Source organism: Humulus lupulus, chromosome X (genome assembly GCF_963169125.1).
Source record: "Humulus lupulus chromosome X, drHumLupu1.1, whole genome shotgun sequence".
In the NCBI taxonomy this organism is placed as follows: Eukaryota; Viridiplantae; Streptophyta; class Magnoliopsida; order Rosales; family Cannabaceae; genus Humulus; species Humulus lupulus.
This window is the reverse complement of record NC_084802.1, coordinates 12071402-12143490: the sequence shown is the minus strand read 5'-3', so window position 1 is coordinate 12143490 and position 72089 is coordinate 12071402. Positions and strand designations below refer to the sequence as shown.

The 72089-nt window shown below is 37.0% G+C and overlaps 4 protein-coding genes across 5 annotated transcripts; 2 read left to right on the top strand and 2 right to left on the bottom strand.

Moving 5' to 3' along the window:
• The first annotated feature begins 27617 nt into the window (after window positions 1–27617).
• On the top strand, window positions 27618–30514 carry LOC133807455 (mitochondrial import inner membrane translocase subunit TIM14-2-like). 2 transcript variants are annotated; one of them, XM_062245797.1, is made up of 4 exons: window positions 27618–27779; window positions 28605–28686; window positions 28894–29072; window positions 30144–30514. In XM_062245797.1, the coding sequence occupies exons 2-4, from the start codon at window positions 28684–28686 to the stop codon at window positions 30298–30300; spliced, it is 339 nt and encodes a 112-aa protein (XP_062101781.1). In that variant the 5' UTR covers window positions 27618–27779; window positions 28605–28683; the 3' UTR covers window positions 30301–30514. The 2 variants fall into 2 exon arrangements, with proteins under 2 accessions (XP_062101781.1, XP_062101782.1); XM_062245798.1 differs by having other exon boundaries at window positions 27653–27853.
• Window positions 30515–32913: 2399 nt separating this feature from the next.
• LOC133805229 (uncharacterized) lies at window positions 32914–34171 on the top strand. The gene is made up of 2 exons (XM_062243353.1): window positions 32914–33473; window positions 33561–34171. Exons 1-2 carry the CDS (start codon window positions 33000–33002, stop codon window positions 34065–34067), a joined length of 981 nt encoding a protein of 326 aa, XP_062099337.1. The 5' UTR covers window positions 32914–32999; the 3' UTR covers window positions 34068–34171.
• A 10309-nt stretch (window positions 34172–44480) lies between these two features.
• LOC133804550 (2-alkenal reductase (NADP(+)-dependent)-like) lies at window positions 44481–47343 on the bottom strand. Its single transcript, XM_062242704.1, has 5 exons — window positions 47046–47343; window positions 46249–46435; window positions 45482–45648; window positions 45293–45375; window positions 44481–44989 (listed from the first exon to the last, which is right to left on the bottom strand). Exons 1-5 carry the CDS (start codon window positions 47277–47279, stop codon window positions 44611–44613), a joined length of 1050 nt encoding a protein of 349 aa, XP_062098688.1. The 5' UTR covers window positions 47280–47343; the 3' UTR covers window positions 44481–44610.
• Window positions 47344–70701: 23358 nt separating this feature from the next.
• Window positions 70702–71620, bottom strand: LOC133805186 (uncharacterized). The gene is made up of 2 exons (XM_062243297.1): window positions 71477–71620; window positions 70702–71398 (listed from the first exon to the last, which is right to left on the bottom strand). The coding sequence occupies exons 1-2, from the start codon at window positions 71588–71590 to the stop codon at window positions 70949–70951; spliced, it is 564 nt and encodes a 187-aa protein (XP_062099281.1). The 5' UTR covers window positions 71591–71620; the 3' UTR covers window positions 70702–70948.
• Window positions 71621–72089: the final 469 nt, after the last annotated feature.

Genomic DNA, 72089 nt, shown 5'->3' with positions numbered 1-72089 from the left:
TTTTTAAAAAAAATATCACTTTATCATTAAAATGTTCAAAGACTTTTATTGACTTAACTGTACATTTTGATTTTTACTTTAGTAAAGCATCTAATTTGGGATCTTAGCATAGTTTTAGCCCGAAACTTAGCAAACTAACTAACCAGGCTCTTGTATAAGGATATAATCTATTTTTTTAAAAAAGTAAGATAATTGATGGAAATTTCTTAAACAACAGACTTTTTTTGTAATTCAAAAAATGAAAAAGACTTTTTTGACCCAACAAATTTGCACACAATTTGGAAAAAAAATATTTATGACCTAATTGGATCATGATAAATTAATAATTAGGTTTGAACAGACAAACCATAATTTGTTATACTTAAGCATTATCTAAATTAATAGTTTATTTAAATTTAATTTTGATTTACTCAAAAATTGATTTATAGCCCTTTTAATCATTTTAAAATAATTTTTTATAATATTAAAATAATTAAACGCACTTGTGTTAGACGTTAAGTCTGGATAACAATGACTGCACCGATTTCTTGACTGAATGTATATTGCCGCAAAAGAAAAATTAGTATTAAAGTGTAACTTTTGAAAAATTTAGGTATTATCGCAGTCAATGTCCCCTTAACTATATACATAATTAATATTACATAGAGATATATTTTCATAATATAAGACTTAAAAAAATTATAACCTATCATATTTTAGAGATTATTCTCATCTATAATTTGCCTAAATTAAGTAAAAAAAATCTTTAAAATAAAATAGAAGCTATTCTAATATAAGTTATATATAAATTAAAAAAATAGTAACGTTACAATATATTCCAATACTATTAAAACATGTACCACATGAATTGATTCAATTCATTTTTATTATATTAAATTAATAATTATATTAATATTTGAAAAATAAACTAGATTTAATTATAGTAATAAAATTAATAATAAAAAAATGTTAGTATTTATTAAAAAATTATAAACATAAATTTTAATTTACTTTAAAATTATTAAATTATAACTATTACTTTGGTAATTATAAATAGAAAAATAATTTAATTTTAGAATAATTAATTAAGTAATAAGAGATCATAAAACTCAAGTTTGTCCAGGAATAACACTTCTCATAAGACATCATAAAACATTTAAAATAATAAAACTTTTTAAAATGATAAGATTAGGACATTTTCCTTTTTCTTCCCTTTCTTATACTCTCTTATAACACTTTAGATGGCGATTGACAAAACTTGGACAACATTGAGATGGGCGAAAGATATCGTGAGAGTATGAACAATAGACATAAACACTTCAAAAGTCATTATGTTGGACCAGAAGATTTGGAGAATGTCCTCTCTAAGTCACCTGACCATTGCACTAAGGAGGCTTGGCAGAATATTTGTGAATTGTTTTTGAGCAAAAGATTTTTGGCTCGTTCCGCTAAAAATCAAGCAAACAGAAAACAAATGAAGTATGTAACAACACAAGGCACAAAGTCGTTGGCAGCTAAGCGTCACCAATATGTAAGTGAAGATGTTAATTTAATTTTATAAAATAACACATTCTGAAACATTTTGTTTACATTTGTATAGGAGAACCCAGATACGCATGTTTTTGATACTTAGAGGGATGCTCATATGAAAAAATCGACAAAATCTTTTGTCAATGAGGCAACTCAACAAGATTATGTAAGTGAATAGTATTGTTTTCTTGTTTCTAATGTTTCTAATTTTTGTTTATAATGTTATCTTTATACAGGAAAAAATGGTGGTAGAGGTTCAGAGGTCACAGCTTGAGAGGCAGAGTCAACAGCAGAGTGAGGCAACTCTTAATGTATCTGGCATTGATACGTCCCCTGTCGATCAATATGAGATACTAAGTAAAGTACTCGGGGAGAGATCTGACTACCAAAGAGGAATGGGTTATAGGGCGAAAGGGAAGGCAAGAAAGACAACCTCTAACTCTACAGATCAAAGTTAGTCCCAAGCAAATACTGCTGCTATGCCTAATTAAGATATGACTACTATGGCTCTGATGATGAAGGTAATTCGTGAGACGCTTCAGAAGGTGGTACTTGAACAACCCAGTAATCTGTATGACCCACGGTTCGACAGTTTTCTGCATAGGTATTTGCCACCACAATCCGAAGGTGGTTCGTCTTCTCAGAGTAACACTGCCAATCCTGATCTTCATACATCGCCACAGCAGCAGTACCAGCCTCCTTCACAGTATCCGCCACAGCAGCAGTACCAGCCTCATCCACCGTATCCGCTACATGTGTCGTCGAGCCAACCTCCTCAGTATCAAAACCAATACATTTTTGGACGCTCTTCCCAGTCTCCTCCACTATATTTTAGCTTTACCAATTTTCAAGGAGGATCGATGCAGCCTCCGCTACCTAATGTTAGGTATGGGGAGGTTGGAGGTTCGTTGCAGCAACCATATGTGAGATATGGTGAGTTTGGGGGCGAGTCGCAGCCATAGCCTCAAGATCAATTTGGGAACCTCACTCTCGGACGATCATCACAGCCACCTTATATTCCTTCACCGCTACAGCCACAGCCGTCGCCCTCACCGCCACAGCCACAGCTGTCGCCCTCACAGCCACATCAAAATGTTGAAGATGAGGACAATTTCAATATTAATCTTAATGATTTTATTTAGTTATTAGTTTATGTATTTGGAATGAATTAATACTATATTTACTTTTAATGACAATAGCGATATTAGCTAGGTTGATAAATATTAAAACTATTCACATTAATTTTAATGTTAGTTATGTTTAAATTAATTAAATACTTATTTTGTTGAATTTTATAATGAATTATTTTTAAAAATAATTAAATTTAATAAATATTAATTTATTTCAAATAAAATTTAAAATATATTATAAAAACAATATTAGCGGCGGACCCCGCGGCTAATAATAATGTATTTGACATATGTATTAGCGACGGGCTCCGCCGCTAATATCCGACGCTAATAATATTATATCAGCGACGGGTGTGTCAGTCCACCGCTAATAATCATTATTAGCGACAAATAATTTGAGGCGGGCCATTAGCGGCGGATCCCCGCCGCTAATAAGCATTAGCAGCAGATGTCACCCTTATTAGCGACGGAGGCCTCCGCCGCTAATGTGGTCAATTCTTGTGGTGTGGGCATTAGGCTCATTCCTTTATGTTTTATATGTGCAGGAAAATAAGTTATGGCGGCGGGAAGATTCTTGGTGGCTTGGGAATGTGTATTGAGGGAGAATGGATTCAGTGGACTACGTGAACGATTCAGGGATGAAGTTGTATAAGTCTTATAGTTATGATTTCTATGTATTTTCCGCACTTAATTTTGTAACCAATTTATTTAAGTTATGTTTTATTTTATTTTCAAAACAATGGGATCCCATATCCTAACTGAATTTTTATGTATTTAACATTTGCTTTACAATTTTTAATAAAGTTATGACTATTTCATATGTATATTTTCTTAAGATAGGTACTTATGTATAATAGTTATTAATGGTCCAAAGTCTAGAATTAGTTGGGTCATTACAGTTGGTATCAGAGCAACGGTTCATTCGCATGAAGTTCTACTCGATACACACACTCAAAGCTCTGAATCTGACCGCCAAGTAGGTGTTTAAGTTATAGTTATTATGTTTATAAGTATAGCTAACGATTTTAGTCTTTATGTTTTCAGTTAAGAATGAACTAAGCATTAACTTATGAGGATATCCGAGCCATTAAAGCTTTAGAAAGAATTAGAGAACCCCGAAATACCGTAGGAGAGCTAGAGAGAATTACTCGGAGGCTACTTTTATTCCACAGGGAGATAGGTCACCTCCAAGAATCTAAGCAGATCATGATGAGGTCAACAGAGCAATATGTTTTAGTAATTAGACTCTTTAGAGATTATCCTACCGTAATTGCAGCCTTAGAAGATATTTGGGAGACGATAGATGACGAAGATGAATTGTCACTAGCTATGAGATATTACTTTCTCATACTTAGGTTCACTTCAAAAATGGAATTTCAATTTACAAATGAACAAAAACATAGAATTTTTACGAATCTTCCTCGAGGGCATTTTGAGATACAAGACAATGATGACTACGAAGAGATAGAAAACGATATGCTAGATGAAGGATCAGATGTAGAAGATTCGAATTTTTAGAATAGACTAGTTTCATTGTTTATTTTCATTTATTATTTGTTTTCTTTCATGATTGTAAACAGTGAAATTTTTTTTTTCCAAATTAATATCATGGTTATTTTGTTATCATGTATGAGTTTGATTTTTTTCTGCAATCATAATAAATAATGACTAAGTTCGGTGAGGGTGGATACAAGTCAATGAATTAAGTTTCTATATTGAGAGTTAGGGGGTCATAGTAGTGGGAACGATTTTACTGATCCCAACCCTCCCTTAATATGGTTAACTTTGGAACAAAGATGAATTTCGAGCCTGAGAATTAAGTCATATAGGATAATTAGAAACAGACTTAGAAAATAAAGATGGCTTATTTTTCTAAGTATAGAAACCCACTATAATAATAAAGAAGACTTATATAATTTTCATAAGAAGTCATAATTAATAGGTCCGAGTTATGTTTGTTTAGATGAAGTTTTTCCTTAGAGCCTATTAATAGGTCAACTGTTAGAACTCTACTGTGATGTCGCTCCGAAGATCTGCTCGCACCAATGGAAATGCATCCAATGCTGCACCGGTGAACAATAAAGCTCCTCCGATTCAAAGAAGGGGAGTGCGTGCTACTGCCACCTGCAATGCACCATCGACACCGCCAGTTGACAACACTGCGGAGATCGCCAGAATGCGACAACAAGTTGAGGAACTATTGCAGCAACAGTGACAACAGGTTCACCCTCCACCTCCGCCGCAACCACAGCTGTAGCAAATGGCCTTAGGACCCCAACAAGTTGGTCCATATGGGGGATGGCAGTAGCGAATTATGCGCCATATCCAGTTCAACACTTGGAGCTAGTTTATGAGCGGTTCCGTAAGCAACACGCTCCGAAATTTGAAGGGACTACAGACCCCTTCGAGGCAGAAGAGTGGCTAAGAAATGTGGAGCTAATCCTGACACACATGAATCTAGGCAACGCGGATCGCATATCCTGCGTTTCATCTCTGCTCAAGAAAGACGCTAGAATATGGTGGGACTTAGTCCAACAGATGCATGATGTTGCCACCAAGACTTGGACTCGATTTGTTGAGCTGTTCCACAAGAAGTGTTACAATTCGGTTGTATTCGCTTCAAGAGTTGAGTTCGCCGGCCTGAAGCAAGGGAGTTTATCAGTGGCCGAATATACTCGGCAGTTCGACTGCCTAGCTAAGTTTGCATCGGAAATGGTTCCAATTGACTATCTGAGGTTGTCTAAGCTCGTTAGAGGACTTCGACCAAAGATCGAGATAGGGGTTAAGCTAGCAAACCTAGAAATTACTACTTATGCCGGCGTTCTAGAGATGGCAATAAAAGTAAAAAGGCTGCAGGCTAATGTTAGTAAAGAAAATGCCAGTAAGCCTGAGCCTAGACAACAAAATCAACCTCAGACTTTTCGAAACAACAACCACCACAACAACAATAGCAATAAGTCCAGCAACAACAACAATAACGGTCAGAGAAGAAGGCATCCTGACAATAAGTAGTCTGGTAGCGATAAAAGGGCACAGACAAATAATGGATGTAGTAGGTCAGGTTATGTAGAATACCCGCCACATGCTAAGTGCCAAAGGAAACATCTTGGGGAATGTCAGGCAAACACCAAGGGATGTTACAACTGTGGTCTAGAGGGACACCGAAAGAAAGAATGTCATTAGCTCAAGTCAGAGGGGAAAAAGGAAGATAAGATGGTTCCTGCCAGGGTTTTTGCCTTAACCCAAGGAGATTTCGATGCTAGTAATAAAGTGGTCACAGGTCAAGTTTCTATCCTTAATAATATATGTTCTGTATTATTTGATTCGGGAGCCACTCATTCGTATATCTCATTAGGAATGATAGAAAAACTAGACAAACCTTGTGAAAGATTTGGAACTAGGTTTGTAACCGAGTTGCCTTCGGGCAAAGTAGTTCTATCATCACAGATAGTACGAGGCGTACCGATCAAGATTGAGGACGTAGAATTAGAAGGATACCTGATAGAACTGAAGATCAAGGACTTTGACGTGATTCTAGGCATGGACTGGCTAGCATGGCATGGTGCAACCATCGACTGCAAACGCAAGAAGGTGACATTCGAGACTTCTGACGGCCAGAGACTATGCTTCATGGGACAAGCTTCAGGACTACGCACCCCGCTAGTATCATCTCTCAAAGCTCAAAGGATGATGGAAAAAGGATGTCAAGCGTTCTTAGCCAGCATCACAGATGTGGTAAAGGAAACACCACTGAAGGTTGGAGACGTCCGAATTGTACAAGAATTCCCAGAAGTATTTCCCGATGACTTACCAAGATTGCCGCCGACTCGGGAAATTGACTTCACAATAGAATTAGTACCGGGAATCGAGCCTATCTCCAAGGCACCATACCGGATGGCACCTACAGAACTCAAGGAGTTAAAGATGGATCTACAAGAAATCCTAGACCTGGGTTTCATCAGACCAAGCCATTCGCCATGGGGAGAAGCGGTTCTATTTGTGAAGAAGAAGGACGGAAGTATGCGGATGTGCATAGACTACCGTGAGCTGAATAAGGTAACGATTAAGAATAAATACCTGCTACCACGGATTGACGACTTGTTTGATCAACTTCGAGGTGCGACTATATTTTCAAAGATTGATTTTCGGTCCGGGTATCATCAGCTCAAGGTGCGGGAATATGATATTCCTAAGATTGCTTTTAGAATTCGTTATGGGCATTACAAGATCTTAGTTATGTCTTTTGGTCTTACCAACGCTCCAGCTGCGTTTATGGACTTAATGAATAGGGTCTTTAAGGATTACTTAGATAAATTCATCATAGTGTTCATCGACGACATCATAGTATACTCCAAGGATGAAGTAGAGCACGAGGAACATTTGAAGTTTATCCTATCACGACTAAAGGAGCATCAACTCTACGCCAAGTTCAAGAAGTGCGAGTTTTGGCTTTCACAAGTGGTGTTCCTCGGGCACATTATATCCAAGGATGGAGTTGTAGTAGACCCATCCAAGGTAGAGGTTGTGAAGGATTGGCCAAGACCAAAGAACGCATCCGAAGTAAGGAGCTTTCTGGGATTAACAGGTTATTATAGGAGGTTCGTAGAGGGCTTTTCTAAGATAGCCACTCCGCTCACCAACCTGACTCGGAAACAGCAAAGATTCAACTGGAATGATAGATGTGAAGAAAGCTTCCAGTTTCTTAAGGATAAGCTTTTCTTAGCACCAGTACTCTGTGTACCGACATCCAACGACAAGTTTGTAGTCTACTGCAATGCGTCGAAGCAAGGGTTGGGTTGCGTGCTTATGCAAAATGACAAGGTGATAGCCTACGCCTCTCGGCAGTTGAAGGAGTACGAGCAACGCTACCCAACTTAGGATATGGAGTTGGCAGCGGTGGTCTTTGCATTGAAAATCTGGCGCCATTATCTTTACGGAGAACGTTGCGAAATTTATACGGACCACAAAAGTTTAAAATACTTTTCTACTCAAAAGGAGCTCAACATGAAGTAGCGCAGGTGGTTAGAGTTAGTGAAGGATTACGACTGCGAAATCTTATATAACCCGAGAAAGGCAAACGTAGTTGCCGATGCGCTAAGTAGGAAGAATTATGGGAGTATAGCAGCACTAGCTGAAATAGTAAAGCCGCTGTAGCAAGAGCTGATCAATGTCGGAATAGAAGTAGTTGTCGGCAAGCTGGCTAACTTGTCTATCCAGTCAAATCTGTAAGAAGATATATGGATTGGGCAAAGGTATGACGACACACTAGTGGCACATATGGAAGCAGTCAGCGAAGGCAAGGCCATAGATTTCTCGATATCTGGTCAAGGGTTATTGAGATATAAGGATCGGGTATGCGTGCCAAGTGATCAAGGGATTAAGATGACGATTCTAGAAGAAGCACACAGCACCCCGTACTCAGTTTACCCAGGGTCGACCAAGATGACTCATGACATCAAGGCAATTTATTGGTGGTCAGGAATGAAGAAGGACATAGCTGAGTTTGTGTTTAAATGTCTAGTATGCCAGCAAGTGAAAGCAGAACATCAGCGGCCCACATGCTTATTGAAACCGCTTAGCATACCAGAATGGAAATGGGACGATATAGCTATGGATTTCGTGAGAGGATTGCCACGAACAAGTAGGCAGCATGATTTGGCTTGGGTAGTAATAGATAGACTAACCAAGTCCGCTCATTTCCTTCCTGTTAAGACTTCATACACAGCGGATCAATACGCATATATATATATATATATGTCCAAGAGATAGTAAGGTTGCATGGAATCCCCAAGACAATAGTGTCGGATAGAGGATCGGTGTTTACATCGATGTTTTGGGGAAGTTTACAGCAAACCATGGGTACTAAGTTAAGTCTTAGTACAGCTTTTTATCCTCAGAGAAAGGGTCAATCCGAGTGTGCGATACATATTTTAGAGGATATGCTACGTGCTTGTGTACTTGATTTCGGAGGATCATGGAATAAGTACTTGCCGCTGATAAAGTTCTCCTACAATAATAGCTACCAGTCAATGATCGGGATGGCACCTTATGAGTTACTTTATGGAAGAAGGTGCCGATCGCCGTTACATTGGGACGAGGTAGGAGAAAGGCAACTCCTTGGTCCCGAAGCTGTTAGAAAGACTCAAGAAGCAGTAGCGTTGATTAGAAAGCGCATGTGTTAGGATATATGTATGTTTTTGGGGCTTATAGTTGTTATATAGCAAACCTCATTGTAGTTTGAGGCTTATAGTTGCTATATAGCAAACCCCAACACTTTTATGTTTTTGGGGCTTATAGTTGCTTAACTAGAAAACCTCATAGTAGTTTGAGGCTTATAGTTGCATAGTTAGAAAATCCCAATAGTCACCATGTACATGGGTTAGAATTATGATATGTCTTTTAGTATATGATATATGTTCATAGTTTATGTGTATGATTATGTTTCATGCTTGTAGTAGATTTTCCTTGCTGGGCATTAGACTCATTCCTTTATGTTTTATATGTGCAGGAAAATAAGTTATGGTGGCGGAAAGATTCTTAGCAGCTTGGGAATGTGTATTGAGGGAGAATGGATTCGGTGGACTGCGTGAACGATTCGAGGATGAAGTTGTTTTTAGTCATTTCAGTTATGTTTTATATGTATTTTCCGCACTTGATTTTGTAACCAAGTTTATTTAAGATTTAAGTTATGTTATGCTTTATTTTCAAAACAATGGGATCCCATATCCTAACCGGTTTTTTATGTATTTTAAACCTTTGCTTTACAGTTTTTAATAAAGTTGTGGTTATTTCATATGTATGTTTTCTTAAAATTAGTACTTATGTATAGTAGTTATTAATGGTCCAAAGTCTAGAATTAGTTGGGTCATTACAGTATGACTCTGTAACTATATAAAAAATTATAATAACATTTATCTTCTATCAAGAATAAACAAGTTTCTTCTTCAATCGTAAATGTGTGATTTGAATAATATCATGAATATTTTATACATTAAATAATGTAGTTTATGATCAAAATGTTATCATATATATATATATTTAAAAAAAACCATAAATAATGTTTATGTTTAATTTTTATTTATATATGTTTATATCATTCTTTTATATATATATATATTATACTGTTTATTTATTTAAAATTTATATGACAATCATAAAAATTTAATAAATATATTTAATATATTTTTTTTAAATAAAACTAAACAAATGTGTATTGCACACACCTAGTATATATATATTGGGGCACTCTTAATGGCTACCCATTGATGGTTACTTTAATATTAACCTTTGGATTAACATCAATGATCCATATTTATAATTGTTAATTAATATTTCTAAAAATAAATTTTGAGTTTTTCAAACTTTTAGAAGTGTTACCTGATGACATGACGGTGACATATTTATTAATTAAAGAATAAAAAAAATTCTTATTTAATATTCATTCTCCATTCTTTTTTCATTCTTGATCTATTCTTTTTATCCATTCCATGAATTTTTTTTTTTTTGGAATTAATGGGAATAATTAATGCGACCATTATCTTTCCAACTAATGTTTATTGCCTAATTTATCTAAAAAAAATCAAAATTATTGATTTTATATATTTTCTTTATTTATTTATTTATTTCCATTATCATTATAATCATTCCTCATCAAAAAATTGTTTAACGATTTATGGTAATCATCCATGCATGGATAATAACAATTGCGAAGTTTTCCACACACATATATTTATACTAAATACAAGCAATGTGCATTGCACGTTTGCTTAGTTTTATTTATAGATATTATTAATTATATTTATTTAATTTGTATAATTGTCATATAAATTTCAAATAAATAAATAATATTATATATAAAAGAATGACATAAACATATTAAATGAAAAATTAAACCAAAACATTGTTTATGATTTATATATATATAATATGGTAACCTTTTTAAACATAAATGATAATTTTTTAATAAAAAATAAGATTATGTAGTATGTATTATTATTATAATGATATTTTATAATATTTAAATTTATATTAATATAAGTATCAAATATCTAGTATTGTATTAAATATTATTATAATAATATTTTATAATATTTTAATTCATATTAATAGAATTAGTAAAAAATTAGGATTATATATTATTATCATAATAATATTTTATAACATTTATATTAATATAATTATTAAATATTTAGTCTTGTATTATATTAGTATAATAATGATATTTTATAATATTTGATTTTGAATTTATATTAATATAATTATTATATATAGTCTTATATTAAATATTAATATAATAATGATATTTTATCATGTTTAAATTAATATTAATATATAATTAATAAATATATATTTTTAGTTAGTTTTAGAAGTATATTCTATTAAGTATTTAGAATATTTCGTTAAGTTGACAAAACAAACCATTAAAAAAAAAAATTTATTTTCTATATAGAATAGTTATGGTCTCAATCAAAATAGGCCACACGTACGTTCAATTACAATATAATATAATGATATCAGAATATGATTGCATAAACCTTGTAATATTTACTATTTTATCTGAATATTTAGTTTATAAAATAAGTTGATTATATCATCGGTGTCACAACTTGATAGCAAAGCCCAAATCGAAAGCACAATAGTAATAGACCCAAAAGAGGTGGACTTGAGTGTGAAAGAGTGGCTCGGCCAGGAAGGGTATACAACACAAGCTGCAGTCTCAACCCGAGCCAACACAGCCAAGGGGGAGATGAAGAAGAGTGCCGAGACAGGAGGGAAGCTGGACTCTACAGCGGGTGAACAGAGGTGCGCGTGAAACCCAAATGGCTCCAGGACTTTGTGATGGTTGTTAGAAGCTGAGGGGAGTATCGAGACCAACCGAATCTATTAGGGAGCTGAATTGTATTTTTTTTTGTTGCTTTTTCTTCATATAAATACTATCTGAACTGTTGTATGGTTTTTTTAAGCATTTGAATGAAATAGCAATTTGTTGCTCTTGGAGATTAATCCTGTCTCGAAGAGGACCTTATTCTATCAATTGGTGCTTTCATTGATTTGTTCTCAGGATGAAGAATGAAGAACTTGTTGCACTTCTTCAGGCTATGGACCTCAAGTGGGATCAAAGGGCAGAGTCACAGATGACAGAACTCAGAGTCGTAATTGAGGAGAGATTGGCTCAGGTGCCTTCACCAAACTCACTGACACACGGAGGTGAAAGTAGTATGGCGCGGGAACAGACACGAGAGACGGGTCGGCGTTCGGAGACCTCGAATGACGGTCGTGAGGTGAATTCCGTCCTAAAAAATCTTCGGGTGAAGGTGGCTCGCTTTGACGAAACCAATGTTGATGATTGGATTTATAAGATAAATAAATTTTTTGATCTGTATCATGTTGACCCACCAATTCGGCTGTTGGTGATTCCGTTTCATTTGGAGCGGGTACCTTCAAAATGGTTCCAGTGGATGGAAAAGAGTGGAGCATTCGTTGATTGGGAGACCTTCATTAACGCCCTGCAGCTGCGATTCAGAGCGTCTGTCTACAATGATCCTCTCAGCCGCATATCCAAACTCACCCAAACAGGTCGTGTGGCTCAATTTCGGACAGAGTTTGAGGATTTAATGATACGGGTAACGGGTGTTTCTGAGCATTTGTTCTTGATTTTTTTTCATTTGGGGTCTGAAAATGGAAATTGGACGTGAGCTCCTACTCACTAAACCAGTGGATTTAGCCGATAATATGGCGAAAGCACAGTTGTTTGAAGATCGAAATGAGGATTTCTTGGGTCGTTCAAAGGGAGAGCACTATCATTCAGGTTGGCCTAATCGGACCATATCTCATTTTTCATCCCACGCTCCAAATTATGGAAATACTTCTTCATTCGGGGCAGCTCCAGCAAAATCAAATGAACCCAAAATACTGCAATCCAATGTGACACCATTGCCTGTAAAAAAATTGACCCCAATAGAAATTAGAGAGAAGAGGGAGAAGGGCCTCTGTTTTTCTTGTGATGATAAGTACAATTTCAGTCATAAATGTAAAAACAGGATACTAATCCTGTCGAGTTTGGATGAGGAAGACGACAGGGAGTTACCAGCCGTGGGCGAGCAGGAGCCGATTGAGGTAGAGGACAGTCTGGGGGAGGAGGTCAGTTTAAATGCGTTATGGAATTCGGCAAATCCACGCATCTTTCGACTACGGGCCAGCCATGGTAAGGAATCACTGGAGGTTCTTATAGATACTGGCAGTAATAACAATTTTATACAGGAATCACTGGCAAACAGATTGGGTCTTAGATGTGAGGATACTAAATGCTTCAAAGTTTATATGGGTAATGGCAATTCCTTGTTATGTTCAAAAATCTATCATGGGGTAGAACTGGTACTTCAAGGACATCAGTTTTCTGTGGATTTGTACATATTGCCGATATGGGGATTAGATGTTGTGTTGGGGATGCAGTGGCTACAAACTCTCAGACCGTGTATACATGATCATAAGGCACTCGCTATGGAATTCAGTTGGCAGGGGAAAACGGTTAAGTTAGCAGTTTCAGCGGATATAGCAAATAATTCTTTGACGTTTACTCAATTTCATGCCTTATTAAGGGACAGAGAGATACGTGAAGCTTATCGTATAACAACCATTATTGAAGAGCAGACTGAGACTAATCCACCATTCAGTACATGGTTAGAGAAGCTGCCAGCCGAGAGTATCGAGATCATTCAAGAATTTCAGGATGTATTTTCGGAACCAACAACCTTGCCTCCATTTCGGAACGTGGATCACAGAATTTTTTTGGAGCAGGGGTCATCGCCAGTCAATGTCCGGCCATATCGATACCCCTACTATCAGAAAGACATCATCGAAAAGTTGGTAAGGGAAATGTCCAATTGGGGGTTTATTCAGCATAGCACTAGCCCATATTCTTCGCCGGTATTGCTGGTTAAGAAAAAGGATGGGACGTGGCGCTTCTGTGTCGACTATAGAGCTCTTAACAACATCACGGTCAAGGATCGATTTCCCATACCCACCATTGACGAGTTACTGGATGAATTGGGTACAGCCACGATTTTTTATAAATTGGATCTTCGGGCTGAATATCATCAAATTAGAATGGATCGAAGGGATGTTCACAAAACAGCGTTTCGAACGAATGAAGGACACTACGAATTTCTGGTTATGCCATTTGGCCTCACCAATGCACCATCGACTTTTCAGGCAGCCATGAACCAACTATTCAAACCAATTATTAGATCTTGTGTCATTGTTTTTTTTTTATGATATCTTAGTTTATAGCAAAACTATACAGGAGCACAAGCTTCATTTACAGCTGGTGCTGCAACTACTCAGAGACAATAAGTTCTATGCCAAAGGAGTTCAGCCAAGGGAGTTCAAGCGGACCCTAACAAGCTGGCTGCCATGATGGACTGGCCATAACCCAAGACCCTCAAATAACTATGCGGATTTCTGGGATTAACGGGATATTACAGGCTCTTTGTCGCACACTATGCAGCCATTGCCGCACCATTAACGAAATTGTTGAAGAAAGATAACTTCCACTGGACCACACAGGCAGCGGAAACCTTTAAACAGTTGAAGGTAGCCATGACAACGACCCCAGTTCTGGCTTTACCTGATTTTTCTAAGGATTTCATCATCAAAATAGAAGCTTCTCCCACGGGTGTTGGAGGCGTTCTTATGCAGGAAGGACATCCAATTGCTTTTTTTAGCTGAAAGTTGGGACTGCGATTCATAGGGACATCGGCATATATGAGGGAATTGCAAGCAATTATGGCTGCAGTCATGAAGTGGAGACAATATCTCCTTGGACGTCATTTTGTGATCCACACGGAACATAAAAGCCTTAAGGAACTCCTTACCCAAGTCATACAAACTCCAGACCAACAATTCTTCCTTCGGAAGTTGATGGGGTTTCAATTCTCCATCCAGTACAAATCAGGCAAGGAAAATCTAGCAGCTGACGCGCTGTCCAGGCAGTATGAGCAGCCTCAATCGTCCCTACAAGTGGCAATTACAAGAGGTTGTTTTGAATTCTTGGCAGAATTGAAGCAAGAAAACACAACCAGTCCCGATTTGTGACAGATTCATGAACAGTTAAGTAAAGAGGTAGCAGGGTTCTCAGGGTACGAGGTGCGCGATGGGTTGCTATACTTCAAACAGAAACTAGTGCTTAGCAAACATTCGAATCTCAAAGGGCAAATACTGAGAGAATTCCATGATTCCCCAGTGGGCGGTCAAGCGGGCAGCAAGCGAACTCTCCTTCGCTTAAGTGCTAATTTTTTTTGGGATGGCATGAAAAAAGATGTGCATAACTATGTGAAACAATGTCTTGTTTGTCAAACGGTTAAGCACTCACGCACTCTGCCATATGGTTTATTGCAGCCACTAGAGATTCCAGAAAGAGTTTGGGAGGATTTAGCAATGGATTTAACGTGGGATTTCCAAACTCTAATGGGGTGGCCAATATTTTAGTGGTCATTGATAGGCTTACTAAGTATGTGCATTTCAGAGCACTTTCTGATCACTATACAACCACTAAAGTAGCAGAGTTGTTTACCAATATGGTGATTCGTTTGCATGGTATGCCTCGCACTATTATCTCGGATCGTGACCCAATCTTCACCAGCGCGTTTTGGAAGAAACTGTTTGAATTAATGGGGACTACGTTGAAAATGAGTTCAGCCTATCATCCGCAAACCGACGGTCAAACAAAAGTTACAAATAGATATGTTGAGCAATATCTCAGAGCATTCACAGCCGAAAATCCAAAAAAATGGAGTAAGTTTCTTTCGTGGGCAGAATTCCATTACAATACTAGTTATCGTTCCGCAATTGGTATGACCCCATTTTAAGCGGTCTATGGCCGACTAACCCCCATCAATTCCAACCTATACCCGAGGCTCAACAACCATCCAAGCTGTGGAGGAGGATCTATTGTCAAGGGACGTGTAATGACCCAACTACTCTAGACTTTTTGGACCATTAACGAAAACTATACATACTAATTTTTAGTAAAACTTACAAGTGAAAAAGACCATACTTTATTAAAAACTTAAAAAAAACCAATGTTAAAACTTACATAACTCAAAGCAGGATATGAGATCCCATTGTTTTAAAAAGAAAACATATCTTAATTGAAATGAAAAGACATTACATAAATAGGTGCAGAAAAATTACACATAAACCATAAATAAAAGACTACATCCTCGAAATCGAACTCTCAACTCCTTGAATCCATTCATCACCGATACACATTCTCCCAAGCATCCACGAATCTTTCCCGCCACTATAGCTATTTTCCTGCACATATAAACAAAAAGGAATGAGCCTAATGCCCAGCAAGGAAAATCAACACATAGTTCATATACATAAATTTCATAAGAAACATAAAACATAACATAACACTTATATCATACACATACTATAATGGCCATTATTACTTGGGGTCCCATAAACTAAACAAGTCATATGCCCATTAGATTAGTGGGGTCCTACTAGTTAAGTAGGTCATATGCTCATAATCTGTTTGGGGCTTGTTGGTCATATGGGTCATATGCCCAAGCCTACATACATACATATCATAACACATTTCATAACATAAAAACATAAGATAACACATATAAAACATATAACATATGAATTCTATCCTATTTTCCTTACCAAAATACCAGGATAAGAGGACAGAGGTGGGACTTTGGAACACTCCTAAGAACCATTTGAAAAAGAGTGAGTATAGAGAAGAAGAGAATTGAAAGGAATGGAAGGACTAAACCATTGAGAAAATACTTACCAAAAACTTATGTGTGAGTTCTTAGATTTCCTAACCAAAATAAGAATAAGGTTAGAATAAGTAGAAGACTATGAGAACTTTTAAAGAAAGAGTACATAAACGAACTAGAGTTTGGGTTACCTTGAAGACTTGTAAGACCAATCCAAACCTCGAACCGAAATACTACAAATCCTTACTTTCCCAAGTGTTTGATAAGCTTATGATGATCAAGCTTATGATTTCCCCACCCAAGTGTTTACACTCTCACACTCACCTAGCAACTTGCAGCCTCTGAACTTAGAGCAAAAGATGAATAATGGATGGGTACTAGGTCCTATTTATAGAGTTTAGGAATGAAAGGATCTTAATTTAACTTGAATAAAAATAATGGCTTTTTAGGTGAAAATAATTTGAATAATCGTTCAGCAGAGGCTGAAGACTCGTTCAAAAAGGTGCTGGACTTATCAAGAGGTTGAAGGGCTGAATGGAAAATGATTTCAAAACTTTTCAAAATAAGCTGAAGGAGGCGATATATCTCCCCTTATAGGCGATATATCGCCTGGACCATTATGCCCGAGGCAAACGTGCATCGTTTCGTGTTTTCTGTATCTACGTGCTGCGATATATCGCCCCCTATAGCTGCGATATATCGGCATTCACTGATTATTTAAACACGAAATTACACATTTTTAGCTTAATTCAAATTGAGTAAACAACCTTGACTAAGCCCTCAAACATATTCAAAGCTGCTGACTGACCTTAGAGCATTCAAACTTTACCCTTATTAAATTTAATCCTCAAAATACTTAATCCTTAATCACCCATACATAACATGTGCTTAAAATCCTATTGGTTCTTAACTAAACCTTATAGTATAATAATTATTATCTTTAATATCAGTCATATTAATCAAACCTTAGGTTAATAGTAATATTCTTAAACTATAGGTTAAACTTAGAAAATCTACAAGTACTACTATGAGTGTCCAAATAAGTCCCGGTCTGAACCAAAAATCCACAGTCATAAGATAATACTATAAATACTATAATACTACTATCTAACTAGCTAAGTAAAGTTCTTGGACTCTACAGGACGACATTCTGCAGAAATTAAAACAAAATCTACAACAAGCTCAGAATATGATGAGGCAGCAAGCTAATAAGAAACGCAGGGATGTGGAATTTAAAGTGGGTGATTTAGTATTGGTCAAACTACAACCATATCGACAGTCTACGGTAGCTAAAAGACTAAATACTAAACTTTGTCGTCGTTATTTCGGACCATTCCCAGTGGCAGCTAGACGAGGACCGGTGGCGTATACATTGACACTACCGAATGAGAGTAAGATTCACCCACCTTCCATGTTTCATCACTCAAACCTTTTCACGGTAGTTTGGCCGCGAATTGCTATCCTTTGCCGGAATCCAGCATAGCCAATAAACCATTAATGGTTCCAATAGCTGTTTTGGCCGCACGCACCACACTTCACAATAACAGACCCAGGCGACAAATACTTGTTCAATGGTCTTTAAGCTCACCTGAAGATTCAACGTGGGAAGACTTTGAGGAGTTCATGCAAATGTATGGGTTACACAACCTTGAGGACAAGGTTGATTTTGAGAGAGGGAGTAATGATAGCAAATCCCAAATCAAAAGCCCAATAGTAATAGACCCTAAAGAGGTGGACTTGAGTGTGAAAGAATGGCTCGGCTATGAAGGGTATACAACACAAGCTACAGTCTCAATCCGAGCCAACACAGCCAAGGGGGAGATGAAGAAGAGTGCCGAGACAGGAGGGAAGCTGGACTCTACAGCACGTGAACGGAGGGTGCGTGTGAAACCCAAATGGCTCCAGGACTTTGTGATGGCCGTTAGAAGCTGAGGGGAGTATCGAGACCAACCGAATCTGTTAGGGAGCTGAATTGTTTTTTTTTTTTTTTGCTTTTTCTTCATATAAATACTATCTGAATTGCTGTAAGGTTTTTTTTTAAGCATTTGAATGAAATAGCAATTTGTTTCTCTTGGAGATTAGTCCTGTCTCGAAGAGGACCTTATTCTATCACAACTAAATTTTTTTAAATATATAATCACATAATTGGTTTGTATAAATACTTGGTAAAGTACTTTGCATTGTGAGTAAGATTATTGATGCGTGAAAGAGTTCAGGATAGCTTGAACTTTTGGTGAGAAAGAAACAGAGAAAATGCAGAGTGAAGAAGAAAAGATGATGATGATGAAAAATGTGATGGCTCAACTAACTGTTGATAGCCAAGAGAACTTGTATATATAGTCATGGATTACAAAAAAGATTGTAACAGAAAATGACAGCTATGCAAAACCAAACTGAAATCTGTTATAGAAACAGTTACAAAATAGAGAGCATATTCTAACTATCTAACTGTTTGTTTATATGCCTAACATCCCCCCTCAAGTGACACGGGGGAAACTGTAGTGTCAACTTGTCTGCCAGAAATTGAAACTGAGGAATAGGCAAAGGTTTGGTTAAAATGTCTGCTACTTGATTGCTGGAGTCCACATATCTGATATCAAGCTGCTGATCAATGACTCTATCTCTGAGAAAATGGAGATCAATCTCAATGTGTTTGGTGCGGGCATGATAAATCGGATTGGAGGCCAAGGAACTTGCACCAAGATTGTCACACCAGATGATAGGGCAGCAGGCAAGAGAGACTTGTAATTCACTGAGTAAGGACTGCAGCCATATGAGTTCAGTTGTTGCCAAAGCTAAGGATCGATACTCGGATTCCGTGCTTGATCGAGCTACAATACATTTTTTCTTGGAACACCAGCTGAGAAGATTGCCTCCAAGATAAATACAATACCCTGATGTGGACTTGCGATCATCTAAACAGCCGGCCCAATCATCATCATTGAATCCATGAAGCTCAAACCGAGTAACAGGAGTGAAATGAAGACCAAGACTAGTGGTACCAGCTAAATAACAAAGTACCCTTTTGCAGGCAGCCCAATGATATGTTGTGGGAGCTTTGATAAACTGACTGAGTCGATTTACAGAGAAGGCAATGTCAGGCCTTGTAAGTGTAAGATATTGCAAAGCTCCAAGTACACTCCTGTATAATTTTGGATCTTCAAGAGGTGTTCCCACTAGAACACATAGGTGTAGGCTGCGGCTTAGCATCAAGAAGATTTGTTTTGACCAATAAATCTTTAGTATATTTTCTTTGTGTTAAGTAGATGCCAGTAGAATCTCGAAACACCTCAAACCCCAGAAAATAATGCACCGAGCCTAACTGTTTCAAAGCAAACTGATGATGAAGATCAGAGATGACTTTGGAAATCTGAGCTTGGTCTTCACCAGTAATTAATATATCATCGACATATACTAGTAGTAAAATGAGTTTGCCACTTTTCTTGGTGAGAAATAAACTAGTATCAGCCTTTGAGTTATGAAATCCCCACTGAACAAGAGCATATTTTAACTTGTCAAACGAGGCGTGGGGAGCCTGTTTAAGACCATAAATTGCCTTGTTTAACTTGCATACATGGTTGGGAAAATCAGGATGAATGTAACCTTGTGGTTGAGTCATATAGACAGTTTCATGGAGATCCCCATTTAAAAAAGCATTATTAATATCAACTTGTTGCATATCCCAATCATGTGTTGCAGCAAGAGTAAAAATAAGTCATATAGTACAAGATTTAACAACTGGACTATAGGTTTCAAAGTAGTCCAAACCTGGAGTTTGCTGGAAGCCTTTTGCTACCAGTCGGGCCTTGTATTTGTCCACAGTCCCATCTGAGTTGTACTTGACTCTATAAACCCATTTGTTGTTGATCAAACACATGCCATCAAAATAAGGAACCAATGACCAGGTCTTGTTCTTTGTAAGAGCATCAAACTCAATGTCCATAGCACCTTTCCATTTAGGAGAGGCAAGAGGTTGTTTGATTGTAGATGGTTCTAACTCAGTGACAGATTGGGCAATATAGGCTTTGGGTTTATGAATACCTGCTTTTGATCTTGTGACCATAGGATGAATATTTTGAACACTAGAAGACTGTGGTGAGACATGAGGTAACTCAGGTACAGGCAACACATTTGGTGAATCAGGGTCGTGAGAGGAAGAAGCGAGGGGAATGACTGAAGACAGAGAAGTGTCAGGACTATGTGAGGAAGAACCATTGTTGGGGCTGACATTCGGTGGACTAGGTTGATGATTTTGAGACAGTGGAGAAGGGGAAAAACCAGTAGAAACAGGCTGTGGGAGACTATAGTCATTGATATTAATGACAGAGATAGGGTGGGAATTAGATGAAGAAGCAGAAGGAAAAAGACTATTGTAGGGAAATTCTTCCTCATTGAAGGTGACACTTTTAGCAACATAAATCCTACCGCTGGGGTGTAAGCATCTGTAACCTTTTTGAGATTTACTATTGTTAGGAGTGTGTCCTAAAAGCATGTAAAGACATTTATTTTTTTCTGTGAATAAATAAATACAATGGTTTATTATTATTGTCATAGTTAGATTGTTAAATTATTGTTTGAATAATTTTGTAAATATCAGAAAAATTCCATATTCATTATTGAGGATGCGATCTTGTATAAGTACGAGAGAATTAAGATCACATGAATGAATAAAAAATGGTCAACAACGACAAATTAAAGTTATAGAATTCTTTAATTGGAGTTGTAAGTACGGTTTACTGAGTATCATAATGATACAAATAATCTAGATTCAGATTATTGATGTGGTAAGACATCTCGGTAAAGGTGCTTTATATAATATGATTATATATGACATGGATCGATGTGAATTAAAGTCTTTATCCAAAAACCATTTAACAATAAAGACTTGTAATTCATATCATAACTAATGATCATTTATAGATCAACCTAAATCCTGAGTGTTCATGAACTCCTGTTCATGTTTATTAAATCTTTTGATTCACTCGTTAAGGTCTCTTCAAAGAATGAGGCTAATGACTTTTGTTTTGGAGATTTAATATCATGGATGGCTGGGAACATGTATCAAAAACACGGAATCTAATCTTTCCTAACGGATTGTATATTAGTTCCCTTAAGGGTTAATTCTGGAACTGAATGATTTTGAGCTCAAATCTATAATTAGATTATAGATTAATTATTCACTAGTGAATTAATGGTACTTAAGGAATTATAAATAAATTAGAAAGGTTAAATGGTAATTCTCCCATTCTAATTTATGAACTAATTAATTAGAGGATTGAACTATTGTAAGATGGTTATATCAATGGACGACTTAAGAAAAAGATTTCTGTAAAAGTATATCTATAACATAAAGAGTGCAATTCTAAATTTATAGTGGAGTAATATCAGAATTAATAAATTAACTATTATAATTAAAGAGTTTAATTATTTAGTTTCAATTTATTGGAGCTTAATGTTATAGGTCCATGGTCCCCAGAATGGCTCAAACAATCACTGTCAAAGGCAAATACAAAAATGGGCAAAAAGGACTTATGTGATAAGTAAAATATTTTTCTATGTATCAAACATAATTATTGTTTAATTATGTGTAATTAATTAATTATTTGATTTAACAAAAATATAATTAATTTTGAATTAATTTATTTTTGGGATTTTTGGTATTTAAATAATAATAAAAATTGGGAAAAATCACATGCATGCATATGCATGTGGTACACGTGTGGCACAATGCACATGCACTGTGCTACATGCATAAGAGATAGACTTGGTCTCTTGATTCCACAATTTTAGTTATTTAAATATTAAATAAATAATGAGATATTTTGATTTGATTTAAATATTATTATTTAAACAAAAATCTAATAACTGATCAGTTATTTTGAATTTGTTTAAAATAACAAATATTTTAATATATTTGATATTATTAAATATTGAATATCAGTTTTCACAGAACGTAAGTTTTCAGGGATAGAAAAATATCTAGGATTCTCTCTGAGAAAAAGATCAGTGACAAAACAAAGGTCATTGTTCTTCACAAAACCTAGGTCCAAACTTTATCAGGTCTCATGTGTTGAGAATATCTGATAAATAGTTATTGCCTATTATTTGTATAGCGAGCCCACACTCGTTCTTTGGGTGACTGAGAACATTTTGGAAGATCTTGGTGTGAGATCTCAAGGATTCAGCCATACGAAAAGATAGCAGCAAGGAAGGACCTGAGGTAATGTTTATATTCTTGTCCTTGATTCAATATATATATGAGTGTGAGGAAGTAGATCTAGAAATCTTATGGGATTAATCTGACAATTTGATTGTTGTTCCGCTGCGCATAATCTCTGATTTGATCAATAAAAACCAACAACTATAACCTATGAAGACACATTTAGCTGATCTAAAGGACACCTTATGATTGTTGTAAGGTCGGAGTAAAGGAAAACAAGAACAGCCAAACACTTTCATCATATTGTAATCTGGTTTGAGGTGAAACAATTTCTCAAAAGGGGACAGAAACTTAAGAGTGGGTGTAGGAAGCCGATTGATAAGATAGGCAGCTGAGGCAAATGCTTCCCACTAGAATTTTAAAGGTATATTGGCCTGAGCAAGTAAAGTAAGACCAATATCTACCACATGTCTGTGTTTCCTCTCCACTCTCCCTTGTTGTTGATGAGTATGGGGACAGGAATTTCTTCTATAAATACCTAACTATGTGAACAGATTATAGAGAGGGAGGTATTCTTTGCCAAGATCTAATTGAATACTTTTAATTTTCACCTCAAACATTCTTTCAACATAGGCATTATATTGTTTAAAAATGGTGGTTACCTGAGACTTTGTTTGCATTGGATAGATCCACACAAATTTGGTAAAATCATCAACAAAACTAATATAATATTTATAGCCATCTAGAGAAACATGAAATGAGGGACCCCAAACATCAGAATATATCAATTGAAAGGGGGCAGTGGTTTTATTTTCAGCTGATTTAAAGGCAAATTGATGAAGTTTACCATATTGACAAGAATCACAAAAGGCTACATTATTACATTTGACATCAGGACAAACAGTGGCAAGTACTTTCCCTAAAACGTATTTAGATGGATGACCAAGCCTGCAATGCCAAACAGAGGCTGCTTTGGTCTTATTAAAAACTGGATTGCTAGTGGTAGTACAGTTGAAACTACTAGGATTACAGAGACTGGTAAGAACAGGGAATTGAGAAGAATTGACACTTGAGCTGGAGTTGTGTGGATTAAGAAGCTGCAACTTGTATAGTCCATCACAGAGGGTACCTCGAAGAAGTACTTGGCTGGTCTTCTTGTCCTTAATAAGACAACAAGTATCATCAAATTCAAGGACAACATGATTGTCTTTGGTGAATTGTGAAATACTAACTAGATTTTTGGTCATATTAGGAACATGCAGGATGTCTTTTAAAACTAGAGGATGATTAGAAAGGTTTGTATGCACTGAGTTAGAACCAATATGCAAAATGGGAATAGAGTGACCATTACCAACTGTTACTTTGGCCTTCCCTTTGTAGTCTTGCTTGTGATCAAGATTTTGGTCATTCGAAGTCATGTGGTGAGTTGCTCCTGTGTCAAGATACCAGGTAGTGGAGAGATCTTTAGTGGGATGAGTGGTGGATAGAAGAGCTTGAGGATTCTCAGTGTTATTGGAGGTTGAAGCTCCATTGAAGGAAGAGGTCCTTGAAAAGAAATATCAAACCGGTGATAACATTTCTGTGCAGTGTGTCCACTTCGTCCACATAGCTGGCAAATAGATCGATTACCACGGCCTGAACGACCACCTCCTCTGTAAGATTGTCCACCTCAATAAGATCCTCGATATCCACGGCCAGTGAAGGATGAACCACTAAAGACTGACCGCCACATCCAGAACCACCACGAAGAGATAAGCCAGCAAAGTTTGCCTGGATATTGTCGAGAGTAGCACTAGTCAGTTGACTTATTCTTATTTCTTGGCTGTGTAACATGAACTGAACTTCTTGAAGAGAGAGAGGTTCAGTTCTTGAGGTTAAATTGACCACAACAACTTCATATTCTGGTCCGAGACCACCAAGAATGTATAAAGAAAAATCATCATCGGAGATAGGTTGACCAGCAGCAGCTAGAGAGTCAGCAAGCTGCTTCATCTTCAAGAAATATTCGTCAATGCTCATAGAGCCTTTCTTGGTCGATTGGAGAAGGCCACGAACTTGAAGAAGTCTCGCTCTAGATCTAGTGGCAAAGAGTTGAGCAAAGACATTCCAGATCTCCGACGATGTTCGACAGTTGATCACATAGCCAAGCACTGGTTCATAAATGGAGTTCATTAGCCAGTGCATTATGAATTGATCAAATCGAATCCAATTTTGATAAGTTGGTTTGAGAATGTTACCTGCAAGGAACTGAGCTGGAATTGGAAATGTTCCAAGAATATATCCATCGAGATTATATGCACGAACTGCTGCAAGAACTAAGGATCGCCAAAATGAGTAGTTTGATCGATCCAAACGAAGATTTAGAGGCAGCAGATTGTTGTTAGGTAGTCCTATTTGAACTGGTTCTGGAACAGGGAGTTGAGCTTGCACTGGAGAAATTGGTGGATCGGCATTGTCTTCATTGTGAACTTGAGGATCGGGACGAGCTCCAATGACATTTCCCGTTGGTGTAGAGTTGGCTGTGGACTCCATGGGGTTCTTGATACCATGAAAGAGTTCAGGATAGCTTGAACTTTTGGTGAGAAAGAAACAGAGAAAATGCAGAGTGAAGAAGAAAAGATGAAGATGATGAAAAATGTGATGGCTCAACTAACTGTTGATAGCCAAGAGAACTTGTATATATAGTCATGGATTACAAAAAAGATTGTAACAGAAAATGACTGCTATACAAAACCAAACCGAAATCTGTTATAGAAACAGTTACAAAACAGAAAGCATATTCTAACTATCTAACTGTTTGTCTATATGCCTAACAATGCGAATTAGGTTTACGCCTACCTTTTCAGGTGTTCTCTTATAACAATTAACAAAGTCCACATTATTATTATTATTATTATTATTATTCTTTTTTCTCCCTTTGAAATGACATGATCAACTGTTCCCTATTATTGAACATGTTATGTTTTTTTAATAGCAATAATTAGAGTTGCTATAAAGAGATGTCATTTGTCTAAGTAGGAATATTGTCGTACGTTAATATATAGGAGTAACCGAGTATTCAATAAGTTTGGTTTCATGTTCTGAGTTTTCAAGACAGAAAAGAGGCCAGTAATTAAGTAGACAACAGCCTAATTATCTTACTTAATCTAGTAAAGTACGTACGTAATCTATAGAGTTTATGGTCAATACGCCAAGTACTATTAATTTATATATAGAAATATTTATATGTGTAGGTACCCTCTTGATATAACTCATACCGAACTTAATTAAGATGGATTAAGTAATGGCCTAAACAAATGGTCCAGTTTGGGTTATCATAACTTATTTATTTAGTTTAAATTATGGTTGTTCCCTTTTAAGTTATAATTATTTTCTAATATTGCTATCCTAAGGTACTTAATATTATATGTGACATATCGTGATTGGTGCAACTTAACATTTGTTACGTGCTTATCTAATATATATTATTTTAAATTTTAATATGTTTCAATTGTCATTTGTCATCTCGGTGTACCTTAAGGTGCCATATAGTGTTAAACCAAATGTATTTCATTAGTGCTTAATATGTTTATTATGTATTTCCTTATATGGCCATAGTAGTCCTAGCTAGGTAATGACATGTGTCTCTATTCCATTTACTTTGTACTACTCTTCCTATATAATGAGCAGTACCAACTTCATATTCATTGAGCTGGTTTTGACATTTCTATTGTTTATTTTATTTCCTTTCATAGAGCAACACTCTACCTTATATAGAGTTTGGTGTGCAATACCATTTTTTTTTAATATTCAGGAGGGGGGGATTTGAACTTAGGGCTTCTTTTTTGTGAGTTGAATTGACCATGCAGAATACCAAGTTGGTCCATCTTTATTCTTACCTTTTTGTTTCTTTGAAAATTTGATGTTATATATAATTAGTGATAACTACTTTTTTTACACAAAGTTATATTGAACCTGAATTTCAATAAAATTATATTCTTTATTCATTACTTCTTTAGTCCTTACCAATTGATTCTCTACATTGATTCAAAATTAGTAGCACTTTCGATTGACTACATTTAATTGAACCATATAATGTATAATGTATGATCTAGACAACAAAATCTATAATTACCGAGAATATTTGTTAACGGGCACCGACAACTCGTAAAACAAAAGAACAAAAAAACTGTAAAAGTCTTGAGATACTGGGATGGTGTTGGCTGAAGGGACTTCGACAGCCAAGTTAGTAAGCAGATTAAATATAAACAATATAGAGATAAAGCTTAAAGACATGTTCATCGTCGTAGCATGGTGCGAGAAGCTGATATAGGTGTTCAATTTCTTAGTAGTAGAGTTAAGAACTTCGAAAGGATGCAGTTAAGAGTGATTTCATGATGCCTCGGAAGGAGGCCTAGTCATGGGTATTTATAGACTTCTAAACTCACCGTTTGTTTGGTTACTATCGTGAGAGCTTGGAAGTGGTCTCCTTTTTATTCATAAGGAATACCGATTCTTTTGGGTAAGCTTGAAGACTATTCTAGATCATGATACTTAGTTCATCTATTCATTGTTTTAGCTCAATTGTGCATCAGAGACTAGAGACCGCTATCTTAATCCGAAGACTAAGTCAAGGCCCAATTTTTGTCTTAGTGAGTCATGTACCCCATTAAGTAACATTGTATTGAACCTTAAGGTGTGCTATGATTTGGTCTTTATGGTTGGGCGGTAATATTTTTGGCCTCTACAGTTTACCCTTTACTCTTCGAGTCAATAATGTGTTAGCTCATAAAGTAGTCTTGTCGAGTGTGGCGCCAAGAATTGAATCCTAGGACTAGCAATTTTGAGCATTCAACTCTCCTTTAAAGGAATGGTGCCTTTGGATTGATCACGCTAGGTGCAATGAAGCTAGCACTCGACACTGTGTATTAGCGAAGACACTAGTGGATTATAGTCGAGTGCTTAGACAAAGACACTAGTGGGCTTATGTCCCCAGTGTTGGCTAGAGCCGAAATGTGTGACAAAATTTACACCTAGGCCATGGTGTAACTATTCATATTTCTCCATCATAACATCAAGGTTCTAACTATAAATCCTAGCCCAGCCCAATCCAAAGCCCAAGCCCAAGTATCTATCCTAAGCCTCTTTCTTCGTTCTTCCTCTCCACTGCGCGCGGCCAGGTCTCTCACGGGTCCTTCGCGCTGACGACCGCCTTCGCTCCTCCGTCTCCATCTCAGGCGCCGCCGGAAAGTGGAACCCTTTTCTTAGGTGATCCTTCCTAGCTCCCCAATTTCTTCTCTCTTCGTTTGTTACTGTGTGTTTGCAATATGAGAAAATATTAGGTATGTCTTGATATGAACTATGTTGATATGAGTTTCTTCTTAATTACTGTCAAAATTTGTGTTGATATGAACTGTGTTGATGTGATTTTCTCTTGATTACTATAACTGAGAGCTTCTTGCTTCTTCTTGAACATTGATTACTGTCAAAATCCCTGTGTTGATATGAAATGGTTGATTGGAAATGCTGTGTTGTGTGTTAATATGAAATGGTGAGCCACGGTTTGTAAGAATTTTTTGCAATATGTGGGTATTACGTTATATGTTGCAGCAATTATATATATATATATATATATATATATATATATTATAAAATCTGTGTTGATTGGAAATGTTGTGTACTTGTAAGTTGTAATATGAGGAAATATTAGATCTGTGTTGTTGTAATCATATGAATATTTTGGCATTGAGCCACGGTATTCAAGAGATTTTTGCAACATATGAGTGTTAATTTATATGTTGCCTTATATGTTGCAACAGCAATATAAATTGTATAATGTGAAGAGTGAATGAACCCATAAATGGTTCTGTTATATGTTCTTATTCAATAATGCTTTGACAGTGTGTTTTTATATATGTTGATTGATTCGAATATAATTCAGTAATGCTTTGCTGCTACTGATTCAAATATAAGCTGACTCAATATTGTATGAATTGGCTTCACACACAACAATCCTTTTTTCTTTTTCAATTTTGTTTTGGTAAATTTATACTAATATTTTTTTATATATATAATACATACATGTTCAAACAGTTGGCTTGGATGCGAAGTAAAGGGCCAACCTCAAATCTCCTAATCGGATTCACCAGCTTCAATCTCAAATCATCACAAAATGGTGAGGAAAAATTTAGAAGTCATTGCTTTACGTTTTGGTTGATTCTAATTTGGGTCTTGCAATGTTGATTCAGCTATTTGGGTCCTCCATTTTGTTTCTGGGTCTCGTTGTTTAGCTGAACTTCTTGATGAAATCATTGTTTTTTGTGTGTAAAGTTTGCACCTTTTTCCCCGAAAGAGGTGACTGATATGTAAATTTTGGTTTCAGACTTCAGCAATAATGGCAGGATTTGCAGTTGCGGCTGCAGCATATGCTGGTAGATACAGCATTCTGGCTTGGCAGGCCTTCAAAGCAAGACCACCCTCTGCTAAACTACGCAAATTTTATGAAGGTGGTTTTCAACCCGTTATGAACCGAAGAGAGGCGGCTCTAATACTTGGAGTCAGGTACCATTTTCATCTCTATGATGTTTTTCTTTATATATGATACATGTCCATGGTGATGAATGGGCTTGCCATTGGATTGTGAAGCTCAGCCTTGTTGTGTAGGATGGAGTAACTAGCGAGATAAGAATATAGTTTCAGAGAAAGTATGTGCGCCCTGATATTCAAATTACAGAGGTTGATAGTGTTGCTGATATTGTTGTGTTCAAACTTCTTTGAAATGGTGTTTTTGAACTTTAATCTTAGCAACATTACTACTTTTATTTGCTCTGGTACTTAGAGTTGGGGAGCATTTGCATCTCCTCCCTGTACGAGTTAATATGAAACACTATTATTATGTTGTCATGATTTCTGATTTGAGAATAGCATGTTTTCGCATGGTTTTCTCATTGTGTTTGTGTGTAGTAATATTCCAGCCATTAGGATGATATGTTGGCCATCCATGTCTAGGCTGTTAACATTTCTACATTGGAGCATTTTGCAATGGTATTTTGATTTAGTGAATTTCTAGGTCAGGATCTAGTCTGGTTGGGGTACAAGTATAAGAGTTCATTTAGTCACGGGTCTTTGGAAATGGCTAATTCAGTGGATAAATTTGGGCTTGAGCTGAATGAATTACTTTATTTGGTGGCTGTGGCACAAAGTTCAGTTCGTAGCCCTTTTGGTTTAGCTCAAATGGTCAGACATGTGGTTTGTTCCCGAAGTTCAAGTCCCTTGTACCTACATAGCAATTACTATAGTAAGGTTAGGTAAAGAGCCTAGTTTCAAAACAAAAAGAGATTTGTTCATACTTTCTTAAACTTGACTCTTGAGCAGCTTTATAGCCAAGAATGGTAGCTCAAACGCAGTGGATTGCTCATACAAGATTTGAGGATCGAGTTCCTCTTAGGTATCTACATAGTATTTGTTATTGTTTTCTGTTTTTCAAATATAAAAGGGTTAGGCGAGGAGGCCAGTGTAGGGGAAAAAAAAACTTAGCATTGACTTCATCTTTCTTACATTTTTTTATTAGTATTTTTATTTTTGGTGTATGGTCTCTCACTTTGTAGTTAAGATAACTTGTTTTTTGGACAGGGAAAGAACCCCAGCAGAAAAGGTTAGGGAAGCACATAGAAGGGTGATGGTTGCAAACCATCCAGATGCAGGCGGTAGCCATTACCTTGCGTCGAAAATCAATGAAGCCAAAGATATCTTACTCGGAAAAACCAAGGGTGGTGGTTCTGCTTTTTGATGTAATTTTCTTCATCTTACTTGGACCTATGAATTATGAGAGAATAATTTTTAGCTGGGTGATATATATAAAAATCGATGCTTAATAGACACACAGAACGGATAGTGCTTATTGCCAATTTACATCTACAACTACAAGCACTGTATGATAATGTATCTAAGAATAAATAAGCTTGAAAAGGGAACACAAAATTGGTAGCATTTCTTTTGGTTGCTGTATATGTATCAATTTGGTAAACAATGATATTATTAAGCAAAGAATGAAGAAAGCATAAAATATAAGTGTCCGTCTCTTTCCAAAATCTAAAAAGAAAAGGTCCAAATCATGTGTAAATTATTGTAAAGGCGTTTTTTTTTTCTTAATATATATAAATATATAAAAAGAGTACCAATACCTTAAATCTTCAAAAAGTGGCAGAATGGGGTAGCTCAAACTTAGAACTTATAACTTATGTTAAAAATGAGAGAGTATGTTTGGTCGCAGGTTGATGCTTATAGGCACATAGTATGGTGTCACCGATTTACTGTCGTTTTTTAGCTGATGCCAAAACACAAAATTATAAGATTTTAGGTGTAAATTTTGAATCATCACCTAAATATAATAATTTTACATAACACGGATTGCAAATGAAAAATTACAAATTTATGGTCGAGCGGAGATTTTTTAATATTATGATGCTGATTTTTTTTTTCCAATTATATGATTGTTGTTGTTTGACTTCCATGACCAAGCGCTAAAGAAGACGGAGGCCCATGAGGAAAGGGAAGAAGCGATGTCGACGCTGGTGGTGGGCTGTGGTAGAGGTTTGCAATTCAACCTCATCCTTCCCTCTCTTTCTCTCATCTCACAATCAGAACTTCTGTGAGTTTTTCTTTTTATGGCTTTGGTGAAGATGGTGAGTTGAGTGATAAACTGTCGTAGATGGCGATAATGAAAACTGGTAATGGCGAAATAGCTTGAGTTGTCAGATAAGATAGTGGCCGAGTGATATTGCCTTCGTAGTGGACGATCCTTACTTGCCAAGAAGCTTAATATATATATACATATATTTATATATATATAAGATAAAATCAACATGGACCACACATTTATTTAATTTTAAAGTTATAAATATGCTTATTCAAATATGTATTTATTTTTATCATATTTGTTTTAATTATCATATAAATTTTAAATAAATAAACAATATCATTTTTTGTTTGTTCTAGTTTTTGAATTTGACAATAACAACAAGAGATTATATATTATATATTTAATATAATATTAATATTATACGTGGATTTTAAATTTAAGTTTGTTGTTAGTTGATAGTAGTTTAAGTTTAATTAAATTTTATTTAAGATATAAAATGTGTGATTTTATTATTTTTAAATAATTATCATTGTAAATATATCTAAAAAAATATCCCATTATAATTTGTTTAATTATTTATTTTATTTTATTTAAGTTTGTTGACGCCGTTTTTCGTCAACAGATAAAAGAATAGAGCACGTAAACAATTTAAGACAATGGCCAAAAATAAACAAACGAATCAAACACGGTTTTTTACGTGGTTCAGCAGTTAAATCTGCCTAGTCCACGAGTCTCTGTTATTAATCTTAAGATTATCTCTGAAAATTCCTTAGCATGAATTCTTCAGAGTTTTCTCTCAAGGATCAGAATTTCGGTCCTTTACAATGGTGCATGCCTTCTCTATTTATAGAGAAGGATGTAGAATACTATCCCACATATTTTGGGTAGTTACTCTTTTGTGAATACAAATAAATGGCTTTAAATGCCAATAATCAGATATTAAAGGAAACGTCCCCCAAAGATCAGGGGGCGTATAACTGTATTAAATAATATCCCACAATTCTTGGGGATTTACATCAACTAATGAGGACTACATCTCATAGTTATTACACTTGTGGATACTCAAGGTGGTTATGGTGTATCTTCAAGTCTCCAGCATTTCTGGTCTCATGTCATTGTGCGAGCCACTGACATCTCCCGAACTAACGTTTCTTTCGAGATGGGATATCGAGCTCAAGAACCATGCTCCGAAGTTCCTGAAGATGAAGGTGTTTTCGGAGCTACCTTTCGAGATCAAGGTCATTTCGAGATCACCGCATTTGAAATCATACATCATACTTTGCAGGCTCGACTTACAACCCTAGATCACTAATCCTCACGAGACCATTTGTTGCGAACTCAGCTTTCGAGGTCATATTTACTATGGCACGAAATCTGGGTATAACATTTTGCCCCCTCAAAAGTATTTGTTCGAATCCTAAGAGAAAGAAACTTTTGAACTACTCTTTTTGGGAACCATACCGTCATACTCTTGAAAATGGACACGTGCCAGATGGGTATTGCTCACTTCAGGTACTTGAGTACCTTGGGAACACGCCCACGATCGTTCGTCTGACAACTTTTCGGCGCCATCATGTCACCGATTCCCATCCATTCGATCTGTTGAGGAATTTAATCAACGCTCCTGATTAGTTTAGTTTTCCCACCTATATATATAAGACTCCCTCTTCGTCTTCTTCACGTTTGCTCATCACAAGCCAGAAAAAAGAAAAACACCCCCCCTAAACTTCTTTCCACAGTTTATCCTCATTGCATGTTTTCTAGGCCGAAAAAACAAAAGAATCCTGGTTTACATCTTTTCCCAAAGTTATTATCATTGTTTAACTCATTGTCATTATGCAGGTGCCATGAATCCCGACCTCGACGCCGTGCTCTTTAGTGATGGGGGAGCTGGCGCCCAGAAAAGCAAACGCCCGAGGATAGCAAAGAGGCCCGACCGACAGTCCAAGGTGTCTAAACGTCACGAGACGACTCCCACGGCCCAGATCACTGCGGACACCTCCAAGGAGCCGACTGCCCAGGTCGATGGGTCAGGCTCTACTGCATCCATCTCGCAGCTTCCCACCGAGACCCGGTTAATAGTTGCTCGGCCTCCGAAGAAACCTTCTACCTCAACGGTTCAGCTGCCAACGGCCCGAACTCATACTGAGGAATATGTACTTGATGGTGCCGCTGGGGCAGAAGGGGCGCTTCTCAGCTCGGACGTCCTTTCTCGGGTGGGTCAGAGCTTTTCTGGCTTTGGTGCCGACCACTGGGACCTCGTGCGCAAGGCCTCGGACTGCAATACTCTTTATGAGAAGAGTATCGAACTCTCCGCCGCGGTAGCCTTCCGGATTCTGTTTAGAGTATTTATGTCTTAGAGTATTTATGTCTCTGATTATAATTCTGATTCATTCTTTGTGTTTCAGGCCCTTGTTGTTTCAGCGCAACTTAACTACAAGCTGACCAACGAGGTGCAAACGAGCTTATCTCTGGCTCAAAAGTCGAAGGATCTCGAGCTGAAGATGATTGACGAGCTCAAAGACTCGAAGTCTGAAATTGAAAGATTGAAGACCCGTCTTGAGGAGCTTGAAAAGTCAAACGCTGAGCTCGAGAAGGCCAAAGCCAAGCTCGAAGAGGAGAAGTCTGCCACCTTCGATTTCATGGAGAGCGAGAAGACCCGCCTCCTGAATGAGTCTAAGGAGCAGAGGGAGAAAGCGGTCGACCAGGCCATGTACAAACTTTGGGCCAACAATGACGATCTTGACACCAGCTTCCTGGGTCCTCTCGAAGCCACATACGTTGAGCGGTGTAATGCCCGTCTTTTGGCAAGTACAGCTGCTCGAGAGGTGGCCCAGCAGGATAGTCATGCTATTCGTCCTGGAGGGTCTGGTGATATTGATGCTGAGAAGGCCAAGGATACTCCTCTTCCTTAAATCCGATCTCGGAGAGATCAGTTATCGGGGCTACGTCCCCTCATTCTTGTAACTATTTAAATTTGTGCCCACGGGGCTGACTCAATTTCTTTAACTTTTTCTATTATATGCTTTACATTTCTTGGCTCGAAATATTTTGCATTTTTCTTGCATTGATGAGTTATGTTTATTTAATTCATACAAACATAGTTTAGATTTAGGCTCGAAATTCGATGCATTCATGCATAGTTTATTCGAATTATCCGCTTCCAACCTCGTTATTTATCAAGGTCGGACATTACTTTAACCATGAACTGAAAAGTACTTATATGGCATGTAATATGAATGATTTGGTTATATCTCTTCGTCACTTTTCCTCATCCTCAGTATCTTGGCTCCGAGGTTATGAGTTCGAAACTATTTTTCTAAGATATTCCAGCCTCGATTTCGACATATTTCGCAATAGGTTTAGGCTCCCATTTATCATTGATCGATAATTTGGCTGGTTTGTTCCAAATCTGTTGTTTGCACATCTGGTTAACTCCAAATATTTAGGTTTTTTGATGGTTCGGTTATGTCCGAACTATCTAAGCTCACGTATTTGGTCATGTCCAAATACTTTATGTTTTTGATGGTTCGGTTATGTCCGAACTATCTAAGCTCGCGTATTTGGTTATGTCCAAATACTTTATATCTTTGATAATTCGGTTACGTCCGAACTATCTAAGATCGCGTACTTGGTTATGTCCAAATACTTTATACGTTTATGATAACTCGGTTATGTCCGAACTATCTAAGATCGCGTACCTGGTTATATCCAAATACTTCATACGTTTCTGATAACTCGGTTATGTCCGAACTATCTAAGATCGCGTACTTGGTTATATCCAAATACTTCGTGTTTTATTTATTACTTTTTATTTTTTAAGCTGGTGGTATGTATGCCAATGATGCCCCCTTAATATCCTATGAGTGTGACCATAGGTTATTAACTTAAGAGAGATTGCAAAAATAAAATAAAAAAATAAATTACATGCGGAACAAAGTAGACATGTCATTCAAAAATAAAGAAACATAGATAGAAAATCATGGTTACAGGCAACACTTTTCCTATACTATTGATAATAAGGTCTAAGGTGTTCGCCATTCCATGCTCGTGGTATCAGGCTCCCATCTAATCTTGCCAGTTTGTATACGCCAGGTCGGATGACTGATTCTATCTGGTACGGTCCTTCCCAGTTCGGCCCGAGTACTCCAGCCGATTGATCTCGGGTTGCTAAGAATACGCGTCTCAATATCAGATCTCCCACTCCGAACTTTCGATCTCGAACCCTTTTATTGAAATATCTTGTGGTTCGTTGCTGGTAAGCAGCATTTCTTAGCTGAGCCTCTTCCCTTTTTTCTTCGATCAAGTCTAGGGTTTCTTCGAGCTGAGCGTGGTTTGAATCTTGATTGTAAATCTGAGTTCGAATCGTTGGAATTTCGACCTCAATGGGCAACATTGCCTCGCAGCCGTATGCTAGAGAAAATGGGGTATGTCCAGTTGATGTCCGAGCTGTAGTTCTATATCCCCAAAGGACTTGAGGTAACTCCTCAGGCCATCGTCCCTTTGCTTCTTCCAACTTTTTCTTCAAAGAACTTTTGAGAGTTTTATTAACGGCTTCGACCTGACCATTCGCCTGAGGGTGAGCCACTGACGAAAAGCTCTTTATTATACCGTTCTTGTTACAAAAGTTGGTAAATAAGTCGCAATCAAACTGGGTTTCGTTGTCAGACACAATCTTTCTTGGCACTCCATATCGGCACACGATGTTCTTTATCACGAAATCTAGGATCTTCTTCGAAGTTATGGTCGCCAATGGTTCAGCCTCCGTCCATTTTGTGAAGTAATCAACTGCGACCACAGCATACTTTACTCCTACTTTGCCAGTTGGGAGCGAGCCTATGAGGTCGATCCCCCACACTGCAAAAGGCCATGGGGATGTCAACATGGTCAGTTCGGAAGGTGGAGCTCGGGGTATCGTGGCGAATCTCTGGCATTTGTCGCATTTTTTCACGTACTCGAAAGAATCTGTTTTAATGGTTGGCCAGAAATATCCTTGGCGTATTATCTTCTTGGATAGGCTATGCCCCCAGGTATGATCTCCGCAGAACCCTTCATGAATTTCTTCAATAATCTTCTTTGCTTCGGGGGGAGTCACACATCTGAGCAATGGCATGGAATACCCTCTTCTGTATAGCCTTCCATCCAGGATGGTGTAACGAGGAAGTTGATACATTAGTTTCCGAGCTTGATTTCGATCTTTTGGAAGAATTCCATTTTCGAGGTATTCAACGATCGGGCTCATCCAGGTCGGTTCTGTCTCGATCATACACACATCTTCCTTGTCTGGCTCAGTAATGCTGGGTGCTGACAGGTGTTCTACGGGTACAACATTCAGCTCCTCATTTTCGGCGGAAGTGGCGAGCCGAGCTAAGGTATCTGCATTTGAGTTTTGTTCTCGGGGAACCTGTTCGATCGCATAAAACTCGAAAAATTCCAATGCGGATTTTGCCTTCTCCAGATAAGCTGCCATTTTTGTGCCACGAGCCTGGTATTCTCCCAAGATTTGATTTACCACGAGCTGGGAGTCGCTGTAACAATGTATAGCTTTGGCCTTGAGCTCCTTTGCTATTCGTAGTCCCGCAAGTAGAGCCTCAGACTCAGCTTCATTATTAGATGCTTTAAAGCCGAACTTTAAAGCAGAGTGAAATTTTCTCCCGGCAGGAGTGATCAGAATAACTCCTGCCCCTGCTCCATTTTCATTTGACGACCCGTCGACGTAAAGTTTCCACAGCTCGTGGGCTGTGGTTGTTACCTCGTCGTCGGCTGTACTGGTGCACTCCACTATAAAATCCGCCAACGCTTGTGCCTTAATGGTTGTTCTCGGATGGTAGGTGATCTCGAACTGTCCGAGCTCAACAGCCCATTTAAGGAGTCGACCAGACGCCTCTGGTTTGGACAAGACTTGCCTTAGTGGTTGATCTGTTAGTACATGGATAGGATGCGCTTGAAAGTAAGGGCGGAGCTTGCGAGATGAGTGGATTAGGCTGAGGGCGAGCTTCTCCATCAGTGGATATCTTGACTCTGCCCCCAGTAATCTTTTACTGATGCAGTAGACGGGTTTCTGTATTCTCTCTTCTTCTCGAACTAGCACCGCGCTTATCGCGTGTTCAGTTGTTGAGAGGTATAGGAACAGTACTTCTCCCGTCTCAGGCTTCGATAGGATGGGTGGTTTGGCTAAGTACCTTTTGAGCTCCTGAAAGGCTAGTTCGCACTCATCTGTCCATTCGAACTTTTTACTTCCTTTCAATAAGTTGAAGAATGGGAGACCGCGGTCCGTTGACTTCGAAATGAACCTGCCCAGAGCTGCCATCCTGCTTCCGAGGTGAAGGCATATCGATCAGGGCCTTTATTTTATCGGGATTAGCCTCGATTCCACGAGATTTGACAATGAAACCCAGAAATTTCCCTGAAGACACCCCAAAAGTGCACTTCTGAGGATTCACCTTCATGTTGTACTTTCTGAGCACACCAAAGCACTCTTCGAGGTCATCAACATGGTTTTTGTTAAGTTGAGACTTTACAAGCATGTCATCAACATAAACTTCCATGTTGTTCCCTATTTGCTCCGAGAACATCATGTTTACGAGCCGCTGGTACGTGGCTCCGGCATTCTTGAGTCCGAATGGCATGACATTGTAGCAGTAGAGCCCTTTATCTGTGATGAAGCTCGTATGCTCTTGGTCGGGGGCATGCATGGGAATCTGGTTATATCCAGAATAAGCATCCATGAACGACATCAGACCATGCCCCGCCGTGGTGTCTACGAGCTGGTCAATTCTCGGCAGGGGAAAACAGTCTTTCGGGCAGGCCTTGTTGAGGTCTGAGTAGTCAATGCACGTTCTCCACGTCCCATTGGGTTTCGGGACTAACACTGGATTGGCCACCCAGTCCGGGTAAAAAGCGTCCCTTATGAAATTATTTGCTTTTAGCCTGTCCACCTCATCCTTTAGTGCTTTCTTTCTGTCTTCATCCAGCTGCCTTCGCTTTTGCTGCTTCGGGGGAAAGCTCTTGTCTATATTCAATGCGTGGCTCGATACATTAGGGCTTATTCCCACCATGTCAGAGTGTGACCACGCGAAGACATCCTGGTTTTTCTTCAGAAAGCAAATTAATTGCTATTTTGATTCGTCTTGGAGGTGTTTCTCGTCCTTCACCTTCTTTGAGTAATCAGCTTCCTCGAGCTGAACCTCTTCAAGCTCTTCCAAAGGTTGGAGGTCAACCTTCTCCTCAATCCTCGGATCGATCTCCTCATCAATTTCTAAAACTGTCCCATCTTTATTCTGTATGACAACGAGTGCTTGCGCGCTCGTTTGTTTCTTTCCCCTTAAGGAAATGCTGTAGCACTCCCTTCCTGCCAATTGATCTCCCTTCAATGTTCCGACTCCGCTTGGAGTTGGGAACTTAAGGGCTAGATGCCTTACAGATGAAACTGCCCCCAGCTCGACCAGGGTGGGTCTCCCGAGCAATACATTGTAGGCAGATGGTAACTCTACTACCACGAACTCCATCATCTTGGTCACCGAGACTGGATAGTCTCCCAAGGTCACAGGGAGTTCGATGGCCCCCATACAGGCGGTTCCTTCTCCAGAAAAGCCGTACAATGTGGTTGCACAAGCCTTCAGGTCGCGAAGGGAGAGTCCCATTTTTTCTAGTGTTGCTTTATAAAGAATGTTAACTGAGCTCCCATTGTCTATGAGAACTCGGCGCACTCTTTTGTTGGCAAGCTGTAGGGTGATGACGAGTGGATCATGATGAGGGAACTGGACATGGGAAGCATCCTCCTCGGTGAAGGTTATAGGCTGAGTCTCAACCCTTTGGCTTTTTGGTGCCCTTGGTTCGGGTTCATAAGGAGACCCGTCCCCTGTCTTCAGCTCATTCACATATCATTTTTGAGCATTTCTGCCCCCCCCTGCGAGATGAGGACCTCCTGAGATGGTTATTACGTCCTCTCCATCTAGCGGCGGAGGCCTGTCTTCATCCCGAGATCGGGAGTTATTATCCTGTACTGCCGGAAGCGCGGCTACTCTCTGGCTGGCAGTAGCCTGTCCAGTATTCTGGTTTTTGACATACTGCCGGAAATAACCTCTCGAGATCAACCCTTCGATCTCGTCCTTCAGCTGTCGGCACTCATCAGTTGTGTGGCCGGTGTCCCTATGAAATCGACAATACTTGCTGGAATCCCTCTTGGACTTTTGATTCCTCATAGGGTCCGGACGCCTGAAGGGGACCTGGTTTTCATTAGCCAGGTATATGTTTTCCCGAGACTCGTTGAGCTCGGTGTGCACTTTATATACGGAGAAATACCTTTCTCCTTTTTTCTTCTTTCCTCCATCAGCCTCGGGATTATTTCCCTCGCTCTTTTTCCTCTTGGAGGGATTCTCCGAGGTAGGCTGTGGAGCTGCTGGGTCAGCCGAGGTTGAGGCGGAGTTAATGTTTATCGTTGTAGTTTCGATCTGCGAGGTCGCCTTGAGTGTTGACCTCGCCTCCTCTACATTGACAAATCTCTGCGCCCGTCTGTTAAACTCGGTTATCGACCTCACCGGTTTCCCTTGCATGTCATCCCAAAAGGCACTCCCGGGTAAAACACCAGCTCGGATGGCCATCAAGTGCCCACTGTCATCCACGTCACGAGCTCGGGCGACCTCTAGATTAAATCTTGTCAGGTAGCTCTTCAGTGTTTCGCCCGGTTGTTGTCGGACGTTAGTCAAAGTGGATGCTTCGGGTCTGACTCCCATCATAGCTCGGAACTGCTTCTTGAAGTCTCTAGACAATTGATCCCACGAAGTTATAGAATGTCTCTTGTACTTCTCGAACCAACTCTTGGCAGGTCCGGCCAATGATGTCGGAAACAACATGCATCTGAGCTCGTAACCCACGTTACTAGCTCTCATGATAGTGTTGAATGTACTCAGGTGGCTGCATGGGTCGGTTTTTCCTTCAAACGCTGGGACGTGAGGAATCTGGAACCCTTGAGGGAACTGAGTGTTAGAAATATTGGGAGCAAACGGCTCGAGCTCCTCATCAGAGTCCTCATATCGACCGTTCCCTCGTTCATTCTTCAAAAGCCTAAAGGCTTTTTTGAGCTGATCAATCCTTTCTTGTATTGGGTCCTTAGGTGGTGTCTGGAATTACCGATCATTAATCGCGATCCCAGGCTCGCGTCTCCGTGAGGGATCTCTACGCCCATTTAGGTGATTCCTTAGGTCCGGATTCGTCTGATCTCCCTTCCCCCTGCTCTGATTCAGATGATTCCGCAAGTCGGGATGGGTCTTGCGGCTTCCAGTATTTTTACGACCTCGGTCGCGTTTACTGACGGACCTGATTTCTCCGGACTCGTCACTGGTGAAACTTATTGATCGGTCATTTCGTGGTGAATCCTTTCTATGTCGCCTTGTCTCCGCAGTGCGAGACCGGGACGTCTGACTTCTCTCAGATTGTGCGCCTCTCCGCTCCTGGAAAGTCTCCCTGTGTCCTTGCCTATCCCCCGTACGCCCTTGACCCTGATTTTGAACAGGTTGAGCGTTTCTTCGGGGAGGTGAAGGATATCTTATGGGAGACGGTGGGAACCGTATAGGTGACGGTGGTTGTCTTCCTTGCTTCGGCGTAGAGGGCCCAGAATTTGCCCGAGATGGGCCAGTTGCGTTCGGTGCACTACCAGGAACCTGAGTCCGAGCCTCGGTAGGAGCTCGGTTATTCTCAGTTCCTGCAGGTGCTTCCGCAGGTGTATTAGGCGGGACCCGAGCCCGGGTATTCCTTTGAGGCCTAGAAGGGGCGGATGGCTCTGCTGGTGTTGGAGGTTGTGCCGGCCTCCTTGTGGCAGAATTTTTTCGTGGACGTCCACGGGGCCTCCGGGGTGGAACGTGCACGTCCCTTGGAGGAGGGACTTGGTCTTCGCGCGGAGGCGGGGGCTGAGCCACCTGCGCCTCTGCGGCTATCCTAGTCAACTCCTCGTTACGTTTGTTGGCTTCTGCCAATAACTGTTTCAGCTGCCGATTCTCCAATTCTACAATAGGGACATAACGTTCAGGGTTATAGTACATGTCCTCATCCCTTGGTTGTGGAGGTGGCCCCCGGGAATCGGAGGACCCACTCCTCTCATCAGCGTCCGGGTTCTCCATTGGCTGTTTTCCAGGACGCCTTGGGTAATTTTCTTCAGGAGTGTTCTGATTGTTTGCAGCCATGAATCTCTCAGGGATGAATGCTTAAGGCTCTCAATGAAAGCACCAAACTGTTGACACCGTTTTTCGTCAACAGATAAAAGAATAGAGCACGTAAACAATTTAAGACAATGGCCAAAAATAAACAAACGAATCAAACACGGTTTTTTACGTGGTTCAGCAGTTAAATCTGCCTAGTCCACGAGTCTCTGTTATTAATCTTAAGATTATCTCTGAAAATTCCTTAGCATGAATTCTTCAGAGTTTTCTCTCAAGGATCAGAATTTCGGTCCTTTACAATGGTGCATGCCTTCTCTATTTATAGAGAAGGATGTAGAATACTATCCCACATATTTTGGGTAGTTACTCTTTTGTGAATACAAATAAATGGCTTTAATTGCCAATAATCAGATATTAAAGGAAACGTCCCCCAAAGATCAGGGGGCGTATAACTGTATTAAATAATATCCCACAATTCTTGGGGATTTACATCAACTAATGAGGACTACATCTCATAGTTATTACACTTGTGGATACTCAAGGTGGTTATGGTGTATCTTCAAGTCTCCAGCATTTCTGGTCTCATGTCATTGTGCGAGCCACTGACATCTCCCGAGCTAACGTTTCTTTCGAGATGGGATATCGAGCTCAAGAACCATGCTCCGAAGTTCCTGAAGATGAAGGTGTTTTCGGAGCTACCTTTCGAGATCAAGGTCATTTCGAGATCACCGCATTTGAAATCATACATCATACTTTGCAGGCTCGACTTACAACCCTAGATCACTAATCCTCACGAGACCATTTGTTGCGAACTCAGCTTTTGAGGTCATATTTACTATGGCACGAAATCTGGGTATAACAAAGTTTAAGTTATGTTTACAATTTACCATTAAATATAAGAATATTCCGTTAAAGTTAACGAAAAAAAATAAAACACCGTTAAAACAAAAAATTTCTGTTATCTACACACTTTTTAAATAGAAGAGATATATACACATAGCTTGTCTTTTCTTTTAATTTTTTTGTTCTTTTTAATATATATATATATATATTTAAGGATATTGACGGCATAAATACCTAATTTCATAAATGTGTTGTACTTGAATGCTTAATTTATTTTTTTGACGACATAAATATCTAATCATTACTTTTTCAACTTTAGTGGCAAATGCCAAACATTTTAAATATGGATATTGACGTCATAAATATCTAAGTTTATGTAACTGCTGCACTTAAATACCTAACTTTAATATTTTTAAATAAGAAATTTTGAAAGATTTTAGAAATTAGAAATAATGTTTTTAATTAAATTTGAATTTTTAAATTTTAAAATGATTTTTTAATTTAATTTTTTAGGTGTTTGTTTGGTATTTATCAAATTTTATATTTAAATATTTACATTCTTAAAATTATATATTTTTTATTTTATTATTTATGCTATAAATATTAAAAATTAAGTATTTAAGTGCAACAATTACCTAAACTCTTATGTATTTATGCCGCTAATATCTCTAATTAAAAAGTTTGGTATTTGTCTCTTAACGTAAAACAAGTAATGGTTGCAACAAAAAATAAACGTTAAGTATTTATGCTGTCAAAAAATAAGTTGCGTATTTAAGTGAAATAGAAGTATGAACTTATGTATTTATGTGTCCAATATCCCATATATTTATACACAAACATAAAGAATGGAAATATTTCTAAGATAATAATTAAATATGTGTAAGTTTAAAGTGGGGATGGAAGAATATTGACATATGGTTTGATTGACTGGTGGCCATCATACAATATTTGGGGGTTTGTTTTCCTCTTAGTTTAATTCAAATAAATGTGAGTTTATTTTCTTTATTATTTTTTTGACAGTCAAAACGTGAATTATTATTTGCAGAGAGAGGGAGAAGAGTGAATTGATGGGGTGACCACATGCCACTAGCTACTTGTCATTGATTACATACATATGTTTGGAAATATTTTTTCCTTTTGATTTTGGGTATATATATGATTTTTTTTTATTTTTTTTATTTTGCAAGTTGATGTATAATTGATATTCAATTAATTATATTTTTTTGTTTGTTTCAGTTTGGTATATTGAGTTATTATTATTTTTTTTTTTTTATGTTTTAGAATGTAATGTGTTGCTAAGGTATATTTTAGGTTGGCATCTAGTTGATTTTGTACTTTTAGTGTATTTTTGGTTGATGTTTAGTTGATTTCTTATTGAGTAAATTTTTATTTTTTTTGACACATTTTACAATGCGCTGATAAGTTTTTCAATGTTGTTTTTTTGTTTGTTATTTTTTAGTTTATTTTGAGTTTATGTTCTGGTATATATTTTTAGTTTATTTTTGACACATTTTACAATACAGTAATAAACTTTTCCATGTTGTTTTTTAGTTTAATTTTTTTTTTGATGATGCAACGTGTTGATATTTAGTTGATTTTTATGTGTTTTTCCAATATTGTATTGCTGGAGTTGCTGTCTAGTTGAGATTGTATTTTTGTAATTATAAAACTTTAAAATCATATTTTTGAAAACTTGAATTAGTAAAATTGAAAAAAAAACTTTAGATGTCCTAAAAATATATATATATATATATAAAGAATGTGTATTTATAATAAAACTCCTATTTTTATTGCGTCAATTAATACTTTTAATTGACACTAACAAGTGAAGCGGTAGAAATATTGATTGACACTAACAAGTGAAGCGAAAGAAATGTGAAATATCATAAATAAGGTCAAATACTTTAAGTGAATGTTTCGATGGTAAGGACTATTTGTAGGCATAAAAATGACCACTCATAGCTAAGAATTCATCACTTTATAAATAATTGTTTCTAGGAAGCGAATTTACTCATTTGGTACCCAATGTTTTAATAATGCTCATATGGTACCCTGTATTTTAAAATTATACATATTTGATACCCTAGACTCAGATTTGTCAATATGATCAAACTGTCATCAGTTATATGTAATTAAGTAATTAAATTGAAATTTGAAACTTACATAATTGACAGCAGTTTGATTAAATTGATAAAATTTTATTAATTAAATTTGAGTTTAGGGTACCAAATATGTACGATTTTAAAATACAGGATACCATATGAGAATTATTGAAAACAGAAAGTATCAAAATAATACTTTGTAAAAACACAGGTACCAAATGATTACCTAGGAATCATGAAACTCATTACACAAATAAGTTGATTTAAATAGTTTCAATACATTTTGCAAAGCCACAGATATATTTGTGAACCAATATATAGTGTCTCTTCTCTTCCATTTTAATTGATCAATTAAGTCAATCATCTGCTAGTTTGACAATCTTCTTACCAATGTTGGCACCATGAAAGAGGCCAATAAAAGCTTTTGGAATGCTCTCCAAACCAACTGAGATGTCTTCGAGTGTCTCAAGACTACCCCGACGGAGGTGATTCACGGTGAATGAAAGAAAATCTGGATAGATTTTGAAAAAATCAGGCATCAAAAATCCTCGAATCATGATTCTCTTGTATATAATTTCGACCATGTTCAATGCAGCTGGCTTGTTTGTGTTTGTGTACTCGGATATGGCCCCACAAGCCACAACTCGACCAAAGTTATTCATGTTAGCAATTGCTGCTTCTAGCATCTCACCTCCCACATTGTCAAAGTAGATGTCTATTCCATCCGGAAAGTACCTTAAATTCAACATAAAAAATAATAGGATGTATGGATCAATCCCACAAAATAACAATATTATTAAGTGTTATACATTTCTAAAATAACAATATCATTAACTTTTATGCATTCCTAAAATTATTTAAATAGGTATAAAATTGAAAAAAATATCACGAATATCCATAAAAAAAAACTTAAAATTTGTTTTAGAAAAATGAAGTAAATTAACTTAATTGTAACTAAGAAAACTTTGAATCGCCAAATAAAAAGCATTCATGCTAAAAATTAAACTTTAATTTCAATGATGACAAATTTTGTTTTACTCTTTTATGGTTGATTTTAAGTTAGGCTCATCCTTGTAGTTGAATGCTTCATCAAAACCAAGTTTCTCCTTTAGCAATGCTACCTAATATAGAATAATTTTGTCAATCTCAACATTTTAGTAAGAAAAATGTTTGTTTGAAATATACAAATTGATAACTATTGAGTTACCAAGGGTTATTTAGAGTTACCTTTTCCTTACTTCCAGCACAACCAACAACATAACAGCCCAATTGTTTAGCATATTGGCCAGCAAGGTGGCCTACTGACCCAGAAGCTGCCGAGACAAACACTTTCTCACCCTTGCTAAGCTTGCCCACTTCAAATAGCCCACTATAAGCTGTCAATCCACTTGTCCCTAAACCAATTAAACAAATTTAACGAATCTATGTTACAAAATAGGGTCTATAGTTTGTCAAATGTTTAAAAATAATTCAATAAATCCAAATTCAATCAAAATATTGTCAAATATAATATCATATAGATTGATGCGTGTTAGGAATTCTAACTTTTTTTCAAATTGATGACTCCATAAATAAAGCTTGAGGTCAAAAATATTTTGATCGAATTCGAATACAAGAGAATATCTTTAACTGGATAGAACACAACATCAAAAATATATATTTCTTAAAATAGAGAGTTAATCACGAAGAGTACCTAACTTCTATAATAAAATATTTATTATTTAAAGAATTAAAACACCTTTGACACTCAATTATTTTTTTTTAACTCAAAAAAAGAAAAAATATAAATATAAATAACTTAAATTTTAAAAAATATCTTGTTAGAGTAATAAAATTTTATGCTGGTAAGGATTAAAATATTAAAAAACATATCTCTTAAAAATAATGATAACCTAATTAATATACACCTGATATATTAATTTTATTTTCAAAAACAGAATTTTCTTTAAATCATAATTAACATGAAAAATGGATTTAGAGTAATGAAAAATTACCAAAAGCTCCAATATAATATGACAATGGAAACCCCATAGCCATAGGGTCAAGTTTCGTCAACATGTATTGATCTCCTTTTATCACAGTATACTCTCCCCAACAAACCATTCCCACAACCAAATCACCTTTTTCAAACTCAGCATTCTCAGAAGCCACAACTTTGGCCACCCCATGAGCACTAATAACCTGTCCAATAAATATATTTAACTATGTATTTGTACATGTGCCAATTAATGTTTAAATATGTATATATATATGTCTAACTGAGTAGCAAAATATTTGTACAAATTAAGAATATATTTATATAAAAAAAATTATATTATATGGTACTTTAAAAGTTATTTAAAATGAGTAAATTTTTCCCAGTATGTAATAAGAATAAAGAATTGGTAACCTTTACATCACTAAAGGACTAAAAACCTAAAAAATATAAATTTTATTTTTAATCTTTTTCTTTATTAAGAACTCAAAATTCAAAAGATGAAAAAAAAAAACTTTTAATTTTTTGAGAAGTGAAATATAAAGAAAAAATATTTCATTTTTTAAACTTTTGTTCTTTTAATTTTTTTTTAAAACATATATTCAAATTCATATTCATAGAAACATAATTAAAAATTAAATTCTTAAAATAAATTAATAAATTATTATCCTTTTAATTAATTAATTAATTATTAAATACTATACTATTTAATTTTTTTAATTTAAAATATGTTCTTTCCACAAATATTTTTTTTATAAAGAACTTTCCATAAAAAAGTTTTCTTTATATATATAAAATATATAGACTAAGTATTACCTCCCCGGGAGCTATGGCCATTGCATCACTTATGCTCTTCTGAGAGGAACTGTAACTCTTGAAGCGGTTTATCTGGTATGGGTCAATGGACACATACAGATTCTTCAAAACGACATCGTTTGAACCAGGCTCTGCTGATACAACAAGAGTTGAAGACTTAATCTCAAAATCTGACTCTTTTGGAGTCCCATTTATGTGACTCTTTGTTGTGACATATCTGTTGATTACTTCCATTTTTTTTTAAAACTGGAATATAAGCCTTTGTTACTGACTAAGTGTTTATATATCTATTCTCTGTTCATAAATAACTATTTATAGATAAGAAAAAGGAGAAAAACATATCCATAAACGGATGCAATATAATTGAAGCTTGGCAATAACCATTAATGGATAAAACATTGAACTATTCGGAGAAAAACATATAGACCACATAAATACAATAAATAAGTCATGTTGGAAACTACTGTGGAAAGAAATCATATAGGCCACAGGTTATATACATGGAAACTGTAAAAAACTATTTATCTTAAAGGGAAAATACTACGTGTGTTTATCCTAAATACGCTATTTGTCACTGTGTTTTATTAAATGATAATTCAGACTATGTGTTTTATAAAATGAGTCAAAATAGTACATTATACCTAATTTCGGTAAAAAAAAAATCAAATATAATATTTCATTTTCAGCTCCTCGATCACTTTCTTCACTTTTCTGAACTCATCGCATTACTAACGATCCGAGAATTGATATTACAATTAAAAATATTTTTACCAAAATTGAGTCTAGGATACTATTCAGATACATAAAACATAAGGTCTGAATTGTCATTTAACAAAACACTGTGACCGCTCACGTACTCGGGAAAAACACATAGGGCAAAATAATATTTTTCCTATTTAAAATCATACATTCGTTAGATAGAAAATGAGTAAAAAAAAAAAGCACACACACATGCATGTTTTTTTTCTTCAAACAAAAAAGGCATAAGGGCCGGGCTTTTAAGTAGTCCATCTCATTTGACAATGAGGTGTAAGATGTTCCTTTGTATAAGACAAAAATGAATATATTGTAGTAGGTCATTTTATTTAACAAAAAAATAAATGATAAAAGACTACTTAAAAAAGATTTTTTTTTTTTTACACTTATCATATGTATGATTATTAAAGAATTATTATTTTAATGATAAAATAAGGGAAATATAAGATTTAGTCTTTACCAGAATTTGTTAGGAGCATGACATTTGTCACAATTTTATTTATTTGAGATTTAGATAATTAAATAGATTTTTCGTAATTTTAGGATACTGTAACTTCCAACTCATTTTTGACCCAGTTATGTTATGAATTTAGAAAAATAGCATTTCTAAAGAGTTGTAGTTAATTGAATTAGCTTTCTAACGGTATAAAGAGAGTTTAAATAGGAGTCCTATAGCTCCAGATATGTTGATTTTACTGCAGTTGAGTTTAGAGTTACGAGATTTAGGGTGTTAGAAGTTATGATTCTATTTATTTTTATTATTTTTGTTTTAAAAATCAAGCGTTGACTCCTTAAATCTCTGAACAATTTGACCAAGTCCTAAGCCTTTGGCTGAAGGATATTCAAATATTTTCAATTAAATTCATTATTTTTATTCAAAGCCAAAAAGAAGATTTTTATTTCTAGAACTCTATAAATAGGATCTAGCACCAAGCCTTTTCATTCATTCTTCAAGCATTAATCAGAGCCTTCCAGGTGCTAGTGAGACTATAGAGTGATAAACACTTGGGTTGGGGTAAGTGTTGGGGTTATAAGCTTAATAAACACTTGGGAAGTAAGGTTATAGTGTATTTCAGTTTTGAGGTATAGTTCGGTCATAGAAGAATTCAAGGTATTCCTTATTCTAGTTCCTTTCTGTATTGTTCTTATAGTTTTTCTACTCAAATCCTAACTCAATCTTCTCTATTCTTGGTTAGGCATCTAAGATCTTGAACGTAAGATTCTTGTGGTAAGTATATTTTCGATGGTTCATTCTTTTCATCTCTTTTCCTTAGTATACTCACATCTCTATTATGGTTTTTAGGAGTATTCCAAAATCCCGACTTTGTTCTCATCATCCCGGTATATTGGTAAGGAAAATATGATAGTTTTATATGCTTATATGTTATGCTGATATGTTATGATACGTTATGCTATAGTATGTGATGTTATGTTTTCTTATGTTTCATGGGTATGATTTACCTTACCTCAGATATTAGACAGGGGACGTAGATGAGTTATCATAAACCTACCTCAGATATTAGAAATGGGACGTAGATGGTTTATCACATGTTTTAATGGCCATTAATAATATAGTCTTATATGATGTACGTCTTTATAGATATATGTTATATGTTTATAGCTTATAGTTATGTGGATGATTATGTTTCATGCTTGTAGTAGATTTTCCTTGCTGGGCATTAGACTCATTCCTTTATGTTTTATATGTGCAGAAAAATAGTTATGGTGGCGGAAAGATTCTTGGCAGCTTGGGGATGTGTATTGAGGCAGAATAGAATCGATGGACTGAGCCTTCGATTAGAGGATGAAGTTTTTTTTTAGTCTTTTAGTTATGATTTCTATGTATTATTTTTCCACACTTAATTTTGTAACCAATTTATTTAAGTTATGTTTTGTTTTATTTTCAAAACAATGGGATCCCATATCCTAAATGAATTTTTATGTATTTAACCTTTACCTTACAATTTTTAAATAAAGTTATAGGTATTTCATATGTACGTTTTCTTAAGATTAGTATAGTAGTTATTAATGGTCCAAGGTCTAGAATAGTTGGGTCATTACATTTTTTTAACAGCATAAATACCTAACGTTTATTTTTTATTGCAATCGTTACTTTTTCATGTTTAGTGAAAAATACCAAACATTTTAAATATGTATATTGACGTCATAAATATTTAAGTTTATGTAATTATTGTACTTAAATACTTTAATTTTATTTTTTGTTGTATAAAAAATAAAAAAGTTTAGTTTTAAAAATGAAAATATTTAAATCCTAATATCTAAGAATTTTCAAAATATCTAAATATATATAAAAAAGGATAAATAATATTTGTTGAAAAATCTTAGAAATTAGAAATAACTGTTTTTAATTAAATTTGAAACTTCTAAAATATCTAAATATAAAAATTATTTAAAACTAGAAATGTGAAATATATTTCAAAAATATTTTTAAATAAGAATTTTTGAAAGAATTTAGAATTTAGAAATAATGTTTTTAATTAAATTTCAATTTTTAAAATTTTTAAATGATTTTTTAATTTAATTTTTTAGGTGTTTGTTTTGTATTTATCAAAATTTATATTTAAATATTTATATTCTTAAAATTAGATTATTTTATTTTATTTTACTATTTATGTTACAAATATTAAAAGTTAGACATTTAAGTGCAACAATTATCTAAACTTATGTATTTATGCCGTTAATATCTCTAATTAAAAGTTTGGTATTTGCTTCTTAACGAACAAAAAGTAACGGTTGCAACAAAAACTAAACGTCAAGTATTTATGCCGTAAAAAAAATAAGTTTATTATTTAAGTGCAATAGAAGCATGAACTTAGGTATTTATGCCTCCAATATCTTATATATTTATACACGAACATAAAAAATGGAAATATCTCTAAGATAATAATTAAATATACGTAAGTTTAAAGTGGGGATGGAGGAATATTGACATATGGGTTGATTGAATAGTGGGCATCATGCAATACTTGGGAGTTTGTTTTCCTCTTAATTTAATTCAAATAAATGTGAGTTTGTTTTCTTTATTATTTTTTTTGACAGCCAAAACGTGAATTATTATTTGCAGAGAAAGGGAGAGGAATGAATTGATGCAAAGTAATTACGGGAGAGAGTGAGTTCATGCCCCATGCATATATGGATGCCACGTTTTTCTTTGCTGACAAAATGCCACTAGCTACTTGTGATTGATTACATACATATGTTTGGTAATCTTTTCTTTTTATTGATTTTGGGTATATATATATGCTTTTTTTTGGTATTTTGCAAGTTGATGTATGGTTGATATTCAATTAATTATATATTTTTTTGTTTGTTTTGAGTTTGGTATATTGAGTTTTTATTTTTTATTTTTTATGTTTTAGTATATAGTGTTGTTGTACCCAGTTTTCGAGCCATGTAAAATATGACATCGAAAGCTGGATTCGCAGCAAATGAACTCGTACAGTTTGAAGTATGCTCTAGGATTAAATATCGAGCCCGCAAAACTGGGACGACCTCAATTGTGGTGACCTCGAATATTTACGATCTCGAAAGGTAGCTCCTAGACGCATCTGTCCTCAGGGATGACCTCGGATCAGGGTTCCAAGCCTGACACGCGTACGACCTCGAAGCCATGTGACCTCGGGAGATGTCATTAGCTCGAAAGCTGATGAGAAATCTGAGGGACTAAGGCCTTAGAGAGACATGATTATGACTTTGAATATCCACAAGTGTTATCCACAAGAGACGCAGTCTGCATTTATTGTTGTAAATCCCATAATATCATGGGATATTATTTGGTTAGTTATACGCCCCCTGGTCTTCAGGGGACGTTTCTTTTTATATCTGATTATAGGCATTTAAAGCCATTTATTTTATTTACACAAAAAGAGTAACTACCCAAAATATGTGGGATAGTATTCTGCAGCCTTCTCTATAAATAGAGAGGTCATGCACCATTGTAATGGGCCGAAAATTCTGAACTTGCAGAGAAAACTCTGAAGAATTCATGCTTAAGAATTTTCAGAGATAATCTTGAGTTTTATAACAGAGACTCGTGGACTAGGCAGATTTAACTGCTGAACCACGTAAAAATCGTGTGTTTGTATTGTCATATTTTAATTGGCCATTATCAGTTATTGTTTACGTGCTCTCCTTTCACTGTTGACGAAAAATGGCGTCAACAGTTTGGTGCTTTCATTGAGAGCCTTAAGCATTCATCCCTGAAAAATTCATGGCAACAAACAATCAGAACACACCTGAAGAAAATTACCCAAGACGTCCTGGAAAACAACCAATGGAGAACCCGGATGTTGAGGAGAGAAGTGGGTCTTCTGATTCCCGGGGACCACCTCCTCCACCAAGGGATGAGGATATGTACTACAATCCGGACCGGTACGTTCCTATTGTGGAACTTGAAAACCGGCAATTGAAGCAGCTGTTGGCAGAGGCCAACAAACGGAATGAGGAGTTGACAAGGATAGCCGCAGAGGCACAGGTGGCTCTGCCCCTGCCTCCGCGCGAAAACCAAGTCCCTCCTCCAAGGGACGTGCATGTTCCTCCTCGGAGACCCCGTGGGCGTCCACGAAAAGATGCTGCCACAAGGAGGCCGACTCAACCTCCGGCACCAGCAGATCCATCTGCTCCACCTAGGCCCCAGAGGAGTACTCGAGCTCGGGCCCTGGCTAACCCGCCTGTGGAAGTGCATGCAGGAGCTGAGAATAACCGAACCCCTGCAGAGGCTCGGACTCAGGTACCTGGGAGCGCACCAAATGCGACCGACCCATCTCGGGCAAACTCTGGACCCTCTAGGCCGTGACAGGGGTGGCAGCCACCGTCGCCTATACGATTCCCTCCGTCACCCATAAGATATCCTTCGCCACCCTGCAGGAACGCTCAACCAGTTCGAGATCAGGATGAAGGGCATGCGGGGGAAAGACAAGGAAACAGGGAGACTTTCCAGGAGCGGAGAGGCGCTCCATCTGAGAAAAGTCAAACGTCTCGGTCTCGCACGGCGGAGACGAGGCGACATAGGAAGAATCCATCGTGAAATAACCGAGCAATGTGTTTCACCAGTGATGAGTCCGGAGAGACCAGGTCCGTCAATAAACATGACTGAGGTCGTAATAATACTGGAAGCCGCAAGAATTGTCCCGACCTACGAAATCACCTGAACCAGAGTCGGGGTAATGGAGATCAAACAAATCCGGACCTGAGGGATCACTTGAATAGGCGTAGAGATCCCTTGCGGAGACGCGAGCCTGGAATCACGATCAATGACAATCAATTCCAGACAGCACCTCCTACTGACCCAGTCCAAGAAAGAATCGATCAGCTCGAAAGAGCCTTTAGGCTTTTAAAGAATGAACGAGGAAATGGTCGATATGAGGACTCTGACGAGGAGCTCGAGCCGTTTGCTCCCCATATTTCCAACACTCAATTTCCTCAAGGGTTTCGAATTCCTCACGTCCCAATGTTTGAAGGAAAGACCGACCCGTGTAGTCACCTGAGCACGTTCAACATTATCATGAGAGCCAGTAACGTGGGTTACGAGCTTAGGTGTATGTTGTTTCCAACATCATTGGCAGGACCTGCCAAAAGTTGGTTCGAAAAATATAAGAGACACTCAATAACCTCATGGGAGCAGTTGTCTAAAGACTTTAAGAAGCAGTTCAGAGCAATGATGGGGGTCAAACCAGAAGCATCCACCTTAACTAACGTCCGACAACAATCGGGCGAAACACTAAAAAGTTACCTAACAATATTTAATCTGGAAGTAGCCCGAGCTCGGGACGTGGATGACAGTAGGCACCTAATGGCTATCCGAGCTGGTGTATTACCGGGAAGTGCCCTTTGGGACGACATGCAAGGGAAACCGGTAAGGTCAATAACCGAGTTTAACAGACGAGCGCAGAGGTTTGTCAATGTAGAGGAAGCGAGGTCGACGCTCAAAGCGACTCCCCAGTCCGAAACAACAACGATAAACATAAACTCTTCCTCAACCTTGGCGGACCCAGCAGCTCCAAAGCCTGCCACGGAGAACCCCTCCAAGAGGAAAAAGAACGAAGGAAGTAACCCCGAAGCTGAGGGAGGAAAGAAAAAGAAAGGGGAGAGATATTTCTCCGTGTATAGAGTATACACCGAGCTCAATGAGTCTCGGGAGAACATATACCTGGCTAATGAAAACCAGGTCCCCTTTAGGCGTTCGGACCCGATGAGAAATCAAAAATCCAAGAGGGATTCCAGTAAATATTGCTGGTTCCATAGAGACACCGGGCATACAACCGATGAATGTCGACAATTGAAGGATGAGATCGAAGGGTTGATCTCAAGAGGTTACTTCCGGCAATATGTCAAAAACCAGAGTACTGGTCAGACGGCCGCGGGCCAGAGAGTAGCCGCGCCTCCGACGACACAAAACAATAACTCCCGAGCTCGGGAAGAGGACAGGCCCCCGCCGATAGATGGAGAGGATGTAATAACCATCTCGGGAGGGCCTCATCTCACAGGAGGAGGCAGGAATGCCCAAAAGAGATATGTTAACGAGTTAAAGACAGGGGACGGGTCTCCTTATGAACCCGAACCTAGGGCACCAAAAAGCCAGAGGATTGAAACACAACCAATAACCTTCACCGAGGAAGACGCCTCCCATGTTCAGTTCCCTCATCATGATCCGCTGGTCATTACTCTTCAGTTGGCCAATAAAAGGGTCCACTGAGTTCTCATAGATAATGGGAGCTCAGTTAACATCCTTTATAAAGCAACCCTCGAGAAGATGGGACTCTCCCTTCGCGACCTAAAAGCATGTGCAACTACTTTGTACGGATTTTCAGGAGAAGGAACTGCCTGTATGGGATCCATTGAGCTCCCCGTGACCTTGGGAGACTATCCAGTCTCGGTGACCAAGATAATGGAGTTCGTGGTAGTAGACTTACCATCTGCCTACAATGTGCTGCTCGAGAGACCCGCCCTGGTCGGGCTGGGGGCAGTTTCATCAGTAAGGCATCTGGCCCTTAAGTTCCCGACCCCTAGCGGAGTCGGGACATTAAAAGGAGACCAATTGGCTGGGAGGGAATGCTATAGCATCTCCTTGAGGGGAAAGAAACAAACGAGCGCTCAAGCACTCGTTATCATACAAAACAAAGACGGAACAGTTTTAGAAATTGACGAGGAGATTGATCCAAGGATTGAGGAGAAAGTTGACCTCGAACCGTTAGAGGAGCTCGAAGAAATTAAGCTCGAGGAAGCTGATCCCTCGAAGAAGGTGAAGGTCGGAAAACACCTCCCAGATGAGACAAAATAGCAATTAATTTGCTTTTTGAAGAAAAACCAGGATGTCTTCGCGTGGTCACACTCAGACATGGTGGGGATAAGCCCGAAAGTAGCAAGCCACGCACTGAACATAGACAAAAGCTTTCCCCTGAAGCAACAAAAGCAAAGACAGCTGGACGAAGACAGGAAGAAAGCACTGAAGGAGGAGGTTGACAGGTTAAAGGCAAACCGATTCATCAGGGATGCCTTTTACCCTGACTGGGTAGCCAATCCGGTGTTGGTCCCAAAGCCCAATGGGACGTGGAGAACTTGTATTGACTATTCAGATCTCAACAAAGCTTGCCCAAAAGACTGTTTTCCGCTACCGAGGATTGACCAGCTCGTGGATGCCACGGCGGGGCACAGCCTGATGTCGTTCATGGATGCTTATTCTGGATATAACCAGATTCCCATGCATGCCCCCGACCAAGAACATACGAGCTTCGTCACGGATAAAGGGCTGTACTGCTATAATGTCATGCCATTCGGGCTCAAGAATGCTGGAGCCACATACCAGCGGCTCGTAAACATGATGTTTTCAGAACAAATAGGGAACAACATGGAGGTTTATGTTGATGACATGCTTGTAAAGTCTCAACTCAACAAGAACCATGTTGATGACCTTGAAGAGTGCTTTGGCGTGCTCAGGAGGTATAACATGAAGCTAAATCCTCAGAAGTGCACTTTCGGGGTATCTTCAGGAAAATTTCTGGGCTTTATTGTGAACTCTCGTGGAATCGAGGCTAACCCCGACAAGATCAAGGCCCTGATTGACATGCCCTCACCTCGAAGGCACAAAGATGTCTAAATTCTGACTGGCAGGATGGCAGCCCTAAGCAGATTCATCTCGAGATCTACGGATCGTGGTCTGCCATTTTTCAACTTACTGAGAGGAGGTAAGAAGTTTGAATGGACAGAGGAATGCGAGCTGGCCTTTCAGGAGCTCAAAAAGCACCTAGCGGAACCACCCATCTTTTCAAAACCTGAAACGGGAGAAGTATTGTACCTATACCTTTCAACCACCGAACACGCGATAAGTGCAGTGCTCGTTCGAGAAGAAGAGAGGGTGCAAAGACCCGTTTACTACATCAGTAAAAGATTACTGGGGGCAGAATCAAGATATCCATTGATGGAGAAACTCGCGCTCAGTCTAATTCATTCATCCCGTAAGCTCCGCCCCTACTTTCAGGCACATCCCATCCATGTGGTGACTGATCAACCACTTAGGCAAGTCCTGTCTAAACCAGAAGCTTCAGGTCGACTTCTTAAATGGCCTGTTGAGATCGGACAGTTCGAGATCACCTACCACCCGAGAACGACCATTAAGGCACAGGCATTAGCGGACTTTATAGTGGAATGTACTGGTATAGCCGACGACGAGGTAATAACCACGGCCCACGAACTGTGGAAACTTTACGTCGACGACTCGTCAAATGAAAATGGAGCGGGGGCAGGGGTTATTCTGATCACCCCCGCAGGGAGTAGGTTTCATTCCGCTTTAAGATTTGGCTTTAAAGCATCGAATAATGAGGTCGAGTACGAGGCTCTACTCGCGGGACTACGAATAGCAAAGGAGTTCAAAGCTAAAGCTATACATTGCTACAGTGACTCCCAGCTCGTGGTTAATCAAATCCTAGGAGAATACCAGGCTCGTGGCACAAGAATGGCAGCTTATCTGGAGAAGGCAAAATCCTCATTGGAGTATTTCAAGTTTTATGCAATCGAACAGGTTCCCCGAGAACGAAACTCAAATGCAGATGCCTTAGCTCGACTCGCCACATCCGCCGAAAATGAAGAGCTGAATGTTGTACCCATAGAACACCTATCAGCACCTAGCATTAACGAGCTAGAAGAGGAAGTTGTGTGTATGATTGAAACAGAGCCGACTTGGATGACCCCGATAGTTTATTATCTCGAAAATGGAACTCTTCCAAAAGATCGGAACCAGGCTCGAAAGTTGATGTATCAACTTCCCCGTTACACCATTTTGGACGGAAAGCTATACCGAAGGGGATATTCCATGCCATTACTTAGGTGCGTAACCCCTCCCGAAGCTAAGAAAATCATTGAAGAAATTCATGAAGGGTTCTGCGGAGACTACACCGGGGGGTATAGCCTGTCCAAGAAGATCATACGCCAGGGATATTTCTGGCCAACCATTAAAACGGATTCTTTCGAGTATGTGAAGAAATGCGACAAATGCCAGAGATTCGCCACGATACCCCGAGCCCCACCATCCGAGCTGACCATGTTGACATCCCCATGGCCTTTCGTGGTATGGGGCATCGACCTCATAGGCTCTCTCCTAACTGGCAAAGGCAGAGTGAAATATGCTGTAGTTGCCGTGGATTACTTCACAAAATGGACGGAGGCTGAACCATTGGCAACTATAACCTCAAAGAAGATCCTTGATTTCGTTGTAAAGAGCATCGTGTGCCGATATGGAGTGCCGAGGAAGATCGTATCCGACAACGGAACCCAGTTCTATTGCGACTTATTCACCAACTTTTGTGAAAAGAACGGTATAATAAAGAGTTTTTCATCAGTGGCTCACCCTCAAGTGAATGGCCAGGTCGAAGCTGTGAACAAAACTCTCAAAAGTTCTTTAAAGAAAAAGTTGGAGGAAGCAAAGGGACGGTGGCCCGAAGAATTGCCCCAAGTCCTTTGGGGATACAGGACCACAGCTCGAACCTCAACAGGACATACCCCGTTCTCTCTAGCATACGCCTGTGAGGCAATGTTGCCTATTGAGGTAGAAATCCCAATGATCCGAACTCAGATTTACGATCAAAGTTCAAACCACACTCAGCTCGAAGAAACCCTCGACTTGATTGAAGAAAAAAGAGAAGAGGCTCAGCTGAGAAATGCTGCCTACCAGCAACGAACTACCAGATATTTCAACAAGAGGGTTCGAGATCGAAAGTTCGGAATGGGAGATCTGGTGTTGAGACGCATATTCTTGGCAACTCGAGATCCAACAGCTGGAGTGCTCGGGCCGAACTGGGAAGGACCGTACCAGATAGAGTCAATCATCCGTCCTGGTGTCACTACAAGAAAAAGCTTCATTAATAGCATTGCATTTGGACATTATTAAAAAAATGCTATTAAAAAGTTACATAATCTATACAGCATGCACTGTTCATTGGCGGGAGTATATTATTTCATTGGCGCTTAATTTTTTTCTTTTTTTTGTCAAACCTGCTTAATTGAAAAAGGAAAAGACAAAGAAAAACCCATTTCCCCTCCCTCATTCCCGTCTCTCTCTCTCTTCCCACGTTACCCGTCTCTCCCATTTTCTCCATTTTCACTCCATAGCAGAATCCATCTCTCTCTCAGAGGAACCCAGACGAACCTGCCTCTCCCACCCACTCACTGTGAATCTCTCTCTCAGAGGAACCCAGACGAACCCAGTGCCTCTCCCACCCGCTCACTGTGAATCTCTCTCTCAGAGGAACCCAGACAAACCCAGCGCCTCTCCCACCCGCATCTCGGTTCTCTCAGTCAGCACCGACCAAGGGTCTCTCTCGGTTCTCTCAGTCAGTGCCTCTCCCGTCCGATCACTCTCTCTCAGTTAGTCAAGCAACTCCAAAGTACACCTCTACCAAGCAAGTAAGTGCATGCATTTTTGTTTCTTCTAATTGTATACATTAAACTCATTATGCCCTGTATTTCAGTGTATTGATTAGATTAAGCTCATTTTTCCAATTGTGCCCTAATGATTTGTCTCCCAAGCATATTTTGAGTTGGCTTTGCTCAAAAAAAGAAGAAAAATTGGCCTCTTTTACTTGTCGATCTTCAACCCAAATACAGTGCTTGCTCTTCATACTCTTTTTTTTTTAACCCTGAATTCTCAGGAAAAAAGGAAAGGAAAAACTAAAAGGAAAGAAAGAAAGAAAACTTCACCCCCTAAATTCTCTTCGTTGGTTCTCCACATTGCATCTCTATCAGGTATCTAATGTTACTCTTTAATTTCCATATCTATGTTTTGATTAATCTAATTTATGTATATCAACATTTGGGTATTCAAGAAATTTTAATAATGTACTGAGCTGAGATTCTCGTAGGTGAAATGAAATTAAGTCAATTTTTGGTGGAGTTGGTTTCTTAGAGGTTTCTCTCGTGATGAAATGATGGGATTATTTATTTGTTCTCAATTATTTTTTATCAAATAGACAATTTCTGGGTTATTGAAAAATATTTTACTTGTTTTTTGTTCTTTTGATTTTGATTTATACATTTATAAGCCAATACTTTGTATGTAATATCATCAAGTCTATTAATGCAATTTCGAAAAAATCAAATGGGTGCTCCCTGGACCTTCATAGCTCTACCCTTATATGTATAAATGCATGTTGTTAGATGGGTATTCGTATAATTTGATTTGAGATGATTTTGAAAGGAGTAACTAGTTTGTTTTTTGTTTTTTTTTTCTCTCTTCAAATTGTGCTTACTAGTTTTGATTATGCCTTTTTTTTTTATGATAGGTAAAAGATTTCCCATAATGTCTTGGTGCACAATTGAATCTGATCCAGGTATGATGTTGGGGTAGATTTACATAATTTTTTAAAAAAATTTTTTATGCTGGGTCATGATGAATCTTTTATGTTATAATGGAGTGAAATTTAATATAATTATTATCATAAATTACTGGTATCTTGCTCATTTTGATTAGATTTATTGCGATATGTCATTAAATTTCATGATCTCCCTCTACAATTTTTTCAAATGGCCAGTCAACATCACAAATCAAAGTGCCATAGCCGTTGAGAAGAGGCTTTTTTTTTTTCTCAGTTAGTATAACAACCGGGGACCATAAATAGATATGAAAATTATGGAATATTGTACTGAGAACCAACCAATATGCCTTGAATGCGTTCGATTATTCTATATTGTTTCTTTGCTTTTTTTCTTCTGGTTGTTATTAGGTCTAGGCCCTATCTCTGAATAAGGACACTTGCTGTTCTTTAGCTCAGAAATGCAGCGATTGATTTGAATCCATCCTGCTAGTACAGTTCCATAATTTTGCAGATATTATATCTTATAATGCCTGCTGGTGAATTCTCTGATATGGTAGAAGGAGTAGACATATACCAGCTGTGGTGAGTTGAGAAGGCTTTGGGCATAGCTGATCGGTCCATGTGTACAATGTAGGTTTGAGACTTTGCGGAAGCTAAGTAAACGAAGTAGCTTGTGGCCAATAAGATTATACTCAATGCATCCATATTGAGTTTAGTAGCCGCTGAACTATGACTAGTTGATGAAAAAACTCTGGCCAGTTATGGTCAATATCTCACACAGCAGAGCAGAGGGTTGGAGTTAATGAATACATAGGTGTTTTGGACCAGTTATATCCCTTATGTCAAAGCATAAGGAATATGGGAACACAAAATTATGAATACTTTTTCAGCATAAATTATTCCACTTCCCCACATTATAGAAAGTATGTGCTGTAAAGTTAATCAATCAACTTTTTGGTTCTAGTTCTTCCTTTATAATTATGCGGAGTTCACTTTAATCTTTGTTTTGTCATAATAAAGTGGGAAGTATACAGTGGACCTTGGTTGTTCAAGTATGTTCTGCCTATTATATCTCATTTTCTGCGTGTCAAATTTTATATCAATATGATCTGGGGCTTAGTCAGTAGCACAACGGAATAAAGGGACCACTAATTATGAAGATTAAAGGGAGACTGACCAATACACATGCACTCCTTTAGTGTTTTTTTGTTGGTAAAGTGGATTAGCCACGTCACCACTGATATATTTTGGAAGGTTTCTATGACACCACAAATTATTGATCACTTGCTCTAGTTAAACCTATGCTTAAACTAACTAAAACAATATTGTCATATTATCTACTTTCTTATATGAGTTTGCTCTATTTTTGTCATATACTCTATGATGAGTTCTATTTAATATCCAAATATAAAGGTAAAGTGAGATATTTCATTCTACTTGGAGTGAATTATATGGTACTAATTAAAGAAAACAAATCAAAACTATGATTGGATTCAGAAAACTTAAAGTTGTACTTCCATCTTAAAGTTATCTACCAACTTTGATACAAGAACACTTGATGGGCACTAAATTGTTTCTCTCTCTCTTTACTGTTTTCTGGCTGGAATTGAATTCTGGGTTGATTGGTCTGGATTTTATTGCTGTTTTTTTTCTCTTAATTACTGGGTTAGCAATTGTTTGAAGCAGGAAGATCTTATCAGTTTTGCCTAATGATAAAAGCAGTTTATATGAGTTTTGTTTCAATCATTTCAGGACCACAAGAGTACAATAAAAGCAATTTACACGGGTTTTGAATTTCTGGAGAGTGTTTTTGCTGGTGTTGAAGTTGGTATAGTGTTTCTGTACTTGGCGTTTTTTGTTCATACTAGTTCGTAGCTGTCCTTTATGCCTTAACAAGCTTAAATGATCATTTATTCTGCTGGACTAATCCTGAATATTGATGCACAGGCTCGATGCTTATTTGTTTCGTCGATTTCAGTTATTCAGGATTCACTCCACGAACATAAACAACGGGTGGACTTACCAAAAAGTAAGTGTTATGTTTCTGGATAGTTTCACTTGATATCAATGTACAAAATGTGTCTGTGCATGCATGTTTTCATGTCACTCAAACTACATCAACATCAAGAACAAGAATATTCACAAGCTCATTCCCTCCCTCCCAATACTATTACAATTTTTTTTTGTCACTGTTGTATATGCAAAAACAATCAATAGAATATTCTTTAGATATTTTAATTAATTTCTTCTTTTTGTAGAGAAAGAAAGAAAGATAAAACTTGTTCTAATTGTAGCTTAAATATTAGGATATTAATGTTTATGCATTTTTGTTGAGTGTTCTACAATTCTAACATCTACTAGTCTTCCTAAAAAAAATAGTTTTAGTAAAGTCCCATCTTGAACTCATGACCCTCACTTTTAAAGGTTTTTATGTACCAAACTATCTTAGCTAAATAAAGTTTATAACTCGATTTATAATCATAGATATATATATTTTACATTATTATATATATATGATAATGTAAATATATATATATATTTTTTTAATAACTACGAAAACAATTGAAACATTATTTATCAAAACAATAATATAATAGAAAGTTATATAACGTTTATATAAGTGCATTGCATGATGTTAAAGACCAAGTATGATTTTATGAGTAAAACTCATAATAGAGTGAAAGAAAGAAGGGGCAGAAATTGATCATAATATTTGAATAATAATGCATCCGATCCGATGTGTTTTTCCGCTTTGGTGTGCTGAATTTGGAGTGTCGAGGCATGGCGTAGGTTCCTGGTAAGCTGACAAAGGGGTTTCACTCCACCAGTTTATACTCTCCCCAAACCCAATTATATTCTAATTAATTAATTAATTAATTAGTATATTTATTTATCTATTTTCAAATAAATAATGGTACACCAAATCAAATCAATTTTCAATTGGCAATTTGAATTGGAGACTATTGTGGAAGATATATTGGAAGAATTTGACGAGGACGAGAACGAGGACGTCGAGTACTACGTCTACGTGGGCGACCATAATAATAATAATAATCACATCAACACTTGTTATTACCAATATAACTTAACTTAAATTGTTCTCTTTTTAGGGAAAGTTTGGTATCTACACCTAGATTAGTCATGCTGTTGTTTAGTATGAACTAGGAAAATCCTAAAACGTAGAAAATGCACCAAGTTTTAGTGGAAATTGAGTGCTGTAATTAGTGTTACTTGTGGTTGTGGTTGTAATCGACAGTACTTCATGGGCTTTTGTTCACGTTTGTAGTTTGTACACAGTATTTTCAAGAATGTGTATGAAGAAAATAATTACATGGAGCCATATATAGCTTTAATCGATCTTACGTGTACGTATGGGTTTATTATATCTGTGTATTTATATGTATTGAAAGAATGTTAGCTACTTGTTGTCTTTGGTTGATTTGTGTTGAATTTCATTTTCTTATCTATAGTATTTACAAGTTATATTAAATATAAGAAAGTGAAACTAATTTTCATTTCCATTCAAGATATTTGGTTTCGTTTGTCTATTAATTGTTTTAATGTTTGCACAATAACTCTCTCCTTTGCTCATTATTATATTCTCTCAAACTTGTTCCTCATATTTTTTTTAAGGTGGCATAACATACAGGCAGTAACTTATATATCTTCTCTGTTATTTTATTATTATTATTATTTGTTATCATTTTATTGATTACACCCTAAAAACTTCATATTGTGCATTGTTGCAGGTACATTTCCTTCGGTTAAAGAGAGAAGACATTTCTACCTTAGGTTAAAGAGAGAGAGAGAAAACATTTCTGTAGAGCATCAGGTTTAATCCTTAATGGGCTTATATGCTTATAGAGATTGAATGATCTTATTTGTTTGTTATTCTGTTTAAATCAAACTTGAACTAAATTTATTGTTTGTATTGGTATTATCTCTTGTTGTAAATGTTATACTCATGATCAAATAACAAAGTCAGTAGTTAAAAGGAAACTCTTTCTCAAAACTAGAACAACATATTCAATGGCACATTTAAATAAATGTGTAGAGTGCAGAATGTAATGTTAGTAAAAACAGAAGTGAACCAAAATGAATATAGCCCAGAAAACTAAATAGAGAAGAAGAAAAGAAATAATGAAACCAACACAAGAATTATATTGGTTGAAGAACAAAGATCACTGTGATCTTTGTCTCTACTCCAGTTTCGAACTTGATCTCATATTCTTTATTGAACAATTGATAAAGTATGAATCCTATAAGGCAAAGTATCTTTGCCTATATATGTCACACTCCTCACATATAAATAAATTTATAACAACTAAATATCTCTGTCCTTTTTTCTCTTGATCTGTTTTTTTTTTTTTTTTGATTATGAAGAAGACTAGGACTTATATAGCTAGCTTAGATAGCAGCCAAGTGAAGAAAATGTTGAACAAAAATTGGGTGAAACTAAACAGGTATTATTTCAAAAATAACTTTAAATTTCAAGTAATATTGAAGGCCTAAGAAAATATATTAAGGTTAATCTCTTTTTTTGTAGATATATGAAGTTACTTAAAGGGTATGTGATGCAACCTACACATCCCGAAGCATCTATTGCTGAACGTTACATTGCAGATGAGTCAATGCGCTTTTGTGCATCATTTTTGAAACAATCTAATGACGAAGGTTCCTTCATTGGACGTAACGAATATAATGATAGTGATGTGATACTTGAAGGTCGTCCACTTCATCGTGGTGTAACTGTTACACTAAATGATAAGGATCTAGCTAGTGCACATTGCTATGTATTATTCAATTTAGCTGTCACAGAGCAATATTTAGAGTGAGTGGATAAACTTATTATCTTCTAATTTCACTGTCGCTTAATTATTGATGGTGATTAATTTTTTTTTAAAATATAGGATGCATCTACAACAACTAAAAAAGAATAACAATAATTTAAGAACCAATCACACTCCACTTTGGAACACAACATACTGAGATTTTTCCCTTGTGGTTAGAAGAAAAGGTATGGGCCAATACACTATTTAATTTGTATTAATCTGAAATTATGATGAAATTATGTGATAAAAATGTTTCCTTCTGTAGTTTTCTACTGCAGAATTTGATGCTATGTTATCAAGATTAGCACATGGTCCTCGTAAAGCAGTCATATCCTATAAGGGATATGTTATTAATGGGCAGCGATTTCATACTAAGGATGCAGAGAGAACGACACAAAATAGTGGTGTTTATATGGAAGCAACAACAATGTGTAGATCTAGTGCTAAAGATGATGCACAATTGGCTGATGTTGTAGGATATTATGGGTTAATTAATCAGATTATACTCTTGGACTATTACAGTTTTCATATCCCTTTATTTAGGTGCAATTGGGCACATGTTGGCAAGGGTGTAAAGAAGGTTGATTGGTATACTCTTGTAAACCTACACCAAGGACAAAAAGAGTTTGTTAGAGAACCATTTATACTTGCTTCACAAGCTAAACAAATATTTTATACAAGGGAGAATGAAAATTCAAATTGGTATATTGTGTTAAAGGCTCCACCAAGAGGACACTACGAATTAGAAATATATGATGACCAACATGATGAGAATCCGATTGCTTAAAGTTAAAAAGTACAACATTTTCTTATTAATCATAAAATGTATAGTCATTACTTTTTTATGATTTTTTTTGTATGCGTTTAGTATGATTTTTTTTATTATTGTACTTATTAAGTTTCTTGAACTGCTTTAAAAATTGTTTCCTTAACTTGAGCATTGTGATTGTCATATTTAAAATACATGTTTTTGTATGATGCAAATTTAGTGCATATTTCAAATTACTTTTAACTAAATCTCTTAATCTCTTAATCTTATACAGGTACAATATGGAGACTAGAAAAAAGAAGCAGGATGGAAGTTTAGTCAATGAAAAGGATGGAGGTTTAGTCAATGAAAAGGAGGTTGGATCACCTTCAACTCAAGTTCACTTGCAACCTGGTGCTTTGAAAGCAATTGTGGCAGAAAAGAGGAGGCAATTAGCAGCTAAGTTTGGAAATTTGGCAGAGAAGAAGAAATCGAAGCTTCGTTTTGCATCCTCTACTAAAGTTGTAATGGATTCACCACCTGCATCTAAAAGATCTTATGAAGCAGCGTTTGGTATAAATCCAACAAATGAGGATGACAACGAAGATGAAAACATGTCCCCACAACGAGCAACTGCGTTAGGTAGAACCCAAGCAACATCTCCACTCCACAACCTGAACAAAACAAGAAGATCTCTGCGCCATTTTGTTGACAATGATTTTGAAGATGATTTTAACACTCCACAAAAGAATTCAGAAACTATGATGAACGAGTCACCCAAGTCTAGGTTGATTAGGCCATCAACCAAAGGTTCTCCTGCTGCTAATACAAGGTCCTCCCATCGCCAATCTATTGCTCATGAAGAAGATGTGCCTCTCAATAATAATCAGGAAGAATTTCTAGTTAACTCTACAGAGCATGTCACTCAAAACAAAAGAAAAAGAGGCCCAACAAAGCTTAAAGGTATTGCTCTCCAACCTGATGGTCGTATTACTGTAAGGTTTAATGCAAGAGGGCAAGCTGTAGGGGAAGGCTCGGTTAGTCTTTCATCATTTATAGGTCCTCTTGTAAGGGAACTTGTACCATACACAATAGCTGATTGGCGAAAGGTTCCAAAATCAATGAAAGATATTTTGTGGTCAACAATCCAAGTTCTAAACTTATATTTATTCATGTGTTAAAATATTTTATTTTTAGGTGAATACTCATAAATTAATATTTAATGTGAATGCAGACAAGGTATAAGGTGGACAAAGATTGGGAACGAGACTGGTGTATGAAAGTAATGGGAGACCTATGGAGATCTTCAAAGTCCAGGCTAGTTACTAAGCTGAACGAGCTACCAAATGAACAAGAACGACTAAAATTAAAGCCTGATAATATCAAATCAGAAACTGAATGGAGAGTATTTGTGCGTGAAAAAACCAGTAAACAATTTCAGGTAACCAAAATTTCGATATATGTATTATATAGATTCTGCTTATTACAAATAAATTGGGTACCATACTTATTTCAGTTTGGTTTATTATCAGGAGAAAGATTGAGAAAAAAAAAACACTCATTGCTTACTTAGCTGTTACATCTCTGATATTGATGAATTATAGTTTTAATGCTTTTGGTATCTATAATCATGGTGTTCACTATAAACAGTAGCAGGTTTAATTTTCATTAAAGTTGTATTTAGCAAAAGAAGTTCATTATTCTTTTGCACTTGCTGCTAAGGTTGTTTATAGTACACATTAAGTTATGCTTTCCCTTGTATTTAAAAATTGAATTGAGTATATATATAAATGTATATATTTGAGCAATAGTTACACTGTCATTTAAAACTTGAACTGAATATATATATATATATTCTATTTAAAAACTTGAACTGAACTATTTTCTTTGCTGCCATAGTTACTATTTTATTGCTAAAATATTTTTCTGTGTACTATGTTTACTATTTCATTGCTAGAATACTGGTACTGTATGTTTCTTTTACTGCTGGAGTGTTTACTGTTGGAGTGTTTATTACATACTCTTTTCTTTGCTGCCATAGTTACTGTTTTATTGTTGAAAAACTATTATGTGTGCTATGTTTACTGTTTTATTGCTAGAATACTGGTTTAGTTTTTTTGTTTTACCGCTGGAGTGTTTGGTATTCTGTATGTTCAATCGCTGGTTCATTTCTTATTTATTTTAGGCGATTAGCAATAAGTTTAAAGAGATGAGGAAGAAACAACTCCCACATACATGCAGCAGGAGAGGTTATGCTCGAACAATGGATGACATGGTAAAAATTTAATAAATATTTTTGGTAGCTAAACATAAGAAAATATATGTTCTCTTTCTGAAAAATGTACTTGGATACAGAGTAGGGAAAGCTCAAAACCTGTAACAAGAGTTCAAGCTTTCTTAAAGACACACACAAAGAAGAATGATGAACCTGTGAATGCACAAGCTACTGAAGTTATTGTAAGTAATTTACCCTTTGTTTGTAGAAACATATGTATTTGTATGCACATAGACTTATTTAACAGTCAACTTGAAATGATTTATAGGAGAAGCTACAAGTTCTTGCAAATGAAAAACCAGATTCATGCACAACACAGAATACTGTACAAGATGCTCTCACTATTATATTTGGTCCTGACAAGAATGGTAGATCATTAGCTAATGGGAGGGGAGTAACTAATACAAAGTTAGCTATTCTAAGAGCAAGAGATGACCATATTTCACAATTGGAATCAAATCAATGTGAGATGAAGAATAAAATGTCTGAGATGATGAATCTTATTAATACTATTGCAAAAAGTGTAAACATTAAGGTAAATTAAATTAATTGACTTCTGTTTATTTTACTCTGTTCATTGAAAATTATAAATGACTAAATTATTCTCAAACTTGTAGGGGTTTACTCAACCAAGTGAAGCGGAGTCACACATGCCTTCTCCTATGGTAACTACAATTTTAATTACTACCTATCATTTCACTTTTAATTTTTTAAGTATCAATATTATCTATAAATAAATATATATTTTATCATGTAACAGAGTGTTAATAATCTGAAGTTCACTCCTGAAAACAATGCTTGCAATTTACTTGATTGGAATGGAAGTGGAGAAATTGTTGCAGAAGGTCGATGGTCTTCTAGTGATCCTTTATGTGAGGTGCATCATCTTCGTCTGGGCCTAATGCAATGAGAGTTTGGGTTGATGTTGCTAAGAAACCTACTGCATATTTATGGAGACCAACATCACATATGAGTACAATTGAAGAAGCGGTTGGTTGCACTGTTGCTTGGCCTTCTAATAAAGTTACAATGAGGTAAAATTTCATGCAACTTAAAAATGATTTATAAATAGTACAACAAATCAGCTGTAGTAACTAATTATATCATCAAAATATAAAGGAAATGAACATAATGGATGAAATTCAATTGTTTCTTGGTAGATATCTTTGGTACGTATCTTTGCATAAAATTAACTAATGAATGAACATGTGTTTTCAACTATTTTGGCTACATTTGTTTTCTTAATTTTATATATTTTTCACTCTTACAGGTGCACAACTAATGAATGAAGTGTAATATTTTGGAGGGACGCCCATGATCAACAAATTATGAATCAGTTTGTTTTAAAACTTTTGCTTATGAATTTTGTCTTGCAATATACTCGTACTTTTGGGATATTGATATTTTAGCTTTATGTAGCGAACATATTAAGAATATTTGAATTTATGTTAAGGTATAATTTTTAATGTGTTATATGTTTATCATTTGTTGCAATTATTCATATGTTAAAAGATAAAAAAATATAAAAGTTTTTGTCATGCCATGAAATTGTTCATATGACAATTAATAAATGTTAGGAAAATGATTAATGATAACAATAAAGAAACGCTATTAAAATTAAGGATGATTACAAACAAAAAACGCTATTTCTGATTACTGATTACTAATTACATTTTCAAAACGCTATTACATATCTTTACATAACGTTTGAAAAATGCTATTAAAAGTAAGGATAATTACAAACATAAAACGCTACGACTGATAACTAATTACATTCTTAAAACGCTATTGTATATCTTTACATAACGATTTAAAAACACTATTCACAGTAAGTACGACTACAAACATAAAACGCTACGACTTATAATTAATTGCATTTTCAAAACGTTATTGTATATCTTTACATAACGTTTTAAAAACGCTATTAAAAGTAAATATTACTACAAACATAAAACACTATGGTTGATAACTAATTACATTTTAAAAACGCTATTGTATATCTTTCAACATCATTTCTGCATAACGTTTGAAAAACGCTATTAAAAGTAAGTATTTTCAATTTAACATAATCAATGACTACATACATAAAACGCTATGACTGACATCTAATTATATTTTTAAAACGCTATTATATATCTTTCAATAGCATTTTTACATCACAATTTAAAAACGCTATGAAAAGGTCCAGACTTTTAATAACATGGGATAATATAGCGTTTGTAATAATGCTATCGTTTGTTAAAGATAGCGTTTTAAAAACGCTATGGAATGCAGTTTTTCTTGTAGTGTGTGTACAAACTTGCGAGATTGGACGGGAGCCTGGTACCGCGAGCATGGAATGGCGAACACCTTAGACCTTACTATCAGTAGTGTAGGAAAAGTGTGGCCTGTAACCATGATTTTCTATCTGTATTAGTCTGTTTGCTTTTGAATTCCATCAAACAAAAGATCTATTTCGTTAAATATGTTATCTCTTTTTATTTTTTATTTTTGCAATCTCTCTTAATTTAATAACCTATGGTCACACTCATAGGATATTAAGGGGGCATCATTGGTATATATACAGAGCTTAAAAAATAAAAAAATATACAAAGTATTTGGATATAACTAGATGCGCGAGCTTAGATAGTTCGGACATAACCGAATTATCAAAAATAAAGCATTTGGATATAACCAGATGCGCGAGCCTAGATAGTTCGGACATAACCGAATTATCAAAAATAAAGTATTTGGATATAACCGGATACGCGAGCTTGGATAGTTCGGACATAACCGAATTATCAAAAACCGAAAACGTTTGGAGTCAATCAGATGTGCAAACTTAACAGGTTTGGAACAAACCAGCCAAAAAACTAATCGATGATAAGTAGGAACCTAAACCTACTTCGAGATAAATCGAGAACGAGGCTGGAATGTCTGAAAGAAAAATAGTTTCGAACTCTTAACCTTGGAGCAAAGACTGAGGATGAGGAAAAGTGACTAAGCAAAAAAGATATAACCAAATCATTCACATTACATACCATATAAGTACTTTTGGGTTCATGGTTAAAGTAATATCCGACTTTGAAAAATAACGAGGTCGGAAGCGTATAATTTGAACAAACTGTGCATGAATGCATTGAGCTTCGAACCTAAATCCACAATATGTTTGTATGAATAAATAAACATAAATGATTCATCCATAAAAAATGTGCAAAATATTTCGAGCCAAGAAATGTAAAGCATATATAAGTAATATTTAAAGAAATTGTATCGGCCCCGTGGGCATAAATTAAAATAATTACAAAAATAAGGGGACGCAGCCCCAATAGATGGTTTCCCCGAGATCAGATTTAAGGAAGAGGAGTCTCCTTGGCCTTCTCAGCATCAGCAGCACCAGATTCCTCAGGACGAATAGCATGGTTGTCCTCCTGGGTTCCCTCCGAAACGGCCTCCCGAGCAGCCTTTTCCTTCTCGAGCTGAGCAGCCTATTCCATCTCGAGCCGAGCATTCCACCTGTCAAGAAGTGTCGCCTCGTGAGGACCTAAGAAGCTGGTGTCCAGATCTTCATTGTAGGCCCACATTCGGTACATGGCCGAGTCAACCGCTTGATCCTTCTTTTCTTTGTACTCAGCAAGGAGACGAGCTTTTTCATCCTCCATGATGTCAAAGGTGGCAGCCTTTTCCTCTTCAAGCTTCTTGTTGGTCTCTTGAAGCCGAGTGATCTCCTTCTTATGCTCCTTGAGCTCAGTTTTCAGCTTCCCGAGCTCGGTGGCCATGTCCTCACGTTCCTTGGCTCCTGCCTCAAGCTTCGCATTCGCTGCCTTCAGATCATCGCTCGCTTTGAGGTGGAGATCCTTCGCCTCTTGAGCATGAGACTTGCTCGAATGAATCTCGTTGTTCAACTTATAATTGAGCTGGGCGGTAAAGGCAAGAGACTGAAAAAGAAAAAGTCATCATTAACACCAAGTCTGTGTGATTATAACCAAGAAGAAGGACTATAGAAGGATACTTACCGCGGCAGCGAGCTCGATACTCTTCTCATAGAGGACAGTGCAGTCTTGGGTATCGTTCAAGCATTGCCATTGGGGAGCTTTGAGACTGCCAAAGCTCTGGCCGATCCGGGACATAACATCCGAGACCAGCGTAGATCCATGGGACCCAGCGGCAATGTCGACCACATATGCATCCATGTGGGTGGAAACTGATAGCTTCTGAGCTCGAGAAGCAGAAGGCCTTCTAGAAGGCGGACCTAAGGATGACTGAACCACCACAGGAGGTTGGGACTCAACCATAACGGAGGGACCGACCAGCGAAGTCGGCGCCACTGCAGAGGCGACGACCTGCGAGGACGGCGCCGCTGTGGAAGCGCCGACCTGGGAATTCACCGCAGCGATGGAGCTCGAAACCGGCGGAGTAGGAGGAGGGGTTTTCTTGGACCTCTTGAGGCCCTTGCCTGGCCGGTCGGTCTTCAGCGACCCCGCTCTGGGACGCTTGCTCCTCTTGGCGCTACCACTTTCGATGATGTTGTCAAGGTCGGAGTCCATCTTGCCTGCACAAGACACAACACAGAGTGAGTCAGTAAAAGAGAAGCATACAAGTTGTTTCAGTATCACAGACATATAAAGT

Coding starts and splice junctions, on each gene's coding strand:
- LOC133807455 (XM_062245797.1), top strand. Junction 29,073..30,143: donor GCTCTAATACTTGGAGTCAG/GTACCATTTTCA, acceptor TTTTTTGGACAG/GGAAAGAACCCCAGCAGAAA.
- LOC133805229 (XM_062243353.1), top strand. CDS start 33,000: ATGAATCCCGACCTCGACGCCGTGCTCTTTAGTGATGGGGGAGCTGGC. Junction 33,474..33,560: donor GTATCGAACTCTCCGCCGCG/GTAGCCTTCCGG, acceptor TTTGTGTTTCAG/GCCCTTGTTGTTTCAGCGCA.
- LOC133804550 (XM_062242704.1), bottom strand. CDS start 47,279: ATGGAAGTAATCAACAGATATGTCACAACAAAGAGTCACATAAATGGG. Junction 46,436..47,045: donor TGGCCATAGCTCCCGGGGAG/GTAATACTTAGT, acceptor TTTATTGGACAG/GTTATTAGTGCTCATGGGGT. Junction 44,990..45,292: donor TTAAAATCAACCATAAAAGA/GTAAAACAAAAT, acceptor GTTGAATTTAAG/GTACTTTCCGGATGGAATAG.
- LOC133805186 (XM_062243297.1), bottom strand. CDS start 71,590: ATGTCCCGGATCGGCCAGAGCTTTGGCAGTCTCAAAGCTCCCCAATGG. Junction 71,399..71,476: donor GTATCGAGCTCGCTGCCGCG/GTAAGTATCCTT, acceptor TTTCTTTTTCAG/TCTCTTGCCTTTACCGCCCA.